This window comes from Piliocolobus tephrosceles, chromosome 6, assembly GCF_002776525.5.
Source record: "Piliocolobus tephrosceles isolate RC106 chromosome 6, ASM277652v3, whole genome shotgun sequence".
NCBI classification, from domain to species: domain Eukaryota; kingdom Metazoa; phylum Chordata; class Mammalia; order Primates; family Cercopithecidae; genus Piliocolobus; species Piliocolobus tephrosceles.
Window position 1 is genome coordinate 4,866,808 of NC_045439.1, and position 72,089 is coordinate 4,938,896.

Consider the following 72,089-nt stretch of genomic DNA (forward strand, 5'->3'; position numbering starts at 1 on the left):
AGATTGTGCCACTGCACCCCAACCTGGGCAACAGAGTGAGACTCTGTCTTAAAAAACAAACAAACAAACAAAACCCCCCCAAAATTAGTCGGGCACGATGACGCACTTCTGTAACCCCAGCTACTCAGGCGGCTGAGGCAGGAGAATCGCTGGAACCTGGGAGGCAGCACTTGCAGTGAGCTGAGATCGTGCCACTGCACTCCAGCCTAGGCAACAGAGCAAGAGCTTGTCTCAAACACAAAACAAAACGGCTGGGCGCGGTGGCTCACGTCTGTAATCCCAGCACTTTGGGAGGCTCAGTTGGGTGGATCATGAGGTCAGAAGATCGAGACCATCCTGGCTAACACAGTGAAACCCCATCTGTACTAAAAATACAACAAATTAGCCAGGCGTGGCAGCTGGCGCCTGTAGTCCCAGCTACTCGGGAGGCTGAGGCAGGAGAATGGCGTGAACCCAGGAGGTGGAGCTTGCAGTGAGCTGAGATTGTGCCACTGCACTCCAGCCTGGGCGACAGAGCGAGACTCCGTCTCAAAAACAAAACAAAACAAAACAAAAACCACCAAAAACAAACAGAAAAACCGTCTGAGAGCAGAAACTAACTCAGTTGAAAACAGAAAAGATAAAATTTTTCTAAAAACATGTTTACTATTTAGATCTACAATCTGTGTAGACTAGATTGTGATATAGGAAAAGCAAGCCCCCAAATTGGGGCTTAGCCCTGGGGGGGTCCTGGCTTCCGCCAGGTAAGAATTCAAGGGTGAGCTGGTGGTGTTAGCCAGCAACGTTTATTGAAGCGGCAATGCAGAGCAGTGGCGGAGGGACTGCCCCTTGCAGAGCAGGGCCACCCCTTAGACAGTGAGCCAGAGCAGCAGCTCAGAGGCAGGTCTGCATTCCCATTTACACCCATGCTTAATTATATGCAAATTAAGCGGTAGTTTATACAGAGATTTCTAGGATGAGGGCAGTAACTTCTGGGTTATCAGGTTGTTGCTACCCAAAGGGGTGGTAAATCCCTGGTGTTGCCATGGCAATGGTACACTGGCATAGCACACTGGTGGGTGTGTCTTACATGGAGATGCTTTGGTCCTGGACCCGTTTTAGCTAATCCTCAATTTAATCTGGTGTCTGAGCCTCATCGCTGGAGTCTAATCCCGCCTCCTACCTCAACTGTTAGGCATGATTTGAGTTGGGGGTGAAGATACCTTTTTTTCCCAAAATAAATACCCAGTTAACACCACCATTTACTGACAAGACCCTCACGTCTCCGGTGCTCTCCTGTGTCCTTGTAAATCAGGGGATTGTATATTTTTGAATCAGTTTCTAAACTCTTTTTCTGTTGGTTTATATTTCTACCTTTGTACCAATCACAGTGTCTTAATTACCTTTAGTTTTCTCCTTCTCATCCTCATCGTCTGCCTCCTCCTTCTTCAAGATCACCTTGGTTATTGTCAGCCCTTTGCATTTTCATACACATTTTAGAGTTAGGTTATCATTTTCAACCAAAAGTGACTTCTCCTGGGAATTGGATGTGATTATACGAAATATTTAAATGATTTTGGGGAGAATTTCACATCTAAAAATATTGAGCCTTTCAATGACTAACATAGTATATATTCTTTATTTGTTTAGGGTTTAATTTCCCTTAATAGTGTTTTGTAGTTTTCAGTGTAGAACTCTTATACATCTTTCATTATATTCATTCACCTAAGAGCGTTTTATGTTTTTCAAAAGCTTTTCTAAATTTCTAACATTTGTTGCTGGCATATAGAAACACAAGTGCTTTTTGTATATTGACCTTGTATACAGCAACGTTGCTAAATGCACTTATTCCTTAAAATCATTTATTGGTAGATTCATTTGGATTTTCTAATACACAATCATGTTATTTGCAAATAATAACAGTTTTATGGTTTTCTTTTCTATCTGGATGCCTTTCATCTCCATTCCTTGTCCTTCTACACTGACTAAGCCCTTCAATACAATATTGAATAGAAGTGGTGATAATGGACATCTTTGTCTTGCTCTTGGTTTCAGGGGGAAAACGCTCAACATTTTACCAATTCATATGATGGTTTCTGTAGATTTCTTTTTCAGATCATGGAAGTGTTATTTTATTCTTAGTTTTCTAAGAGTTTTTAATCATTAATTTTGTTAAATGCCTTTTCTGCATCTATTGACATAATCATGGGAGTTTTCTCCTTTTTTTCTTTCTGTGAATGTGGTGTATTAGGGTTTTTCAGAGAGAAACAGAACTAATAGGATAGGTAGATAGATAGATAGATATAGGTATAGGTGGATAGATATAGATAGGTAGGTAGGTTGGTAGGTAGGTAGATAGACAGATAGTGTATCAGTCTGTTTTCATTCTGCTGATGAAGACATCCTGAGACTTGGCAATTTACAAAAGAAAGAGGTTTATTGGACTTACCATTTCACATGGCTGGGGAGGCCTCACGATCATGGTGGAAGGCAAGGAGGAGCAAGTCACATCTTATGTGGATGGCAGTGAGAGGTGAAGCTGGCTGGGCTTCTGGGTCGGGTGGGGACTTGGGGAACTTTTCTGTCTAGCTAAAGGATTGTAAACGTACCAATCAGCACTCTGTGTCTAGCTAAAGGTTTGTAAATGCACCAACCAGCACGCTGTAAAAACGGACCAATCAGCACTCTGTAAAATGGACCAATGAGCTCTCTGTAAAATGGACAAATTAGCAGGATGTGGGTGGGGTCAAATAAGGGAATAAAAGCTGGCCACCTGCGCCAACTGCCGCAACTGCTTGGGTCCCCTTGAAGGCTGTGCAAGGTTTGTTTTCTCGCTCTTCCTGATAACTCTTGCTGCTGCTCACTCTTTGGGTCTGCACTACCTTTATGAGCTGTAACACTCACCACAAAGGTCTGCAGCTTCACTCCTGAAGCCAGTGAGACCACGAATCCACCGGGAGGAACGAACAACTCCAGACGTGCCACTTTTAAGAGCTGTAACACTCACTGCGAAGGTCTGCAGCTTCACTCCTGAAGTCACCGAGACCACGAACCTACCGGGAGGAACAAACAACTCCAGACACGCCACCTTTAAGAGCTGTAATACCGTGAAGGTCTGCAGCTTCACTCCTGATGTCAAGCGAGACCACGGACCCACCAGAAAGAAGAAACTCTGGACACATCTGAACATCTAAAGGAGTAAACTTCGGACACACCATCTTTAAGAACTCTAACACTCACCGCGAGGGTCCACGGCCTCATTCTTGAAGTCAGCAAGACCAAGAACCCACCGGAAGGAACCCATTCTGGACACAGCAGCTGGCAAAGAGAGAGCTTGTGTAGAGAAACTCCCGTTTTCAAAACCATCAGATATCATGAGACTCATTCACTATGATGAAACAGCGTGGGAAAGACCTGCTCCATAATTAAATCATCTCCCACTGCGTACCTCCCATAACATGTGGGAATTATGGGAGCTACAAGATGAGATTTGGGTGGGGACACAGAGCCAAACCATATAATTCCGTCCCTAGATACAATGAAGGTATAGCCATTGGGTAAATGCAACCATTCCAAATGGGAGAAATTGACCAAAACAGAGAGGCTACAGGCCCCATGCAAGTCCAAAATCCAGCAGGGCAGTCAAATCTTAAAGCTCCAAAATGATCTCCTTTGAGTCCATGTCTTACATCCCGGTGATGTGGATGCAAAAGGTAGGTTCTCATAGTCTTGGGCAGCTCCGCCTCTGGCTTTGCAGGGTACGGCCTCCCTCCTGGCTGCCTGCATGGGCTGGTGTTGAGTGTCTGCAGCTTTCCCAGGCACACGGTGCAAGCTGTCAGTGGATCTACTGTTCTGGGATCTGGAGGATGGTGGCCCTCTTCTCACAGCTCCACTAAGCAGTGCCCTGTTAGGGTTACAAGATGAGATTTGGGTGGGGACACAGAGCCAAACCATATTAGATAGATAGATAGACAGATAGAGATTTGCTATAAGGAATTGGCTCATGTGATAATGGAGGTTGAGAAGTCCCGAGATTTGCAGTGGGCAAGTGGAGACCCAGGAGAACTGCTGATCCAAAGACCAGCAGCCTCAAGACCCAAGAGGAGTAACGTTTCTCTCTGAGCCTGAAAGCCTGAAAGACCAATGTCTCAGATCAAGTAGTTTGGCAGGAGGTGTTCCCTCTTAATCTTTTTATTCTGCTTAAGTCTTCAGTTGATTGGGTGAGGCCCACCCACATTGGGGAGGGCAATCTGTTGTGCTCAGTCTGCTGATTCAAATGTTAATCGCATCCAGAAACACCCTCACAGACATACTCAGAATAATGTTTGGCCAAATATCTGAGCCACCTGTGGCTCAGTCAAGTTGATACATAAAATTAACCATCACAAGTGGCGAATGACCCTGATTTTTTATTTTTAGAATTACAGAAAAGTTGCAAAGATGACAGAGAATTTCTCATATGCCCTTCATTCAGTTTCCCCTATTGTTTTTTATATTTTATTTATTCATTTATCTTTATTTTTAGTTTTTGTGGGTACATAGTAGTGTATATATTTATGGGGTACATGAGATATTTTGATGCAGCCATGCAATTTGTAATAATCACATCAGGGAAAATGGGGTATTCATCATTTCAAGCATTTATCATTTTTTTTGGTGTTACAGACAATCCAGTTATACTCTTTTAGTTATTTAAAAAATGTTTAATACATTATTGTTGACTTTAGTCACCCTGTTGTGCTATCAAATACTATATTTTGTTCATTCTATCTGAGTATATCTTTGTACTCCTTAACTGTCCCTACCCTCCACCCCTTTCTACCCTTCCCAGCCTCCAGTAACCATCATTTTACCCTCTATCTCCATGAATTCCATGGTTTTAATTTTTAGCTCCACAAACAAGCGAGAACATGTAAAACTTGTCTTTCTGTGCCTGGCTTATTTTACTTAACATAATGTCCTCCATTTCCATCCATGTGGTTGCAAATGATAGAATCTCATTGTTTTCTATGGCTGAATAGTACTCCATTGTGCATATGTACCACATTTTATTTATTCTTTTGTCTGTTGATGGACACCTAGGTTCCAAATCTTGGATATTGTGAATAGTGCTGCAATACATGGGAGTGCAGACATCTCTTTGATTTACTGATTTATTTTCTTTTAGGTATATCCCTATCAGTGGGATTGCTGGATTATATGGTAGTTCTATTCTTAGTTTTGTTTTTGTTTTCTGATTTTTTTTTTTCTTTTTTGGGATGGAGTCTCACTCTGTTGCCCAGGCTGGAGTGCAGTGGTGTGATCTTGGCTCACTGCAACCTCCAACTCCCGGGTTCAAGAGATTCTCCTGCCTCAGCCTCCTGAGTAGCTGGGGTCACAGGCACGCATCACCACATATGGCTATTTTTGGTATTTTTAGTAGAGATGGGGTTTCTTCATGTTGGTCAGGCTGGTCTCGAACTCCTGACCTCAGGTGATCCTCCCGCCTCGACCTCCCAAAGTGCTGGGATTACAGGCGTGAGCCACCGCGCCCTGTCTGTTCTTAGTTTTTTGAGGAAGTTCCATGTTGTTTTCCAAGTGGCTGTCCTCATTTCCATTCCCCCCAACAGTATACGAGGGTTCCCTTTCTCAACATTCCAGCATTCATTATTTCCTGCCTTTTGGACAGAAGCCATTTTAACTAGTATAAGATAATATCCCATTGGAGTTTTGATTTGTGTTTCTCTGATGTTCAGTGATGTTGAGCACCTGTTCATATAACTGTTTGCCATTTGGATGTATTCTTTTGAGAAATGTCTGTTCAACCTTTTGCCCATTTAAAATCAGATAATTAGATTTTTTCCTGTTGAGTTGTTTGAGCTCCTTATATATTCTGGTTGTTAATCCCTTGCCAGATGGATAGTTTGCAAATATTTTCTCTCATTCTGTGGATTGTCTCTCCACTTTGTTGATTGTTTCCTTTGCTATGCAGAAGCTTTTTAATGATGTGATTTTTAAAAATGTGATTCAATTTGTCCTGTTTTGCTTTGGTTGCCTGTGCCTGTGAAGTATTACTCAAGAAATCTTTGTCCATACCAATGTCCTGGAGAGTTTCTCCTATGTTTTCTTTTAGTAGTTTCATAGTTTTAGGTCTTAGATTTAAGTTTTTAATCCATTTTGATTATCAAAATGTGTATGATGAGAGACAGTGACCTGGTTCAATTCTTCTGCATATGAACATCCAGTTTTCCCAGCACAATTTACTGATGAGACAATCCTTTTCTCAATACATGTTCGTGAAAGCTTTGTTGAAGATCAGTTCACTGTAGCTGTATGGATTTATTTCTGGGTTCTCTATTCTGTTCTATTGGTCTATGTGTCTGTTTTTATGTCAGTACCATCCTGTTTTTGTTACTTCGTTGCTGTAGCTCTGTAGTATAATTTAAAATCAGGTAATGGGATTCCTCCAGTTTTTTTTTTTTTCCCCTCAGGATGGCTCTGACTGTTCTGGGCCTTTTGTGGTCCCATATAAATTTTAGGATTGTTTTTTCTATTTCTGTGAGGAATTTTATTAGTACTTTAATAGGGATTGCATTGAATCTGTAGATTGCTTTGGGTAGCATGGACATTTTAATAATATTGATTCTTCTAATCCATGAACATGGAATATCTTTCCATTTTTTGCTGTCCTCTTCAATATCTTGTGTAAAGGTTTTTATTGTAAAGATCTTTCGCTTCCTTGGTTAAGTTTATTCCTAGGTATTTTGTTTAATTTGTGGCTATTGTAAATGGGATTACTTTCTTGATTTCTTTTTCAGATTGTTTGCTGTTGGCATATAAAAATGCTACTGATTTTTGTATGTTGATTTTGTATTATGCAACTTTACTAAATTTGTTTATCAGTTCTAATAGCCTTTTGGTGGAGTCTTTCATTTTTTCAAGTATAAGATCATATTATCTGTAAATAAAAATAATTTTACTTCTTCCTTTCCATTTTGAATACCTTTTATTTCTTGCTTTTTTCTGATTACTCTAGCTAGGACTTCCAGTACTATGTTGAATAACAGTGATGAAAGTGGGCATCCTTGTCTTGTTCCAGATCTTAGAGAAAGGCTTTCATTTTTCCGCATTCACTATATTAGTATGATCAACGTATATATATATATATTATATATATGAAAGTTGCAGGATGCCAACCTGGGTATAGAAGAAACATGCCTCAACACAAAAGCCATGCTTTTTTATTGTGTTGAGGCATATTCCTTTTATGCCCAGTTTTTGAGTTTTTTTTTTAATCATGAAGGGATGTGGAATTTTGTCAAATGTTTTTTGAGCATCAATTGAAATGATCATATGGTTTTTCTCCTTTATTATGTTGATATGATTTATCCTATTGATTGGCTTGTGTATGTTGAGCCATGCAGGCAGTCTTGGGATAAATCCCACTTGGTCATGATGAATGATCTTTTTAAGGTGTTGCTGAATTTGGTTTGCTAGTATTGTGTTGAGTATTTTTGCATCAATATTCGTTGTGAATATTGGCCTGTAATTTTCTTTCTTTCATGTGTCTTTGTCTGGTTTTCATATCAGGATAATACTGGCCTCATAGAATGAGTTTGGAAGTATTCTCTCTTCTTCTGGTTTTTGGAATACTTTGAGCAGGACTGGTATAAGTTCTTCGTTAAATGTTTGGTAAGATTTAGCAGTGAAGCCATTGGGTCCTGGGCTTTGCTTTGCTGGGAGATTTATTGTTATTATTATTATTATTATTGTGACTTTGCTCTCATTACTTGTTATTGATCTATTCACATTTTGGATTTCTTCATGGCTCAATCTTTGTAAATTGTATGTGTTTAGGAACTTATCCATTTCTTCTAGGTTTTTCAATTTATTGGCATATAATTGATCATAATAGTCTCTAATCATCCTTTGAATTTCTGCAGTATCAGTCGTAATGTCTCCTTTTTCATTTCTGATTTTATTTATTTGGGTCTTCTTTCTTTTTTTCTTACTCTGGTTAAAGGTTTGTTGATTTTGTTTATCTTTTCAAAAAGCCAACTTTTTGTTTCATTGATCTTTTGTACATTTTTTATTTCAATTTCATTTACTTCTGCTCTGATCTTTATTATTTCTTTCTTCTACTAATTTTGGGTTTGTTTGCTTTTGCTTTTGTGGTTCTTTAAGATGCAATATTAGGTTGTTTATTTGAAATTTTCCTACTTTTTTGATGTAGATGCTTATTGCTGTAAACCCTCCTTTGAGTATTGCTTTGGCTGTATCCCATAGGTTTTGGTATGTTGTGTTTCTATTGTCATTTCTTTCAAGAAAATTTTAAATTTTCATCTTAATTTCCTCATTGACCTACTAGTCATTCAGGAACATATTGTTTAATTTCCATGTGTTTGTATAGTTTCCAAAGTTTCTCTTGTTACTGGTTTCTAGTTTTATTCCATTGTGGGCAGAGAATACACCTGATATAATTTTAGTTTTTTTGAAACTTTAAAGATTCGTTTTGTAACCTAACATGTGGTCTATCATTGAGAATGATGCATGTGCTGAGAAGAGTGTGTATTCTGTAGCTATTGGATGAGATGTTCTGTAAATATCTGTTAGGTCCTTCTGTTCTATAGTGCGGATTAAGTCTGATGTATGTTTGTTGATTTTCTCTCTGGATGATCTGTCCAGTGCTGAAAGTGGGGCATTAAAGTCTCCAGCTATTATTGTATTGGAGTCTATCTCTCTCTTTAGATCTAATAATATTTGCTTTATATATCTTGAGGCTCCAGTGTGGGGTGTATATATATTTGCAACTATTATATCCTCATGCTGCATTGACCCCATCATTATATAGTAAATTTCTTTGTCTCTTTTTATAGATTTTTGTCTTGATATTATTTAATCTGATGTAAATATAGCTACTGCTGCCCTTTTTTTGGTTTCCATTTGCATGGAATATCTTTTTCCATCCCTTTATTTTCAGTCTATATGTGTCTTTATGTGTGTTTCTTGTAGGCAACAGATCATTGGGTCTTGTTTTTATAAAATCCATTCAGCTACTCTGTGTCTTTTGATTGAAGAGTTTAGTCCATTTACATTAGGCATGATTGATAAATAAGGACTTATTACTGCCATTTTAAAATTTATTTTCTGGTTGTTTTGTGGTCGTCTCTTCCTTCCTGTCTTCCTTTTTGTGAAGGTGGTTTTCTCTGGTGGTATGTTTTAATTTCTTGATTTTTGTGTATCTGTTGTAGGTGTTTTGATTTGAGATTACCATGAGGCTTGCAAAAAACATCTTAAAATCCATTATTTTAAACTGATGACAACTTAACACTAATTGCAAAAACAAACTAACAAATAAGCAAAGAGAAAACAAATAACAACTACACTTTAATTTCATCCCCCCACGTTTAAACTTTTTGTTTTTTTATTTGTATTTTATTATACTGTCTATATCTTAAAAAATTGTTGTAGTTATTATTTTTGATAGGTTCATCTTTTTGTGTTTCTACTCAAGATATGAGTAGTTTACATACCATAATTACAGTGTTATAATATTGTGTGTTTGTGTACTTACTATTACCAATGAGTTTTGTACCTTCAGATAATTTCTTATTGCTAATGTCCTCTTCTTTTGGATTGAAGAACTCCCCTTAACATTCCTTGTAGGACAGGTCTGGTATTGATGACACCCCTTGGCTTTTGTTTGTCTGGGAAAGTATTTCTCCTTCATGTTTGAAGGATATTTTTGCTGGATTTACTATCCAAGATAAAAGTTTCTTCCTTCAGTACTTTAAATACATCATGCACTCTCTCCTGGCCTGTCAGTTTTCCACGGAGGAGTCTGCTGCCAGATGTATTGAAGCTCCTTTGTATGTTATTTATTTCTTTTCTCTTGCTGCTTTTAGGATCCTTTCTTTATCTTTCACCTTTGGGAGTTTGATGATTAAATGTCTTGAAGTAGTCTTATTTTGGCTAAATCTGCTTGGTATTCTTTAACCTTCTTGTACTTGAATATGGATATATTATGGTAGATTGGGAAAGTTCTTTGTTATTATCCCTTTGAATAAACTTTCTATCCTAATCTTTCTCTCTGCTTCCTCTTTAAGGTCAATAACTTAGATTTTCCCTTTTGAGGCTATCTTCTACATCTTGTAAACATGCTTCATTCTTTTTTATTCTTTTTTCTTTTGTCTCCTCTGACTATTTTCAAACAGCCTGTCTTTAAGCTCACTAATTCTTCCTGCTTGATCAATTCTGCTTTTGAGAGATTCTGATGCACTCTGCAGTATGCCAGTTGAATTTTTCAGCTTCAGGATTTCTGCTTGATTTTTAAGAATTATTTCAATTTCTTGGTTACATTTATGATAGGATTCTGAATTCCTTCTCTGTGTTATCTTGACTTTTGTTGCGTTTCCTCAAAACAACTATTTTTAATTTTCTGTCATATATGTCTGTTACTCTAGAATTGGTGACTAGTGTCTTATTTAGTTCATTTGGTAATGTCATGTTTTCCTAGATGTTCATTGATGTCCACCTCGGCCTCCCAAAGTGCTGAGATTACAGACATGAGCCACTATGCCCGCCAGCTTCCCTCCCCTTTTTCTTTTTGGGAATATCCAAAACTTGTTGCAGAAATAATTATCTTTTAACATAAACAAATATGTGCCTGGTATCATTTCAGATCACTTACCTTAATCTTTGAACAATGTTTGAGGTAGTAAAAAACTGTAAGATGAAAGAAATCAGACAGAGTTTCAGATCTTCCATAGTGACATGGCTAGACAGGCAGAATACAGGTTTCCAAATACAGATGCTAGCTCTGAAGTGCATGCTCTTAACCATCACATTAGGCCACCTCTCTTGAAGTCATTGCACTTTACAAAGAAGTGTTCTAGAGATTATATAGGGCATCTCCCTCTAAAAAAGTTTTTGTTCAAGTGTTACATATATAAAGCTACACAAGATACAGGTGTACAGTTTGATGAATTTTGTTAAATAGACACACTTCTGTAACCAGCATGCAGATCAAGGAAGTTAATAATTACCAAACCACCAGGGGCCCTCCTTATGCCATCTTATGGTTTTTAAACCTCCCCAAGGGTGGTCTCTCTATAGATGTCCAACACTACAGATTATTATATAATAATTTTGTCTGTTTGAACTTTACATAAATATAATAAATTTGTACGTGCTGTTCTGTCTGTCTTCTTCTCTCAATACCATTGGTTTGAGATGTGTCCATATTGTGTGTAGTTGCATTTTGTTGGTTCTCCTTGCTGAATAGTATTGCACTGTGCAAGTAGGACACTATCTATTCATCCTTCTGCACACCTCTTCAGTGCCTAGGCAGTAGGGCTAACATGCAGAGTTTCATATATACATCATGTAAGTCAAGCTTGCTGATTTGTTGTTTAGCTCTCTTATATCTTTACTTATTTTTGGATTTGTTTTAGTAGTTATAGCTGTTTGTTTTTGTTTTCTTTCTTTTTTTTTTTGAGACAGGATCTTGCTCTGTCACCCAGGTTAGAATGCAGTGACATGATCTTGGCTCACTGCAGCCCCCACCTCCCGGGTTTGAGCAATTCTCGTGCTTCAGCCTCCCGAGTAGCTGGACTACAGGTGTGTGCCACCACGCCCAGCTAATTTTTTTGTATTTTTAGTAGAGATGGGGTTTCACCACATTGCCCAGGCTGATCTTGAACTCCTGACCTTAAGTGATCCACCTGCCTTGACCTCCCAAAGTGCTGGGATTATAGGTGTGAGCCACTGTGCCTGGCTGTTATAGCAGTTTTAAAATCTTATACTCTGATGATGAATTTGTTTATATTTCCTGTTAAATATGCCAATTTTTGTTTCACTTATTCCAACTTGCGTTCTTTAGGGCCTCTAGATTTAGGATGTTGATATATTCTTGGTGGATTGACCCCTTTGTTTTGGTGAAAAGTCCTTCTTTTCCCCTAGTAATGGTTCTTGCCTTAAATCTTATCTGGTATTAGCATAGTTGTACCTGCTCTTTCCATCTTGTGTTTGTCTACTAGCTCTTTTCTCATCCCTTTTTTTCAACCTGTTTGTGATCTTAAATTTGCATTAAAGTTGTACCTCTTTTTTTTTTTTTTTTAGAGACAGGGCCTTGCTCTGTCACCCAGGCTGGAGTGCAGGGGCAGAATCATAGCTCGCTGCATCCTCAAACTCCTGGACTCAAGCAATCCTCCCATGAAGCTGGGACTATAGACACATATCACCATGTCCAGCTTATTGAAAAAAATTTTTTTCGAGATGGAGTTTTGCTCTGTCACCCAGGCTGGAGTGCAGTGGCTTGATCTCAGCTCACCGCAACCTCCGCCTTCCAGGTTCAAGCAATTCTCCTGCCTCAGCCTCCTGAGTAGCTGGGTCTACAGGCACGTGCCACTACATGTGGCTAATTTTTTGTATTTTTGGTAGAAATAGGGTTTCACCATGTTGGCCAGGCTGGTCTCTAACTCCTGACTTCAGGTGATCCACCCACCTTGGCCTCCCAAAGTGTTGGGATTACAGGCGTGAGCCACTGAGCCTGGCCGAAAGTTTTTTTGTAGACATGGAGTCTTGCTGTGTTGCCCAGGCTTGTCTCAAACTCCTGGCCTCAAGCTATCCTCTCACCTCAACCTCCTGAGTTGCTGGGATTAAAGGCCATAATGCTCGGCTGTGTCTCTTCCACGTATGGTATGTTTGGGTTGTTTCTTTATCACGTCTGACAATCTTAATTTTTTTTTTGTAATTACTAATATAGTTAGGTTTATATCTATGATACAATTATTAATTTTGTATTTTACTCACCTGTTTTATATTCTTTTTTTCTCCTGTCTGACTTTTTTCCAATTTTACAATTATTCTCTTTTTCCTTCTATTTGCTTGTAAGTTATATATTCTCTTATTAGCCTTTTAAACATTATCCTAGAGAATACAGCACTTTTTTTTTTTTTTGAAACAGAGTCTTGCTGTTGTCCAGGTGACAATGGTGCAATGGTGCGATCTCGGCTCACTGCAACCTCCGCCTGTTGGGTTCAAGAGATTCTCCTGCCTCAGCCTCCCGAGTAGCTGGGATCACAGGCACGCACCACCACACCTGGCTAATTTTTTGTATTTTTAGTAGAGATGGGGTTTCGCCATATTGGCCAGGCTGGTCTCGAAGTTCTGACTTCAGGTGATCCACCCGCCTCGGCCTCCCAAAGTGCTGGGATTACAGGTGTGAGCCGCCACACCTGACTGAATTTTTTTTTTTTTTTGTAGAGATGGGATCTTGCAGTGTTGCCCAGGCTTGTCTCAAACTCCTGGCCTCAAGCTATCCTCTCGTCCTGAGTTGCTGGGATTATAGGCCATAGTGCTCGGCTGTGTCTCTTCTACGTAATGTATGTTTGGGATGTTTCTTTATCATGTCTGACAATCTTAATATTTTTCTTGTGATTACTAATATAATTAGATTTAAATCTATGACATGATTATTCATTTTGTATTTTACTCACCTCTTTTGTGCTCTTTTTTCACCTCTCTGGCTTTTTTTCAATTTTTACAATTATTCTATTTTTCCTTCTATTTGCTTGTAAGTTATATATTCCCTTATTAGCCTTTTAAAAGTTACCCTAGAGATTACAGCACATGTTTTTTTTTGAGATGGAGTCTTGATCTTGTCACCCCGGCGACAATGGTACAATGGTGTGATCTTGGCTCACTGCAACTTCCGCCTCTCGGGTTCAAGTGATTCTCCTGCCCCAGCTTCCCGGGTAGCTGTGATTACAGGCTCCCGCCACCACACCCAGCTAATTTTTTGCATTTTTAGTAGAAACGGGGTTTCACCATATTGGTCAGGCTGGTTTTGAACTCCTGACCTCAGGTGATCCACCTGACTCGGCCTCCGAAAGTGCTGGGATTACAGGTGTGAGCCACCGCCACTGGCCACAGCACATATTCTTGACTTGTGATCTAGTACAGATATTTACTCTTTCATTTCACCAATAATGCCGAGCCATCAGAATATTTTTAACTCTATGATTCCTCTCCATTTTTTGCTTTATTATTGTAATATATTTTCTTTCTGCATGGATTTTAAACCCAACACAATATTTCTAGTTTTGCTTGGCACAGTCAATATTCATGTAGATTTGACCATACAATTATTCTCTCTAGTGCTCTTCATTCCTGCCTGAGTTTCCATGTTGTTTTGTTCGCATCATTTCCATCGATCTGAGGAACTCTATTATTTCTTTTAATGCAGAACCTACTGACAACAGATTCCCTTAGGTGTTTTTTTTTTTTTTTTTTTTTTTTTTTTTGGAAGTGTCTATTTGTCAGCCTTTAGTTGCACCCAGATTGGCAAGTGCTCCCAGGAGAAAGTGGTTGCAGCTTGTTAGTGTCAGCTCATACTCCTGGAGGTTTTCACTCTCACTTGTCTTCTGGGGCCTTCTCCAGTAGGTCTTTGTCACCTAAGCACCATGAGGTTAAAGAATATTCCACTTTGCTTTTCTAAATTTGGTGAATTATTTAGCCTCTTGCTTGTGAAGCTACAGGATCCAGCCTTTTTGAGGTCCCTACTCTTGGATTTTGTTATCTCAGCCTCCCATGACCACTCGTATCTCTGCTGGTTTTGCTTTTTGCCGCAATTGACCTGATTCCTGGGCCAATCTAAGATGGATCAAGTTGAGATTTTACCTTATTTATTGTCCTAGAAGCTGTGAGGGGAGGAAGCTGTGTAGATCTTGAGGAAGGCAAGAACCATCGTGCAAAGCATTTGCCTCAGGAGTGGGCTTTGCAGGGTCTTTAGGCCAAGGAAGGTAGCTACCCTTTAACAAGCAGTGTGCATGATTTCCATAGGACTAGAGGATACGGGGCACTCTGGGTGTTCAAAGTTCCCAAGTGCACCCATCTGATGTCCTTATCCCAGGTTTTAGGGTCCCACATCTCCCCTGGCAGAGCCTTGCATGTGGCAGAGATTTGCCAGGGATATGACGTTGGGCTTCTCTGTAATTCTATCCCCTTCAGCATCAGGTCTTGCCCTCCATCAACAGGAGAGGAGGTCACTTTCTGCATCTTCACAGAGGCCTCTGGCTCTACATCATTCCCTGTGTTAGTGTTTGGTTGACTTGAGCCATCATTTTCTCCCCTGCAGCACATCTCTGGCACTTCATAGCACGCAGACACCTCCACTGCACTGAAAACTTCCCATTCCCTCTGCATCTCTCTCATGCTATGGACATTTCACAAATACGAAGGGATAGGGTTTGGATTTGTGTCCCCACCCGAATCTCATGTCGAATTGTACTCCCCAGTGTTGGTAGAGGGGTTTGGTGGGAGGTAATTGGGTCATGGGGTGGATTTCCCCCTTGCTGTTCTTGTGATAGTGAGTGAGTTCTCAGGAGATTTGGTTGTTTAAAAGTGGGTAGCACCTGCCCCTTCATTCTCTTTCTCCTGCTCCAATCATGTGAAGATGTTTCTGCTTCCCCTTAACCTCCCCAGCCATGCTTCCTGTACAGCCTGTGGAACTATGAGCCAATTAAACCTCTTTTCTTTATAAATTACCCAGTCTGTCTTTATAGCAGTGCAAGAACTGACTAACACGGGAAGGTACAACTTTTTCTCCCTGTATCTTCTCCCAGTTCAGCATAGGTGACTCCCTCATGATGGCAATCCTGTGACATGCCCCATAGGGTGATGACAACCCCAATCACACCAGCGGTCCTGTGGCTAGTGGTCACGTTCCAGGGCCCCACTAGAGGATCTACCTCCTACTCCTGGCTGTAAGAGTTGAAGAAGGAAGAAAGAAACATGAAAAGTGGCTGAGTAATCAAAGACAGGTTTATTTCAGAGAATAAACCTGAGAGGGCCTTCTGGCTGAGTTAGGTCAGGAGCACTCTCTTACAGACTAAGAGTATTTAAGGGTTCAGGGCGGGAGAGCTTATCACAGGCTTCAAATGTTCTGTGTCTCTTTGTCTTGCTTATCAAGAAGGGAGAGTTTTGTGTCTGTTCCCATATACCTTCCTGCAGCTGCAGGCATACCCCTGAGTTTACTTTTAGCTTCCCTATCTTAGTGCACCTAAAGCGAAAGGAATGTGTTTATTAGGACTCACTGTTTTACTGGGTCCCATTGTATGAGTGTGAAGCTCGGTGGTTAACCAAGAGACTTTCCCCCCTCCCTCCCGCGCCTGACTGGTCTTATCTGTGTTTTACTGTCTGCTCTTTCTGCCTGCTTGTTGTTAGAGGAGAAGTGATTTCCTTGAAATGCATGAGGTTAGAAAGGGAGCTGGAACTTAAAATGGTGGCGTTTGTCCAAGATGGCGGTGCTTCTGCTCTGTCACTGACACCAACGGTTGTAGATTGCGTCCTTCGCAAAGTTGATCCTGAGATGAAAATTCGAGAGCAGGATGTTTATTTGGGTGAAGAAGTGATAATGGAAGGGGATACAGCCAATCAAAGTTGTGTCATTAAGCCAGCCACCACAGGGAAAACCAGAGCTTCACCCTGTTGGGAGATGCTGGGAAGTTGTGTAACACACATACGTTAGAGTTATCTCACTTGGAGGAGGGCCAAGGAAGCAGAAATATTTATGCACCAACTTTCATCAGTCGTTGGCACAAGCTCTTTCAGAGGGTTGTTAATAGCCCGGCACTTCTGCTTCCCCCATGCGTGGGGAAAAAGCCCCAATGGTGGAGTTGCTGAAATGGCAATGGGAAGTCACCTGGAGCAGAGTGAGTGAAGAGTCTGAGACAAGTAGGTGGGGCAGTGATGATTCGGCTCCATCCAACCATCTTTCACCTAGTGCTGTTATTCACTGATGGCCCTCACCTGAATCAGTTTTTACATTGGTGGTTGCAAAATTGTGATGTTCTAAATTCATGACTTCTGGATGAATTAACTGGCATTCTTTCACAAAAAGCTCCCCACCTTTTTTTCTTTCTCTTTTTCTGAACGCCACTATGGATGAACTTTGCTTTATGCAAATTGTTCATCAAATGTGGTGTCAAGTTGGCTTCCGTGTCTTTTTTTTTTTTTTTTTTTTCTGAGACAGAGTCTCACTCTGTTAACCAGGCTGAAGTGCAATGGCATGATCTTGGCTCACTGCAACCTCTGCCTCCTGGGTTCCAGTGATTCTCCCGCCTCTCAGCCTCTCAAGCAGCAGGGATTACAGGTGCATGCTACCACACCCAGCTAATTTTTGTATTTTTAGTAGACATGGGGTTTCACCATGTTGACCAGGCTGGTCTTGAACTCCTGACCTCAGGTGATCCGCCTGCCTCGGCCTCCCAAAGTGCTGGGATTACAGGCGTGAGCCACCATGCCCAGCCAGCTTCCACGTCTTTTTGGCAAGAACCAAATAGTCTTTCACTTCTTCCTTGATTTTAGCACAGATGCCCTGACTTATCTTGGGCACCCCCTGTCCTGCACCTCAAATCAGCCACTTCTCTAAAGAGCCACTGACGGGAAGGATTCAATCTTTAAGATCAGATGCTCGTTGTGCTCACTGGAACTGAGGAATTATTGCTTGTAGTCTTTTCAGGGGCCCTTATACTGACATTTTTCTAGTGATCTCTGTTAGTTGTAACAGTGGCCTTTATTCCTTTAAACATTTTGCCCACATTTTTTTCTTTTGTTTTGAAAATATTGTTATTTTGAGTAATGTAGCATAAATTAAAACTTTTAGGCTGGGCGTGGTGGCTCATGCCTGTAATCCTAGCACTTTGGGAGGCTGAGGTGGGCGGATTGCCTGAGCTCAGGAGTTCGAGACCAGCCTGGGCAACACAGTGAAACCCCGTCTCTACTAAAAATACAAAAAAATTAGCCAGGCGTGGTGGCGTGTGCCTATAGTCCCAGCTACTTGGCAGGCTGAGGCAGGAGAATTGCTTGAACCGGGGAGGCAGAGGTTTCAGTGAGCCAAGATCGTGCCACTCTACTCCAGCCTGGGTGACACAGTGAGACTCCATCTCCAAAAAAAGAAAGAAAGAAAAAAAAAAAAGACTTTTAAGGAACTTAAGTACATATTTCCTATGTCAATATCTTTTGTTTATTTATTTTTTAATTGACAAGTAGAAATTGTATATATTTGTGGTGTACAACCTGATGTTGTGATACACTATGGAATGGCTAAATCAAACTGTTTAACATATGCGTCACGCCACATACTTATCATTTCTTTTGTGTGTGGTGAGAACACTTAAAATCTACTATCGCCGGGCATGGTGGATCAAGCCTGTAATCCCAGCAGTTTGGGAAGCCAAGATGGGCGGATCACGAGGTCAGGAGATCAAGACCATCCTGGCTAACACGGTGAAACCCCGTCTCTACTAAAAAATACAAAAAAAAAACCACTGGCCGGGCGAGGGGGCGGGCGCCTGCAGTCCCAGCTGGGAGGCAGACGCAGGAAAATGGCGTAAACCCGGGATCCAGAGCTAAAAAAAAACTAACTACTATCTTAGGAATTTTCAAGTATATAATACCTTGTTATCAGCTGTAGTCACCATGATGTACAATAGGTCTCTTGAACTTATTCCTCTTATTTCCCTGAAATTTTGTGTCCTGCGACCAATATCTTCCCAATCCCCCAACCCCCAGCATCTGGTAACCACTATTTCACTCTCTGCTTCTATAAGTTTGACTTTTTTACACTCCACATACACTTAAGTGAGATTACGTATATGTCTTTCTGTGCCTGGCTTATTTTACTTAATGTAATATCCTCTAGATTTATCCATGTTGTTGCAAATGACAGGATTTTATTCTTTTTAAAGCTGAATAATATTTCATGGTGTACACATACTGTTTTTTCTTTATTTGTTCTTGTATCAGTGGACACTTAGGTTGACTCCTAACTTGATTCTTGTAACGCTGTAGAACTTGGGAGTGCAGATATCTCTTTGACATACTGATTTCATATCCTTTGGATTTATACTCAGTGTTGGGATTGCTGGATCATATGGTAGTTTTATTTTTAATTTTTTGAGGAACCTCCATGCTGTTTTCCATAATGGTTGTACCAAATGTAGATGCTTGTATATTGTACCTTGTACAGCAGTGTACAACTTTCTCTTTTCTCCACATCCTTGCCAACATTTATCTTTTGTCTTTTTGATGACAGCCATTCTAACAGGTGTGAGGGGATATCTCACTGTGGTTTTAATTTGCATTTTCCTGATGTTTAGTGATGTTGAGCATTTTTTCATACACCTGTTGGCCATTTGTATGTCTTCTTTTGTGAAATGTCTATTCAGGCCCTTTGTCCATTTTCATATCAGGTTATTTGTTTTCTTACTATTGAATTGAGTTTCTTTTATATTTTGGGTCTTAATCCCTTACCACATGTATGGTTTGCAAATATATTCTCCCATTCTGTAGATTATCTCTTCACTCTGTGAAAGACAAATAAATCTTGGGGCCCCCAAATCACTAAGCTAAAGGGAAAAGTCAAGCTGGGAACTGCTTAGGGTAAACCTGCCTCCCATTCTATTCAAAGTCATCCCTCTGCTCACTGAGATAAATGTGTATCTGATCGCCTCCTTTTGGAAAGGCTAATCAGAAACTCAAAAGAATGCAACCGTTTGTCTCTCACCTACCTGTGACCTGGAAGCCTCTTCCCTGCTACGAGTTGTCCCACCTTTCTGAATGGAACCAATGTACACTAAAATGTATAAAACCTAGCTGTGCCCTGACCACCTTGGGCACATATACTCAGGACCTCCCAAGGCTGTCTTATGGGCTCATGTCCTCAACCTTGGCAACATAAACTTTCTGAATTATAATTATTAAATACCTGTCTCAGATATTCTGGGTTCCCAACTGTGTTGGTTGCTTTCTTTTTTTGGTGTGCAGAAGCTTTATAGTTTGATATAGTCCCACTTGTTTATTTTTGCTACTGTTGCCTGTGCTTTTGGGGTTATACCCCAAAAAATCATTGCCCAGACCAATATTATGTAGCTTCTCCCTATGTTTTCTTATGGTAGTTTTACAGTTGTAAGTCTTATGTTTATGTCTTTAAGAATCCACTTTGAATTCATTTTTGTATATGGTGTGAGGCAAGGGTCTAATTTCATTCTTCTGCATATCAATATCTAGTTTTCCCAGCACCATTTATTGAGGAGATTGTCCTTTCTTTATTGTGTTTTATTGGAATCTTTGTCAAAATGCTGTTTTGATTACTATAACTTAAAAAAAATTTAAAACAAAATTATTTTTTTAATTTTAAAAAATCCCCTGGGTTTACCATACTATAACTTTTTAGTAGATTTTGAAATCAGATAGTGTGATGCCTCTAGCTTTGTTCCTTTTGTTCAAGATTGCTTTGGCTATTCAGTGATTTTTGTGGTTCTATGTGCATTTTAGGATTTTTTTTCTATTTCTGTGAAAAAGTTATTGAAATTTTGATAAGAATTGCAATGAATCTGTAGATCACTTATTTTAACAATATTAATTTTTTTTTTTTTTTTTTTTTTGAGACAGAATCTCACTCTGTTGCCCAGGCTGGAGTGCAGGGGCGCGAGATCTTGGCTCACTGCAAGCTCTGCCTCCCAGGTTCACACCATTCTCCTGCCTCAGCCTCTGGAGTAGCTGGGACTACAGGTGCCCACCACCATGCCCACCTAATTTTTTTATATTTTTAGTAGAGACAGGCTTTCACCGTGTTAGCCAGGATGGTCTCGATCTCCTGACCTTGTGATCTACCTGCCTTGGCCTCCCAAAGTGCTGGGATTACAGGCGTGAGCCACCACACCCGGCCCAACAATATTAATTATTTAAATCCATAAACATAAATGTCTTTCCATTTGTTTGTGTCTTTAATTTTTTATCAATGTTTTAATTTTTAGATTACAGATCTTTTATCCCCCTGGGTTAAATTTATTTCTAAGGATTTTTTTTTTTTATAGCTATCGTAAGTGGGGTTGTTTTCTTGATTTCTTTTTCAGGTAGCTTTTGTTAGTGTTTAGAAACACTACTTATTTTTGTATGTTTACTTTGTATGCTGCAATTTTACAGAATTCATTAGTTCTAAGAGTTTTTTTGGTGGAATCTTTAGGATTTTCTACATAGAGGATCATGTAGTCTGCAAACAGACAATTTAACTTTTTCCTTTCTGATTTGAGTGGTTTTTTACATCTTTCTCTTGCATAATTGCTCTGGCTAGGACTTCCAGTACTCTGTTGAATAGAACTGGTGAGAGTGGGCATCCTTGTCTTATTCCTGATCTTAGAGGAAAAGATTTACTGAGAATGATGTAGCTATGGGTTTGTGTATATGGGCTTTATTGTGTTAAGGTAAGTTTCTTTTAGGTCTAATTTGTTGAGAATTTTTAGGATGAAAAGATGTTGAATTTTGTCAAATGTCTTTTCTACATCTGTTGAGATGATCATATAGCTTTGTCCTTCATTCTGTTAATATGATGTATCACACTTATTGATTTGTATATGTTGAACCATACTTGCATCCCAGGGATAAATCCCAGTTGATCATGGTGAATGATCCTTTAAAAGTGTTGTTGAATTCTGTTTGCCAGTATTTTATTAAGGATTTTTGCATCTATATTCATCAGGGGTGTTGGCCTGTAATTTTCTTTTCTGTGGTGTCCTACTTGGCTTTGGTATCCAGCTAATGCTGGCCTTATAAAATCAGTTTGGAAGTATTCCCTCCTTTTCAATATTTTGGAATAGTTTGAAGATAATTAGTATTAGTGTTCTTTAAATGTTTGATAGAATTCAGCATTGAAACCATCATGTCTCAGTGGAAAAGTCTCAAACGTGAGACTTTTTATTACTGATTCAATCTCCTTACTCATTAGTAATCTGTTCAGATTTTTAATTTATTCGTGATTTAGTCTTGGCATATTGCATGTGTCTGGAAATTTATTCATTTCTTCTAGGTTATCCAATTTATTGGTCTACAAATGTTCATAATGTACAAATGTTCATAAATGTTCTCTCTCTTTTTTAGATGGAGTCTTGCTGTGTTGCCCAGGCTGGAGTACAGTGGCATGATCTCAGCTCACTGCAAACTCTGCCTCCTGGGTTCATGCCATTCACCTGCCTCAGCCTCCCAAGTAGCTGGGACTACAGGTGCCCACCACCACACCTGGCTAATTTTGTTTTTGTATTTTTAGTACAGATGGGGTTTCACAGTGTTAGCCAGGATGGTCTTGATCTCCTGACCTCGTGATCCACCTGCCTTGGCCTCCCAAAGTGCTGGGATTACAGATGTGAGCCACCGTGCCCTGCCCATAATAGTCTCTTTTAATCCTTCATACTTGTGTGATCCAGTTGTAATGTATCCTCTTTCATTTATTATTTTATTTATTTTAGTCTTCTCTTTTTTCTTACTGTAGCTAAAGGTTTGTCAATTTTATTCCTCTTTTCAAAAAACAAATCTTTGTTTTGTTGATCTTTCTATTGTTCTTCTAGTGTTTATTTCACTTATTTCAGCTCTGATCTTTACCTTACTTTCCTTTCTTTTATTGTCTTTGGGCATAGTTTGTTCTTTTTCTAGTCCTTTGACATGTAATGTGAGGTTGTTTATTTGGGATCTTTCTTTTTCTTTTTTGATGTAGGCATTTGTTGCTCTTAGGATTACTTTTGATATGTTGAACTTCCATTTTCTTTTATCTTAAGATATTAAAACAATTATCCTTTTAATTTCTTCCTTGACCCCTTGTTTAGGAGCATGTTGTTTCATTTCCACATGTTTGTGAATTTCCTAAAATTTCTTCTATTATTAATTTCTAGTTTTACACCATTGGGATCTGAAATGGTTTCAGTCTTCATAAATTTGTTAAGATTTGTTTGGTGGACTAACATATGGTGTATCCTAGAGAATTTTCCATGTGTATGCTCTTGAGAAGAATGGGTATTCTGCTGCTGTTGAATGAAATGTTCTATTTAGGTTGGTGCAAAAGTAATTGTCATTTTTGCCATTAATGCAATTACTTTTGCACCAACCTAAAATATGTGTCTGTCTGGTTCATTTGATCTAAAGTATAGTTAAAGCCAATGTTTCCTTATTGATTTTCCATCTGGATGATTTGTCAATTGTTGAGAGTGTAGTATTGAAATTCCTTACTATTATTGTAGTGCCATCTATCTCTCTCTTCAGATCTATTAATATTTGCTTTATATATTAAAGTGGTCTGATGTTGGATACCTATGTATTTATAGTTGTTATATCTCCTTGATGTATCAATCCCTTTATATCATTACATAATGACCTTCTTTGTCTCAATTTACAATTTTTTGGCTTAAATTCTATTTTATCTGTTATAAGTATAACTATCCTGCTCTCTTTTGGTTTTCATTTGCATGAATATTTTTTTCCATCTTCTCACTTTCAATCTGTGTGTCTTTTTAGGTTAACTGAATCTCTTATAGGCAGCATATAGTTGGGTCTTTAAAAAAACCCATAGAACATTCTGTTTTTTGATTGGATATTTTAATCTATTTCCACTCAAGGTAATTATTGATAGGTAAGGACTTAATGCCATTTTGTTAATTGATTTATGGTTGTTCTGTGGAGTTTTTGTTTCTTTCTTCCTCTCTTGCTGTCCTCCTTTGTGATTTGATGATTTTCTGTAGAGGTAGGTTTTGATTTCTTTCTTTTTTGTGTATCTACTATAGGTTTTTGCTTTGTATAAAACATCTTATAATAGGCTGTTTTAAGCTAATAACAACTTAACTTTGCATACAACAACTCTATACTTCACCTCCCCACATTTGATGTTATTGATGTCACAATTTGCATCTTTTAATATTGTATATGCTTTATCAAATTAATATAACTATATTTCAAAACAATTTTGTCTTTTAACCTTTATACTAACGAAATAAGTAATTTACACACCACCAGTACAATGTTAGAGTATTCTGAATTTGACTGTGTACTACATACTTTTACCAGTGAGGTTTTTGCTTTTGTATGTTTTTATGTTACTAATTAGCATACTTTTGTTCAGCTTGAAGAACTCCCTTTAGCATTTCTTGTAAGACAGGTCTGGTGGTGATAAACTCCCTCAACTTTAATTTGCCTGGGACAGTCTTTATCTCTCTTTTGTTTCTGAAGAATAGCTTTTCTGAGTAAAGTATTTTTGGTTGGAAGTTTTTTTTTTCCCCTTCAGCACTTTGAATATCATCCCACTCTCTCCTGTCTGTAAGGTTTCTGCTGAGAAATCCACTGTTAGCCTTACTGGAACTTCTTTACATGTGATTTGTTTCTTTTCTCTTGCAGCTTTCAGGATCCTCTCTTTGTCTTTGGTTTTTGACAAATTGATTATGTCTCAGGGATAGTCTTGTTTTGATTGAATCAGATTGGAGATCTTTAACCTTCCTGTACCTGGATATTTATATTGCTCCCCAGGTTTGGAAGGTTTTCTGCTATTATTTCTTTAAATAAGTTTCTTTCTCCTTTGTTTCTCTCTTCTTCTTCTTGAACTTCTATAACATGAACATTTGCTCTTTTGATACTCTCCCCAAAGTCCCATAAGTTTTCATCATTCTTTTTCACTCTTTTTTCTCCTCTGACTGTATGTTTTCAAATAATCTGTCTTCAAGTTCACAGATTCTTTCTTCTGTTTGATCATTCTGTCACTGATGCTTTCTATTACATTTTAAAATTTCATTCATTGTATTCTTCTGTGCCAGAATTTCTGTTTGCTTTTTTTTTTTTTTTTTAAATTTCAATCTTTCTGTTACATTTCTCATTTTGGTCACTTATTGTTCTTCTGATTTCACTGAATTGCTTCTCTGTATTTTTTGAAGTTTGCTGAGCTTCCTAAATTATTTTGAATTTTGAGTTATTTGTTAGTTTTTTTTTCATTTCCTTTTTTTTTTTTTTGAGATGGAGTCTCGCTGTGTCCCCCAGGCTGGAGTGCAGTGGCTTTTTTTCATTTCTTTCTGGTCAATTTTGGGAGATATTGTGTTCTTTTGTGGGTGATATATCTCCTTGGTTTTACATGTTTCTCGTTGCCTTTCATTGATGTCTGCATATTTGATGAAGTCACCTCTTGCAGACTTTACAGACTATTTTCACTATGGAAAGACCTTCCCCTACAAGGAGGTAGAAGGGTGCTTGCTGGTGGTGAGCAGTGGTTCTGTCACTAGTGAGAACACAGCTGTGTAGTGTCTGTGCAGCTGTGTCTTATATTGACATATCTTTCTTTTCCTAGAATAAAAACTACTTGACCATAGTGTATGATTTTTTTTCACTAATTAAATACTTTATTGAATAAATACAATACCAAATAAAATGCATTCTAAAAAAGTTTTAAAGGCCTTTCTACTCAGGCTAATGACAAACACAACAAAGGCAGATATGCTAGTTTAATATAATTGGCTGATTTTATACAGCACTTATATCTTTTAGTCCACAAGTATATTATTAAATGATAGAGAACATCTAATACAACCATTTCTACAGAACTAGGAAATAAATTTCTAAGAAAGAAAGATTTTACAGACCCCGTCTTTTATACCCACCCCAACAGTCTAACTCTAAAGAGGGTAAAGCCAATGACTTTCCTCACAAGAACTCACGACTAATGTCGCTTTGCTATCAAAATCTGTATTTCTGATCCGTTATGAGCATTGAGACAAGACTCAAATATTCCTGAAGAAAGAAGCACAATGCACGTTGTGATCGCCTATTCAGCAACAGCGAGCACTGTATCCAAAACTCTCATCCCAGGAATTAAATAAGGTCAGCCACATTCATGGGCATCCCCTCCATTGTAGTATTGTAGAAAGTCTCAATGTCATGAAGAATCCTCTTGTCTTCTTCAGTAACAAAGTTTATAGCCACACCTTTCCTCCCAAATCGACCCCCTCTGCCAAGTCATCTCTCTCTTTATTCAAACAGTGTGCTGTTTCACTTACGATTCCACGTCCTAACTTATGTCAGCGCCATTTCTGAGTGCCATTTCGTCATCGACTGCTGCTATTGACTCCTGTGAAAATAGTTTTCATGATTGGTAGGTAGATCATAATTTATGACCAAAGACACTTGTTGCACATCATTCCCACGAGCCAACAAGTCAGTAGTGATCAGAACATGACTTGACCCTGACTGGAATTTCCTCATGATAACATCTCTCTCCTTCTGGTCCACGTCACCTTGCAGAGCAGAAACTGTGAAGTCTCTGGCATGCATTTTCTCAGTCAGCCAGTCCACCTTGCGCCTCATATTGAGAAAAATAACAGCCTGCATAATGGTCAGTGTCTCATACAAATCACAAAGTGTATCCAAATTCCATTCCTCTCTCTCAACATTAATATAAAACTGTTTGATTCCTTCAAGGGTCAATTCTTCCTTTTTCACCAGAATTCGAACTGGATCTCTCATGAATTTTTTGGTCACTTCCAACACATCAGTTGGGCATTGTGGCAGAAAGCAACACAACCTGAATACTTGTGTTTAGTTTTTGGAAAATCTCATAGATTTCATCCTTAAACCCACGGCTCAACATTTCATCTGCTTCATCCAAAACAAACATTTTGATCAATTTTGGAGAAAGATGTCTTCTGTTTAACATATCAAACACTCTCCCGGTGTACCAACAACAACATGTGGTGCTTCAGCCTGCAGTTTTTGCATTTCATTTCGAACATTTGTTCCACCAGTGCAGGCATGACAAGTTGCTCCCATATAGTCTCTAAGTGCCAGAATTACCTTTTGGATCTGTTGAGCCAGCTCTCTGGTGGGGGCCAATACTGATGCTTGGGTCTCCTTGAACTCAATCTCCAACTGTTGCAGGATGGAAATAGCAAATGTGGCTGTCTTGCCAGTACCGGACTGAGCTTGAGCAATCACATCATACCCTGAAAAAAGTAGGATACATATTTACCAATCCCACATCAAATTGTCACTTCTACTTCATACCATGTATTCCATTTGGAACATGAATTATGCCCAAATAATCAAGAGATCAGCAATGAGTATTCTCTTCATTTCAGGTCAGTCCCAAAAGATGATTGCCATCATTTCACACAGTGTATGATTTTAAATTACATTTGTTTTTTCCATCTATCATAAGAAATGAAAACTGTTCATTTCTTTTTTGAAATAAGAAAGTTTTGATACTAAGGTGTGTTAGCATCATAAATTGAATTGAGGAAATTTCTAATTTTTTTTTTCTGTGGCTTGGAATACTTTGACTAACATAAAAATTATCCTTATTGGAATGTAAGCTAAAACTAATTTGTAAAATCATTTTGGCCTAGAACACTTTTATAGGGGATGCCATCATTTAGGTATTTTAAGCATTAAAATTAATTTGAACCTAGGCTTCTGGTAAACCTGAAATCTAGGTAATTTATCTCCTCTTTTGAAGACAGCCAGAAAAGCTAAATAAAAAATCTACTTGAAGGTATTAGGACATAATAAAATAGTGAAGAAATACTGGCCCCAAATTTGGCAGAAGTGACAAACCATTTTGGGTTGCTTCTCCTCTCAGAAGAAACTGCCAATTCAGTGTGGGAGGTACTGAGAGGCTGAATGATGCTTTTTTGGAAAGTAATATGTCTTTTATAGTCTGCTTTTGATATTTTCTCTTTTTCTTTAGTTTTCTGCAGTTATACCATGCTATATCCAGGTATGCATTTCTTGTATTTTTCTGCTCGGGTTTTCTTAAATCTGTGCTTGATCTCTTTCAACACTTTGAGTAAATTCTAGGGTGTTATCTCTTCCATTATAATTTGATTCCATTAACATGTATTGTTCAATTATTGTTTTGCCCCCTCACCCATGTGTTTTCTTTACATATATGAAGAAGGTCGACATATGCCTCAGTCTTTCTTTATCTTCTCTTTCTTTTTGCAGCTTTTCTGGTTTTCCCTTATTCTTTTTTTGTCCCCATTATGCCCCCAAATTCTCTATTCTTTTATTCCGTGCTTTATTCTGGGTTCTGTCTCCCAGCCCATCTTTAGCCCGGTCTAACTAACTATTAAGCTAATCAATTAAGTTTGTAATTTCAGTTATTTTATTATTATTTAGTTATAGGATTTTTACTCGGTTTTTGTCTTAGCCAGGGTTCCCTAGTGATTGGATTCCACTGAATTTTGTGCTCTACAAAAAGATATGGCAAAGCCCCAACCCCCAGTGCCTCAGAATGTGACCTTATTTGGAAATTGGGTCTTTACAGAGGTATTCCGTCAACATGAAGTTATTAAGATGGACCGTAATTCCATATGACCGGGGTCCTTCCTTATAAAAAGGGGAAATGTGGACATAGATGGACAGACATACAGGGAAGACGACAGGAAAACATGTAGGTGAGAACGCCATGTGAAGATGGAGGCAGAGATGGGAGGGATGCGGCCAGAAGCTGAGGAATGTTGGGGGCCACCAGAAGCTGAAGAATGTTGGGAGCCACCAGAAGCTGGAAGAGACAGGAAGAATTCTCCTTAGAGGCTGCAGAGGGAGCACAGCCTGGCTGATTGCTTGATTTTGCACGTCGCCTTCCAGAACCGTGGGACAATGAATTCCTGCTGTGTGAAGCCCTCCAGGTGTGGTGCATCCTCATGGCCTCCCTAGGTAACAGATCCCCCTGGAAGGCAGAATGCCAGGCAAGGACAATGCTCCTGTTTTATTAGAGAGTGAAATCCAGGGGGCGCAGTGAGGAAGAAGGGAAGGGACACAGATATGGCAGAGACAGGGCTGCAGACAAGTGTGACTGATGACCGCTTCTCAGAGACATACCGTCTAAGAGGCTGTAAAACGGCCGGGTGTGGTGGCTTAGGCCTGTAATCCCAGCACTTTGAGAGACCGAGGCGGGCGGATCACCTGAGGTTAGGAGTTCGAGACCAGCTTGACCAATATGGTGAAACCCCATCTCTACTGAAGAAAATACAAAAGTCAGCCGGACGCAGTGGCGGGTGCCTGTAATCCCAGCTACTCAGGAGGCTGAGGCAGAAGAATCACTTGAACCCGGGAGTTGGAGGTTGCATTGACCCGAGATCGTGCCATTGCACTCTAGCCTGGGAGACAGACGGAGACCCTGTCAAAAAAAAAAAAAAGCTGTAAAATGACAGATTCTCAGCACATTCTGTTCAGGAGGAGGAATGGGGAATAATTTATTTACCAGTCAGTGCCAAATCCCATTTATCAGGGGTTCACCCCGTGGAGCATGAATACACGTTACTGAGTGGCACAGGCGTGGGTGCTGAGTGAGTCCTGAGGTGTTTCTTGCCTTGTTGGCAACAGGGAAGGACCGAGGTAGGAGACAAGCGGCATTCACCGCAGGCTTGGGGTGAAATGTGCTGCCCACTCCCTGTGGAGTCAGGCATTGCCCACACAGAACGGGTGACCACCGGGGTGGTGGAAGCAAAACAGATGGCTGCTATGGACCGAATGTTTGTGTTCCTTCGACATTCGCGTGTTGAAGCCCTAATCCTCAATGGGAGAAAATTAGGCTGAGATGAGGTCATGAGAGTGGAGCCGCCATGACAGGAAGGATGAGACCCCTTCTAAGAAGAGCCCTGGCTCTCCACCATGTGCAGACACAGCAAGAAGCTGGCCATCTGCAAACCCCCAAGAAGGCCCTCAGAAGGAAATAAGTCGGCCGACACTTTGACTTTGGGCTTGTCAGCCTCCAGAACTGTGCAAAATAACTCTGTTATGTAAGCCACCCAGCCTGTGGAATTTTGCTACGGAGCCCTGAGGCGGCCAACACACAGCCAACGGCTCCAGAACAAGGAGACCGAGCGAGTCTGCCCAGGTCTTAAGAGGCACGGGATGTAACTTTCGTTTTTCTTTCTTCTTCTTTTTTTTTTTCTTTTTAACAGTTTTCAGATCTCTGCCAAAATTCTCAATCTTGTCTTTTTCCTCCATAAACAAAGAATGCATATTTATTTTGAGATCTGTGTATCATAATTTCATTATCTGGGTGACTGTGGACCATTCTGTTTTGTTTGCCCAAACAGTCCATCTTGTCTCCTTGTGTGCTTATTGTGTGATAGGGCATCCATTGGCATATTGTAGAAATACATCAAGATGTAGGAGGTCTCCCTCCAGGTGTGAGATAAGTTGGCTCTGTCAGGCACCAGGGGGCACCAGAACTCTATGGTTGCCTTAATCCAGTTTTAGGAAGTGTGATGATTCAAAGGCGCACTTTACTTCCCCAACTCAGCAAGCCTGGAATGCCTCTAGGTTGCCCTTACACCAAGGCCACGAGTCCCCACCCCAAGCAAGAGAGGTCCCAGAGCCTACCTTTGGTGGGTCCTGCACTCCTACCCCTTTTCCTTATGCTTGTAGCTGAGTTTCAACAGAAATAAAGGAAGTCAGCAGCATCAGAACAACGTTTTTAGAGTGCTGCAAGAAAAGTAGCTGCTAAACTGGGATTTTCTATGAAAAGAAAATATCCTTCAAACTAAAGATAAAGATATCTTCAGATAGATGTTTGGCGTGAGAAGAACTACACTAAAGAGAATACTTCCAGAACCAATACAATTGGATTTTGCAAAAAAGAAAATACTAAAAGGTATCTTCAGGTCAAAGGATGAACCCAGGCGAAAGGTTAGAAATGCAGGAAGGCATGAAGTGCAATTAAAAGAGTCAATAGATAGGGAAATCTAAACGAATATACAGCCGAGTGTGGTGGCTCACTCCTGTAATCCCAGCAATTTGGGAGGCTGAGGCAGGAGGATTACCTGAGGTGAGGAGTTTGAGATCAGCCTGACCAACATGGTGAAATCCAATCTCTACCAAAAATACAAAACTAGCCAGGCTTGGTGGCACATGACTGTAATCCCAGCTACTTGGGAGGCTGAGGCAGGAGAATCACTTGAACCCAGGTGTGGAGGTTGCAGTGAGCCAAGATTGCACCCTTGCACTCCAGTCTGGGCAACAAGAGTGAGACTCTGTCTCAAAAAAAAAAAAAAAAAAAGACTATTCATAGCATAGGACAATGACATCTTGTTGGCTTAAAAATATGGATAGAATGAAAATGTGTGGCAACTTGGCCTATAATTTGTGAGGGAATAGATGGAGTAAAAATGTTGTAAGATTTTTGCATTCTCATAAAAGTATTTATTATTAGACTTAGTAAGTCCAGAAGCATGTTATAATTAATCTCTAAGGCAACTATTAAAAGAATAATACAAGATTGCATAACTTTCAAGCTCATAGGATAAAAAAATGGAAAAATAATGCCAGGCACATTGGCTCACACCTATAACTCCAGCACCTTGGGAGGCCAAGACAGGAGAACTGCTTGAGGCCAGGAGTTCCAGACCAGCTTGGGCAACATGGTAAGATCCTGTCTCTACAAAAAGTTAAAAAAAAAAATTAGCTGGGTGTAGTGGTTCACGCCTGTAGTTCTAGCTACTTAGGAGGCTGAGATAGGAGGATCGCTTGAGCCCAGGAGTTCGAGGATACAGTGAGCCATCTTCATGGCACTGCCTTCCTGCTTGGGTAACAGAGTGAAATCCCATCTCAAAACAGACAGGCAAAAATGGAATAAAAATAATTCATTCAAAGTAGATAGCCAAAGAGAAAAAGGAATATAGATCAAGTGAAAGATTGTAAAGAATTATTAAGCCCAAATATGTCAGTAATTACTAATACATTTTAAACCAAATATATCAATAATCACATTAAATAAGAATAGCTAGGGACTACTAATGAACATCAAAAAACAGGGATCAGATATATCCTACCACCTGAATCATCCAAAGAATGGACAAAATATATGACATGATGAGAGAATCAGGCACCAAAGGATAGTGATTCTTGAGACATGAGAAATAAATGGGGCAAACCCTATTATTACCCCAGCTTGCTGCCTTGAGAGTTTCTTAGATGGAGCTTGGTGGACTCTGTGAGTTGAGGAGATGGAGCTGAGAGTCCAAGGAAGGCGAGGTGCTTCCTAGTGTTAGCAGGACAGGGGACCTGAGAGGAGAGAGCTACACAGAGACAGAACTCCAGAGATCTGGGCAGGGTCTCCTTTGAGTATTTAGCTGGGTGTTGATCAGTGCACGCATGTGAAAAGACTACCAGAGGCTGGGGAAAGAACCACCCAGAGGATTAGAGATAATAGTACTTAGTGCTCACATTGGGCTGGGAATAGTGCCATTTCCAAATAGCTATACTGGACAGCCTTAAATATTCATTGGGCATTGATAGAGCACGCAGAAAGATTTTGCCTCAGGAGTGGGAAGTAATTAGTCCCAGACTGTGTGATGCTCTAGTCTATTTAACAAGTCTTAAAAGGAAGACCCAAAAGGATCACAATATTTCTGAGGACCTCAACAGCATCCTGAAACAAAGTTGAAGGCTCTTTATGGGATTGAGAAAGTATCCAGCACCTAACCAGATAAAATTCATAATGTTAGTTATCTAAGCAAAATTAACAGGCATGCAAAAGAGCAGAAAAATACAATCTACAATGAGGAGAGAAATTAATTAAATCCAAGCCAGAACTGACAATGAATTCAGCAGCATATTAAACAGATTATAAACCGTGACCAAGTGGGATTTATTCCTAGAATGCAAAGATGCTTTAACATATGAAAATTGATCAATATAATACACAACATTAACAGAATGAAGGGAAAAACCCAACATGGTCATCTCAATTGGTCCAGAAAAAGCACCAGACAAAATTCAACACACTTTCATGATAAAAACATAAAAAACTAGGGATAGAAGGAAATTACCTCAACGTAATAAAATCCGTATGTAAAAAACTCACAGTGAATGTCATACTCAATAGTGAAAGACTAAAAGCTTTTTATCTAAGAGCTGGAATAAGGTGAAGATGCTCCTTTTGTCATTTCTGTTCAACATAGTTACTGGAAATCCTAGCCAGAGAAATTAAGCAAGAATAACAAATAAGGCAATTTAAATTAGAAAAGAAGTAAAATGATCTGCTTCTATATGATATGGTCTTGTATATAAAAAATCATAAAGATTTCACCAAAAAACCTTTTAGAACTAATAAATCCAGCAAAGAATGGGATACAAAGTCAATGACCAAAAATCAGTTGCATTTCTATACACTAACATTGAATAATCTAAAAAGAAAATTAAGAAAATAATTCCATTTGTAATAGCATCGAAAAAAATAAAATACTTAAGAATTAACTTAACCAAAGAAGTGAAAGACTTGTACAATGAAAACTACAAAATATTGCTGAAAGAAATTAAAGACATAAATAAATAAAAGTACATCCTATGTTCATGACTGGAAGAATTAATATTGTTAATATGTCAATACTACTCAAAATAATCTGCAGATTAAATGCAATCTTGATTAAAATCCCAATTATGTTTTTGCAGAAGTAGGAAAAACCCATCCTAAAATTTGTATGTAATCTCAATGGACCCCAACAGCTAAAACAATACTGAAAACAAAAAGAACAAAGCTGGAGCACTCCTGATTTCACTTCCTGTTTTCAAAACTTATTACAAAGCTACAGTAATCAAAACAGTTTAGTATGGCATAAAGACAAACATATAGACCAATGAAATAGAATACAGAGTCTAGAAACAGACCCTTGCATATATGGTCAAATTAGATTCAGCAAGGGTGTCAGATCACTCAGTAGAGAAAAGGCTATCTTTTCAACAAATGGTGCTGGGAAAACTGGATAGTCACATACAGTAGAATAAAGCTGGACTTTGTATTAGTCTGTTTTGCATTGCTATAAAGGAATATCTGAGTCTGGGTATTTATAAAAAAAGAGGTTTGACTTATGGCTCTGCAGGTCATACAGAAGCATGGCACCAGCTTCTGCTTCTGGTGAGACCTAAGGAAGTTTTTACTCATGGCAGAAGGCAAACAGGAGCTAGTGTGTCAAATGACAAGAGAGGGAGCAAGAGAGAGAGGAGGAAGTGCCAGGCTCTTTTTAACAATCAGATCTCATGGTAACTAATAGAGCAAGAGCTCACTCATTACCATGAGGAGGGCACAAAGACATTCCTGAGGGATCTGCCGTCATGACTCAAACATCTCCCGCTAGGTCTCACCTCCAACATCGAGGATCACATTTTAGTATGAGATTTAGAGGGGATAAATATCCAAACTATGTCAGATCCTTATCTAAAACTATATACAAAAATTAACTCAAAATGGATTACCTATTTGTAAGGCCTGCAATTATAAGACTCTGAAAAGAGACAGGGCAAAATCTTCATGACATTGAATTTAGCAGTGATTTATTGGATATGACATGAAAAGCACAGGCAACAAAAGAAAACATAGACTTATTAGACTTTATAATAATTGAAAAATTGTGTGCATGAACAATCAACAGCTATTTTGCAAATCATGTATTTGATAAGATATTAATGTTCAGAACATATACAGAACTCCTCAAACTTAAGACAAACAAAACCAAACAACCTGCTTCAAAAAATGGGCAAACGACTCGAATAGATATTACTTTAAAGAAGATATACAGATGGCCAGTAAGCACATGAAAAGATGCTCAACATAACTAATCATTGGGGAAATGCAAATCAAAATTACGATGAAATACCATCTCACACCCATTACATGGCTATTTTAAAAAAACACAAAATGACAAGTGTTGGCAAGAATGTGGAGAAATTAGAGCCCTTGTACCATCTCGGTGGGTATGTAAAATGGCACAGCCACTGTGGAAAACAGCATGGCAAGTTGTCAAAACACTAAAAATAGAATTACCATTTGATCCAGCAATTCCACTTCTGGGTATATATCTAAAATAACTGAAAGTAGATTCACAAAGAAATGTTTATATAACCTTGTTAACAGCAGCAATATTCACAATAGCTGAAATGTGGAAGCAAGCCAAGTGCCCATTGATGGATGAATGAAGAAATAAAATGTCTAAGGTTGTCCCTTGGTATACTTGGGGGATTGGTTCCAGGACCTCCTGTGGATAACAAAACCCACAGATGTTCAAGTCCCTGATGTAAAATAGTGTAGTATTTGCATATAACTCATACACATCTTCCTATGTACTTTAAATCATCTCTAGATTGCTCGTAATACCTAATATAATGTAAATGTTATATAAATAGCTATACTGTATTGTTTAGGGAATATGACAAGGAAAAAGTCTGTGCATGTTAAGTATATATGCAATTTTTTTCAAATATTTTTATCTGTTGAATTCATGCATGCAGAACCCATGGATATGGATGAACAACTGTATACATATAATGGATTATTATTTGGCTTTTAAAAGGAAGGGAATTCTGATATATGCTACAAAATGGATGAACTTTGAGAACATTATGCTCAGCAAAATAAGCCCATCACACAAAGACAAATACTATATGATTCCACTTATATGAAGTACTTAGAGTGGTCAAAATCACAGAGACAGAAAATAGGATGGTGGTTGCCAGGGGCTAGAGGAAGGTGGAAATGGGGAGTTACTGTTTAATGGATATAGAGTTTTAGTTGTACACAATGAAAAGAATTCTGGAGATGGATGGTTGCACAACATTGAAAATGTATTTAATATCACTGAACTGTATACTCGAAAATTGTTGAGATGGTAAATTTTGTGTTATCTGTATTTTACCACAAGGAAAAAATGGGAAAAATAGTTAATACTGAGAAGCACTTTTAGCAGAAGCTGGAGGCAAGCTCTGACAGAGAATCTGATAGGGTATTTTCTTTTTCTAACAGGAACAAAGATAGCAACCTTTCATTTTATGGAACATTGTGCACCAATAAAACATTTCACTTACAATAAACCCAAATAGAAGAAAAGAGCATCAGTGAGCTGTAGGACAAATTCAAGGTGGTCTAATATATGAGTAATATGGATAATTTGAGTTCTCAACAGAAAAAATATTTGAAGCAATAACAGCTAAATGCTTTTCTAAATTTGATAAAAACTGTAAACTCACCTAAGAAACTTAATGAAGTCCAAGCACAAGAAAGCTAAGGAAAAGTATTCCAAAGTACATCATAATCAAATTACTCAAAATCGATGATAAGAGAAAAATCTTAAAAGCAGCCAGAGGAGAGCCAGTCTTGGTAGTGCGCATCTGTAATCCCAGCTACTTGGGAGGTTGAGGTGGGAGGATTGCTGGAGCCCAGGAGTTCAAGCCTAGCCTCAGCAACATAGTGAAACTCTATTCCCCCAAAAATAAGAAGAAAAAAAAAAAAAAAAAAAAAAAGCAGCCAGAGGTAGGGGGTGGGAAATTATGTACACAGGAAAAAAGAGAAAAATAATAGCACATTTCTTATTGGAAACAGTGAGGAAAAAGCAGAGACAGTGGAGCAACATCTTTGAGGTACTAAAATAAAAAACCTGCAACCTAGAATTCTATCTTAGTAAAAATATCTTTTAAAATGAGGGTAAAATAGGCCGGGCTCGGTGGTTCACGTCTGTAATCTCAGCACTTTGGGAGGCCGAGGCAGGCGGATCACGAGGTCAGGAAATCGAGACCATCCTGGCTAACACGGTGAAACTCCGTCTCTACTAAAAATACAAAAACGTAGCTGGGGGTGTTAGCGTGCGCCTGTAGTCCCAGCTACTCGGGAGGCTGAGGCAGGAGAACGGCGTGAACCTGGGAAGCGGAGCTTGCGGTGAGCTGAGATCGCACCACTGCACTCCAGCCTGGGCGACAGAGTGAGACTCCTTTAAGAAAAAAGAGGGTAAAATAAAAAGTTTTTTTAGAAATACAAAAGCTGAAGGAGTTCATGACCAACAGACCTGCACTACAGGAAATGTTAAAGAAAATGTCAAATAGAAGGAAAATCGTACCATGTAGAAATATGGATATACATCAAGGAATGAAGAGTATCTTAAATGGTAACTACATGGTAAATATGTAAGATTTTAAAAATTGTTTACATATCTTAAAAATAAAAGAATGACAACCTATCGTTGGTTTTATACATTTATAAAAGAAAAATGTATGACAACAATAGCACAAAGGTCATAAAGAGAAAATAGAAGCATACTAGTGCAAGTTTCTTATATTATACATGAAATGGTATAATAGCTATCATTAAAGGTAGATTGTGATAAATTAAAGATGTATACTATAATTCTGAAAGCAATCACAAAAATAATAGAACAATGAGACCTACCAAGCCAAAAAAGGAGATAAAAACAACATAATAAAAAATATTCAAGCAATCCAAAAGAAGGCTGAAAAGAGGGTAAAGACAACAGAGAACAGATGGAACTAATGGAAAACAAATAGCAGGATAAGCTTAAGTCTAATCAAAACTGTAAATACATTAAATGTAAATGATCTAAACTTTCAATTAAAAGTTAGAGACTGGATAAAAAAGTGAGCCAAGCATCTTCTGTCTATACAAAATGCACTTTATTTTATTTTTAATTAATTATTTTAAAATTTTAACGAATTAAATAAAGACAGGTTCTCACTATGTTGTCCAGGCTGGCCTTGAACTCCTGGACTCAAACAGTCCTCCCACTTCAGTCTCCTGAGTACTGGGACTACAAGTGTGCACTACCACACGTGGCTCAAAATGCACTTTAGATACAGAAATACATTAAAAGTAAGAGAATGAAAAACAATATGCCATACTAACACTATTCAAAATAAGCCTGGAATAACTAGATTAATATAAAAAAAAGATTTAAGGCAGATTTTTACCATGGATAAGGACACTAATTTCTTTCTCTCTCTTGCTCTTTCTTTTTTTTTTTTTTTTTGAGACAGGGTCTCGCTCTGTCACCCAGGCTGGAGTGCAGTGGTGCGATCTTGGCTTCCTGCAACCTCCACTTCCTGGGTCAAGTGATCCTCCAGCCTTAGCCTCCTGAGTAACTGGGACCACAGGCATGAGCCACCACACCCGGCTCATTTTTGTATTTTTTGTAGAGATGGTGTTTCTCCATGTTGTCCAGGCTGATCTCAAACTCCTGAGCTCAAAGTGCTCCACCCACCCTAGCCTCCCAAAGTGCTAGGATTACAGGTGTGGGCCACCACAACTGACCAGGAAACTAATTTCATAATGATAAAGATTTCAATTCACCAAGAGAGAGAAAAAAAAAAACAATTCTAAATGTTAATGCACCTAACAAAAGAGCTCTAAAATGCATGAAGAAAATCTGATAGAACCACAAGGAGAAATAAACACAGTGAAAATCAGAGATTTCAATACCTCTCTTTCAAAGCAATTAGTATGAATATGAAAACTTGAACAATGCTGTTGATAACTTGAACCAACTGACATTTATAGGACACTCTACTCAACAACAGGAGGACACACTTTTTTAAAATCCAGAAGGTTCACCATATTGGACTATATTGTGAGCTATAAAACGAATCTCAACATATTTAAAATGATTCAAGTCATACCAATACAGGCATACCTCAGAGGTATTGTGGGTTTGGTTCCAGATCACCACAATAAAGCGGATATTGCAATAAAGTGAGTCACATGACTTTTTTGGTTTCCCTGAACAAATAAAAGTATGTTTACACTATTCTGGAGCTTTCAAGTATGCAATAGTGAGAGGTGACAATGTGCTAGCAGCCCTCACTCTCAGCACATCCTTGGCCTCCGGCCTTGGTGTCCACTCTGGCCGCGCTTGTGGAACCCTTCAGCCCGCCATGGCGCCGTGGGAGCCCCTCTCTGGGCTGGCTGAGGCCAGAGCCTCCTTCCTCTGCTTGCAGGGAGGTGTGGAGGGAGAGACGCCGGCAGGAATCGGGGCTGCGCTCACAGGCTGGTGTGAGTTCCGGCAGGTGTGGGCGTGGGCTCTGTGGGCCCCACACACGGAGTGGCCCAGGGCAGTGAGGGTCTTAGCACCTGGGCCAGCAGCTGTGGAGGTTGCACTGGTCCCCCAGCAGTGCTGGCACTCCCATACCGCACTCAAATTCTCGCTGGGCCTTAGCTGCCTCCCCATGGGGCAGGGCTCTGGACCTGCAGCCTGCCATGTCTGAGCTCCTCCTCCCCCTGCGGTGGGCTCCCATGGGGCCTGAGCCTCTGTGACTAGCGCTGCCCCTGCCCTGTGGCACCTGGTCCCATGGACAGCCCAAGGGCTGAGGAGTGCAGGTGTGACTTGCGACTGGCTGGGCAGCTCCGCCTGCAGCCCCAGTGCAGGATCCACTGTGTGAAGCCAGCTGGGCTCCTGAACCGGATGGGGACTTGGAGAACTTTCATATCTAGCCGGAGGATTGTATGTGCACCAATCAGCACTCTGTATCTAGTTAACCTAGTGGAGACTCGGAGACTAGCACTCTGTGACTCTGTGTCTAACTCAAGGATTGTAAATGCAGCAATCAGCACTCTGTGTCTAGCTCAGGGTTTGTGAATACACCATTTGGTACTCTGTAGCTAACCTAGTGGAGACTTGGCAGACTAGCACTCTGTGACTCTGTGTCTAGCTCAAGGATTGTAAATGCAGCAATCAGCACTCTGTGTCTAGCTCAGGGTTTGTAAATACACCAATTGGTACTCTGTATCTGGCTAACTCTGTGTCTAGCTAACTAGCACTCTGTGACTCTGGGTCTAGCTCAAGGATTGTAAATGCACCAATCAGCACTCTGTCAAAATGGACCAATCAGCTCTCTGTAAAATAGACCAATCAGCTCTCTGCAAAATGGACCAATCAGCAGGATGTGGGTGGGGCCAGATAAGGGAATAAAAGCAGGCTGCCGGAGCCAGCAGTGGCAACTTGTCCCCATCACTTTGAACGCTGTGGTAGTTTTGTTCTTTTGCTCTTTGCAATAAATGTTGCTGGTGCTCACTGTTTGGATCCACATTGCCATTATGAACTGAAACACTCACTGCAAAGGTCTGCAGTTTCACTCTTGAAGCCAGGCGATCATGAACCCACTGGGAAGAATGAACAACTCCAGAGGTGCTGTGCTTAAAAAGAGTAACACTCACCACGAAGGTCTGCAGCTTCACTCCTGAGAGCAAGACCACGAACCCACCAGAAGGAAGAAACTCTAGAGACATATGAACGTTTGAAGGAATCAAGTCCAGATCCCATTTTTAAAAACTGTAGCACAGAAGCCACAAGGGTCCGCGACTTCACTCTTTGAAGTCAGTGAGACCAAGAACCCACCAATTTGGGATACAATAGCATGATATGTAAAAAGCAATGTACATATCTTGATTAGAAATACTTTATTCCTAAAAATTCCTATCATCTGAGCCTTCAGCAAGTCATAATCTTTTTGCTGGTGGAGGATCTTACCTTGATGTTTATGGCTGCTGATTGATCAGAGTGGTGGTTGCTGAAGGTTGCAGTGGTAGTGGCAATTACTTTTTTTTTTTTTTTTTTAAGATAGGGTCTCAGTCTGTTACCCAGGCTAGCGTGCAGTGGCACAATCATAGTTTACTACAACCTCAAACTCCTGGGCTCAAGGGATCCTCCCACCTTAGCCTCCTGAGTAACTAGGACTACAGGCATGTGCCACTGTGACTGATTTCTTTAATATTTTGTAGAGTCAGGGGGTCTCTTTATTGTCCAGGCTGGTCTGGAACTCCCGACCTCAAGTGATCCTCCTCGTTTGGCCTCCCAGAGTGTTAGGATTACAGGCATGAGCCATTGTGCCTGGCCCAATTTCTTAATGTGAGACAAGAATGAAGTTTGTCACATTGATGGACTTTTCCTTTCATGAAAGATTTCTCTGTAGCATGTGATGCTATTTGGCAGCATTTTACCCACAGTAGAAATTTCAAAATTGGAGTCAGTCCTCTCAAAGCCTGCCACTGTTTCATCAACTAGGTTTATGGAATATTCTAAATCCTCTGTCGTCATTTCAACAGCGTTCACACCATCTTTACCAGGAGTTATTCCATTTCAAGAAACCACTTTGTTTGCTCAGTCATAAGAACCAACTCCTCATCTGATCAAGTTTTCTCATGAGATTGTAGCAATCCAGTCACATCTTTAGGCTCCACTTGTAATTCTGGTTCTCTTGCTATTTCTACTTTATCTGCAGTTCCTTCCTCTAGTGATGTCTTGAGCCCCTCAAAGTTATCCATGAGGGTTGGGACCAATGTCTTCCAAACTCTTGTTTTATTTTGAGACAAGGTCTCGCTTTGTCACCCAGGAACATGAAGGGCAGTGGTGTGATCTCGGCTCACTGTAGCCTCAAGTTCCTGGGCTCAAGTAATCCTACCACCCCAGCCTCCCAAGTAGCTGGGACTACAGGTGCATGAGTAGCTGGGCCCACAGGTGCACAGCACCATAGCCAGCTAATTTTTGTATTTTTGGTAGAGACACGGTTTTACTATGTTGTCGAGACTGGTCTCAAACTCCTGGACTCAAGCTATCCATCCTCAGCCTCCCAAAATTCTGGGATTACAAGCATGAGCCACTCTGCCCCGCCCAAACTCCTATTGCTGCTATTTTGATCTCTTCCCATGAATCACAAATGTTCTTAATGACATCTAGAACTGTGAATTCTTTCCAGAAGGTTTTCAATTTACGTTGCCAGGATCGATCAGGGGAATCACTACCTATGGCAGCTATAGCGTTATGAAATGTGTTTCTTAAATAACAAGACTTGAAAGTCAGAATTACTCTTTGACTCGTGGGCTGCAGAATGGATGTTGTCTTAACAGGCATAAACACATGAATCTTCTTGTACATCTCCATCAGAGCTGTTGGTTGACTATAGGCACTGTCATGAACGGTAGTATTTTGAGAGAAATTTGAGCATGGGTCTCAAGAGTGGCTTTAAAATATTCAGTAAGTCATGCTGTAAACGTGCTGTCATCCAGGTTTTGTCGTTCCGTCTAGAGAACACAGGCAGAGGAGATTTAGCATAATTCCCTAGGACTTGCAGAATGGCAAATGAACACTGGATTCAACTCAAGGTCACCAGCTGCATTAGGCCCTGCCAAGAGTATCAACATGTCCTTTGACGTTTTCAGGCCAGCATTGACTTCTCTTCTGTAGCTATGAAAGTTCTAGATGGCATCTTCTGCCAATAGAAGGCCGTTTCATTTACATTGAAAATCTGTTGTTTAATCTAGCTGCCTTCATTAATGATCTTAGCTAGGTCTTCTGAATAACTTGCTGCAGCTTCTACATCAGGACTTGCTGCCTCACTTTGCACTTTTATGTTATGGAGATGGCTTCTTTCCTTATACTTCATGAACCAACCTCTGCTAGTTTCCAGCTTGTCTTCTGCAGCTTCCTCACCTCTCCCAGTGTTCATAAAACTGAAGAGAGGTAGGGCCTTGCTCTGTATTAGGCTTTGGCTTAAGGGAATGTTGTGGCTGGTTTTATTTACTCACACCACTAAAACTTCCTTCATATCAGCAATAAGGCTGTTTCACTCTCTTATCCTTTGTGTGTTAACTGGAGCAGCACTTGCAATTTCTTTCATGAGCTTTTTCCTTTGCCTTCACAACTTGGCTGTTTTTGATGCAAGAGCCTAAGTTTCAGCCTATCTCCGTTTTTGACGTATCTTCCTCACTAAGCTTAATTATTTCTAGCTTTTGATTTAAAATGAGAGATGTGTGATTCTTTCTGTCCCTTGAACACTAAAAGGCTTATTACTTAATATCACAGTACGTTTATTAACTGACTGAATTTCAAAATTGTTGTGTCTCAGGGAATAGAAAGACACAAGGAGAGGGGGAGAGATGGGAGTATGACTGGTCAGTGGAGCAGTCAGAACACGCAACAGTTATCGATTAAGTTCGCTGTTTCACACGGATGTAGTTTGTGGTGCCCCCAACACAATTAAAATAGTAACATAAAAGATTGCTGGTTACAGGTCAACATAATAGACATAATAATAATGAAAATTTCTGAAATACTGTGAGGATTACTGAAATGTGACACAGAGACTTGAAGCAAGCACATGCGGTTGGAAAAATTGTGCTGATACAGTTGCTTGATGCAGGGTTGCCACAAAACAATGCAAGATCTGTGAATCTCAATGAAGCAAAGTGCAATGAAATACGAAATGCCTGTGTGCTCTTTCACCACAGTGGAATTAAACTAGAAATCCGTAACAGAAGAATCCTTGGAAAACCCTCTTATAATTGGAAATTAAACAACATACTTGTAAATAATTCATAGATCAAATAAGGTATCAAAACAGACATTAGAAAGTATTGGAAACTGAATGCAAATAAAAGCACAACATATTAGATTTGTGGGATGCTGTAAAAGCACCACAGCGGGATGGGAATTGTAGCAATAAACATAAATTACAAATGATAATTCTCAAATCAATAACCTCTTCTTCCACTTTAAACTAGAAAAATAAGTTATTAAACACAAAGATTATAATATACTGTAAGAGGTATATCATGGCTATCAGATTAATCGTAGCCATAAGGCCCACTTAAGCATCTCACAGGGCTAATGTATGTCATTTAGCAATGTGATGCAGCCTGACCTGGGGATTTCCAACCGAGGGATTTCCAGGAGACAATGCCACCACAGCAAAGATGTAACTTTCATAAACCTTAAAACAAAGCTTACCTTTAGACGAATAGCTTAAGTTCCCTTTATGAAAGAAACACTTGGAAACTGATGCAGATTAGATGCAGGTATAAGAAAGGGGGAACAATCTTCCAAACCCTGAGAATGGTCTTTAGATGAGTCTCCTCCTGGTCAGTCATTCATCTGATCCCTGACTGTATCTGGTTCATGCCACTAGCCTGCTCCCACAATCAGTCTTAGAAAAGAAGAGTGGTCCAGAAAAAACTGCTTGTGCATCAGACATCAACTAAGACTCATCTTTGGTGCAAATCAAGCAGAAAGGGAGAAGTCACCCCTGTGGAAGCAAGCCAACTAGGACCACCCCAAATGCCCAAACATGACAGACATGTATACGTATAATGATGAGGACATTATTTATAACAGCTCCAAACTGAGACCCAAGACAAAAACCCAACAAAAAATGAATCAAAATTGATCTCGATACTGGAGGTAGCAGATATCAATTTTAAGGTAACCATGATTAATACGCTCAAGAAAACGGAAAAAAGATTGAGAAAACCCTTGAAAAGTTGGTGAATTTCAAGAGAGAATTGAAATCCATAAAAAGTATCAAACAAGCATTCTATAACTAAAAAATACAGTATCTGAAATATAAGAACTCTCTAGAAGGATTTAACAAAGAATTAGACAAAGCCTATGACAGAGTTAATGAAATAGGTAACAGACCAATAGAATGTATTCAAACTGAAACATACAGAGGAAAATATAGAAGGAACATTAGAAGCACGTGAAAAAGAATGAAAGGTTTGACATTTAGTTGAAGTCCTAGATGGGGGTGGGGAAGAAGTGATATTTGAGGTGATACTGCTCAATAATTTTTTCAAAATTGATGAAAAACATAATTCACAAATTAAAGAAACCTGGTGAATTTTACAGATGCTGGAGATATTTATTAGTTCTGACAGATTTTCAATAAATTCCTTAGATTTTCTACATATGAGATCATGTCATCTGCAAATAGAGATTGTTTTACTTCTTCCTTTCTAATCTGGATGGCTTTTATTTATTTTTCTTACTTAGTTTCCCTGGCTATAATGCCCTGTGCCATGTTAAACAGAAGTGACAAGAGTGAATATTCTTGTCTCATTTCTGATCTTAGGGAAAAGCATCCAGTCTTTCACCATTCAGTGTGATATTAGCCAATAGTATGAGTTGGGTTTTTCATAGATGCTTTCATAGATGCTTGTCAGATTGAGGACCCCTCAAAGAGCATCTATGAAACATTCTCATCTATTCCTACTTTGTTGAGTGTGTGTGTGTATGTGTGTGTGTTTTATCATGAAAGGGTGCTGGATTTTTGTAGAATGCTTTTCCTGCATCTATTGAGATAATACTGTAGTCTTTGTATTATTAAAAATTCTATTCATATGGTGTTTTATATCAATTAATTTCTTAATTAATTAAACCAACTTTGTATTCCTGTGGTAAATCCCACTTGCTTATGGTGGGATCTTTTTTTAGGTGATGAATTTTGTTCGTTAGTATCTTGTTGAGGGATTTTGCATCTGTAGTCACAAGATATAGGGGTCCGTAGTTGTTTATCTTGTGATGTCTTTGTCTGGTTATCAGGGTAATATTAATCTCATAGAATCAGTTAGGTAGTTTTCTCTCCTTTTCTGTTTATCTAAAGAGTTTGTGAAGAATTGGCGCTGATTCTTCTTTAAATGTTTGGTGGAATTCACCAGTGAAGTCATCTGAGTCTTGGCTTTTCCTTGTTGGTGACTTTTTTTCATGACTAATTAAATCTCCTAACTTGTTATAGGTCTAGTCAGATTTTCTATTTCTTCTGTAGTCTATTTTGTTAGTTTGAGTCTTTTTAGAAAAATTTCTATTTTATCCAATGTGTCTAATTTATTGGCATATAGTTTTTCGTGGTGTTCCTTTACAATTCTTTTACTTCTACAAGGCCAATAGTAATGTAATCTCATTCATTTCTGATTTTAGTAATTAGAAATTTATCCCTTCTTTGGCCAGTTGAGTAAGAATTTGCCAATTTTATTAATATTTTCAAAGAACTGACTTTTGGTTTTGTTGGTATTTTTTCTATTGATTTTCTATCTCCATTTCATTAGTTTCTTCTTTAATATTTATTGTCTGTCTTTGTTTGCTCTAGGCTTAGTTTGTGTTTGTTTTTCCAGTCTCTTAAGGTGGCAGGTTATTTGACTTCTTTCTTCTTTTTATAAATAGATTTAGAGCTATACATTTTCCTCTAAGTATCCCATGAGTTTGGGTATGTTGTGTCTTCATTTTCATTTCAAAGTATTTTATAATTTCCCCTGCTATTTCTTCTTTGACCTATTTTAGAGTTTTTAATGTTTTTCTGTTGAATCGATTCTTTAATCATCATGGAATACCTTTGTTTGTAGTAATACTTCTGGCCTTAATGTTAACTTTGTGCTGTGATATTGTAATCATTCCAGTTTTCTTTTGGTTAGTAACAGCATGGTTTTTCTTCTCCCATCCTTTCACTTTCAACCTTTCTGTGTCTTTCAGTCCTTATATATAAAGTGTGGACATGGTAAACAGCATGCAGTTGGGTCTTGATTTTTATCCAGACAATGCTTATTTCATTACATTTAATAAAAATTAACTGATATAGTTGGGTTTAAATCTACTGTTCTACTACACCTTCTGTGTGTTCCATCTGTTTTTGTTCCTTATTTGACTTTTCCTGTCTTATTTAGAAGTAATCAGATATTAGTACATTAGATCTATCAGATCTTTAGGTAGACATTTTTATATCATTTTTAGTGGATTCCAAAGACAAGAGATTTCAGTGTGCATTATTGACTTATTATAGTTTACCTTAAGTTAGTATTTATATCACTTCCCAAAGAGTGCAAGAATCTTACACAAATTTAACTTTATTTATCCCCTTTCACTTTTTTTTTTTTTTTTAAAGAGATGGAGTCTCACTACGTTGTCCAGGCTGGAGTGCAGAGGACATGATCATAGCACACTATAGCCTGGAACTCCTAGGCTTTTGCTCTCCTCCTGCCTCAGCCTCCCAAGTAGCTGGGAATACAGGTGAGTGCCACTGTGCCTGGCTTCCCTTCTGCTCTTTATGTTAATTTTCATATATTTTTGCTTCCTTTTTGTCACCACATAACACATTATTATTATTGTCCCAAACAATTAACATACATTATTTATAAATAATGTAAATACATATTTACCCACTTATTTACTCTTTCCCATACTCTTCATTCTTTTTCATGATTCTCTGTTTCCATCTGGGGCTATTAATTTGCTTAAGTATTGCTTGTATTGCTGGTTTGTTGGTGGTGATTTAGATTTGGTTTTTTCTTAAAACGTCTTTATTTTACCTCATATTTTAAAAACCATTTATTTTGAAATAATTATAGATTCACAGTAAGTTGCAAAGATAGCACAGATAAATCCATGCACTCTTTATTCAATTTCTTCAGTAGTTACACTTTATATAATTGTAGTGCAAAATCAAAACCAGGATACTGACATTTGGTACAATATGTGTGTAAAGCTGTATACCATTTTATGGCATGTGTAGATTCATGTAACCACGACTGCAATCAAGTTACAGACCTATTTCATACCACAAAGATCTGTTGGAATCAACATTTTACTAGCTTGAGTGAAATGTAAAACCTTCTTCCCTTTACATTCTTTACCTCCCCTGTTTATAATAAAGTTGTCTTAATGTTTCCTCTCCATTCATTGATGTCTGCATCATGCACTGTTATACTTCTTGGTTTGACTATCAGATGTAAATTAGAAAACTCAAAAGAGAAGGAAACTCTCTTGTATTTACCCATTTTTTGCTCCTTATATTGTTCCCTTTTTCTCCCCTTGATGTTCCAAGGTTACTTCTTTTATCACTTTCTGTTTCAAGAACTTCCTTTGGCCAGCCCACTAGGGTTGAGCTTCTGGCATCAAATTCTCTTAGTTTTCTTTCATGTTACAATGTTTTATTTCTCTTTCATTCTTAAAGATCAATTTTGCTCCATGTAGAATTAAAGGTTGGCAGTTCTTTTCTCTTGAAAAATATCACGTAACTTCCTTATAGCCTCCATGGTTTCTGATGAAAAATCCGCTGTCATTCGAATGGTTTTCCCTTGTAGGTTATGTGTCATTTCTCAGTGTGTGAAGAGTTTTTTCTTTGTCGTTAGTTTTCTGAAGTTTGATTATGATGCATTTTGGTGTGGATTTCTCTGCATTTATCCTGTATGGAGTTCAATCACCTTCTTGAATTTGTAGATTTATGTTTCTTGCCAAATTTGAGAAAGTTTCCATCATTATTTCTTCCAATAGTTTTTAGCCCCATTGTCTTTCTTTTTTCCTTCTGGAACTCTGATGCTTAGACCATTAGACCTTCTGTTATCATCACATAGTTCCTTAAAGTTCTATTCATATTTTTCATTCCATTTTCTCTCTGTTAAGATTTATTGATTTCTATTCTATCTTCAAGTTCACTGATATTTTTTCCTCTGTCCTCTCTATTATGCTGTTGATTCTATTCAGTGTGTTCTTACATTTTGGCTTATTACACTTTTTAATCCTTGAATTTCCATTTGGTTCTTCTTTATATTTTCTATTTCTTTGTTGAGACTTTATTGGTTTTCATCTGTTTCAAGCATGTTTGTAATTGCACATTATGATGAACTACTTTAAATTCTTGTTGGAGAATCCCAACATCAATATCATTTCAGTGTTAGTGATGGTCTTTCTCTTTCCAATATCTCTGATGAACATAGATGCAAAATTCCTCAATGAAATACTAGCAAACCAAATTTGACAACATATCTAAAAGATTATATACCACGACCAAGTGGGATCTGTCATGGGATGCAAAATTTTTTTAACATGTGCAAAACAATCAATGTAATATACCGCATTAACAGAATAAAAGATAAAGGTTGGGTGTGGCATCTCACACCTGTAATCCCAGCACTTTGGAACACTGAAGTGGAAGGATTGCTTGAGCCTGGAAGTTTGAGACCAGCCTGGGTAACACAGTGAGACCCCATTTCTACAAAAAATTAAAAAACATATAGCCACACATGGTGACATGTGCCTGTAGTCCCAGCTACTCTGGAGGCTGAGACAGGAGGATTGCTTGAGCCCAGGAGTTTGAGACCAGCCTGGGTAACACAGTGAGACTCCACAATTTTTTTAAAATAGCCAGACATGGTGGCATGTGCCTGTAATCCCAGCTACTTTGGAGGCTGAGGCAGGAGTATTGCTTGATCTCAGGAGGTTGAGGCTGCAGTAAGCCATGATTGCACCACTGCACTCCAACCTGGATGAAAGAGTGAGAGCCTCTCTCAAAAACAACAACAACAACAACAACAACAACAACAACAACAACAACAACAAAAACTTACGGGATATATGTGTTAGTTAGCCTGATTTTTATCATTTCACAATGTATATGTGTAACAAAATATCACATTGTACTCCATTAATATACACAATCATTATTTGTCAATTAAAATAAAAGAAAACTAAAAAACAGTGTGTGTATATATATTCTTTTCATGTACGTGTGTATATATATATCTATATATATCTATACACAGAGATGAAGAAAAACAGAGCCAGAGGCATCATACTTCCTGATTTTAAATTATATTACAAAGCAATAGTATCAAAACAGTATGATACTAGTATAAAAAACACACATATAGACCAAGGGAACAGAGTAGAGAGCCCAGAAATAAACCTAAGCGTGTACAATAAACTAATTCTTGACAAGGCCATGAAGAAGATAGGATCAGGAACTGATTAGGAACTGGATCAGGTCTGGGTTGTTGGTCTAGTTAGTTTCAGTCATTTCTGGTTATGAATATCTTGAGGTTGTAGTCTATTCTGTGTGTATGAGACACTCTATCCATTAGTTTTTTTTTATTTTTTATTTTTCCATAAGTTATTGAGGTACAATTTTTATTTGGTTACATGAATAAGTTCTTTAGTGGTGATCTGTGAGATTTTGGTGCACTCATCACCTGAGCAGTAATATATTGTATCACATTTGTAGTCTTTTATCCCTCATCCTCCTCCCACTCTTCCCCACAGGTCCACAAAGTCCATTGTATCATTCCTATGCCTTTGCATCCTCATAGCTCAGCTCCCACATATCAGTGGGAACATATATTTGGTTTTCCATTCCTGAGTTACTTCATTTAGAATAATCTCCAATCTCATTAGATTTTTTATTTCTGCAATTCAATCTGGATTTTCTCTTTCTTTTCTTTTGCTCCTACTACCATCTATTAATTTTTTTCTTCTAACATTTTTCATTTTTAGAATTCCCATTAGAATATTTTAAAAGTATAAACTCCAAGTCCTTAGTGAATTTATCTGTTTTCTTGAACATAGTAATCACAGTTATTTTAAAATTTCTTCACTGATAGATCAATTATCTAAATCACCTGTGGGTCAGTTTCTATTGTTTGTTTTTATCTCTTAGTTTTCAGTCATTTTTTTTTTACCCTCCCAGAACCCCGCCCCACTTTTTAGCATGCTTCAGAATTTTTGTTTGGATGTCAGGCCTTATAAGTATAAATATGAAGAGACTATGGACATGTTATTTTCCTCCCAAGAGAGCTAACTTTTTCTGCTGGCATGCAGAGTAACAGGCCACCTTGATCTTGTTGAGCATTGGTTTTAAGTTCTGTTAGGTTTGGCCTATTTCAATTTCCCCTTACTCCTAAGGTATGGTCTGTGACTGGTTTTGTGTGATTGGTTTATTTCACTTAGTACAATGCCCTCAAGTTTCATCCATGCTGTGGCATATGTCAGAATTTATTTTCTTTAAAAAGTCAAACAATATTCCAGTAATGTATAAAATGCATTTTGCTCATTCATTCATTAATCAATGAACACTTGGGTTGCTACCATGTTTTAGCTATTGTGAATAATGGTACTATTTGTATGGCTGTAAAAATATCTCTTTGAGAACCTACTTCCAATTATTTTGGGTATAAATCCAGAAGTGGAATTGCTGGATCAAACAGTAATTCTATTTTCAATGTTTTGAGGAATTGCTGTATTATTTTCCACAGTGGCTATATCATTTTGCATTCCCACCAACAGTGTACAAATGCTCTAATCACTTAACCACTCCATATCCTTGCCAACACTTGTTATTTTCTGTTTTTTTTTTTTTTTTTAAATAGCCATCCTAATGGGTGTGAGGTGGTATCTCATTGTAGTTTTGATTTGCATTTCTCTAATGATTAGTGATGTTGAACATCTTTCCCTGTGCTTATTGGCCATTTGTAGACTTCTTAGAGAAATGTCTATTCAAATCCTTGCCTGATTTTGAATCAGGTTGTTTGTTTTTTGGTGTTTGAGTTTAAAGAGTTTTGTATATTTTCTCTGTAATGTAGATTTTCATTTTACTCTGTTGATTATGTCTTTTGATGCACAAAATCTTTCCATTTTCATAAAGTCAGTTTTTTCTATTTTTTTCTTTTGTTGCCTGTGCTTTTGGTATCACATCCAAAAAATTACTGCCAAATCCAATGTTATGAAGATTTTAGCCTATGTTTTTTCTAGGAGTTTTATAGTTTTAGGTCTTATGTTTAGGCCTTTAGTCCATTTTGAGTTAATTTTTGTATGTGGTCTTAGTTAAGGGTTCAATTTCATTCTTTTGCACATGTGTATCTAGTTCTCCTAGCATCACTTGTTGAAAAGACTGCCTTTACCCCATTGAGTGGTCTTGGCATCCTTGTAGAAAATAATTTGACCATATATGCAAGACTTTTGGACTCTTTGTTCTATTCCGTTGGTCTACATGTCTGTTTTTATGTCAATACCACTCTGTTTTGATTACTATAGCTTTGTATCAAATTTTGAAATCAAGAAGCTTTAGTCCTCCATCTTTGTTGTTCTTTTTTTTCCTTTCAGGATTGCTTTGGCTATTAGGGATCCCTTGAGCTTCCACATAAATTGTAGGATAGCTTTTTCTATTTCTGCAAAAACATTAATAGGATTTTGATCAGGATTGCCTTGAATCTGTAGATTATTTTGAGTAGTACTGACATCTTAACAACATTAAGCCTTCCAATCCATGAACATGGGATGTTTCTCCACTTATTTATGTCTTATTTAATTTCTTTCATCAATATTTTACAGTTTTCATTGTACATATCTTGTATCTCTTTAGTTAAGTTAATTCTTAAGTATTCTACTCTTTTTGATGCTATAATAAATGAAATTACTCTCTTAATTTCCTTTTTGGATTTTTCAATGACAGTGTATAGAAATGCATTAATTTTTGCTTGTTGACCTTGTATCCTGTTACTTTGCTGAATTTGTTTATTAGTTCTATAACAGATATTTTTCTTGGTGGAATCTTTAGAGTTTTTTACACACAATATCATCTGTGAACAGGAATAATTTTGCCTCTTCATTTCCAGTTTGGATTCCTTTTTTTCTTGCCCAATTGTTCTAGTTAGGACTTTCAGTACTATGTTGAATAGAAGTGGTAACAGTGGTATCCTTACCTTACTCCTGATCTTAGAGGAAAAGCTTTCAGTCCTTCACCATTGAATTTGATGTTGACTGTGGATTTTTCATATATGGATTTTATTACATTAAGGCAGTTTCCTTCAATTTCTGACTTGCTGAGTGTTTTTAACATGAAAATGTGTTCAATTTTATACAATGTTTTTTCTATATCAGTTGGGATGGCCATGTTTTTTCCCCCTTTTATTCTGTTAGTGTGGTGTATTATATTGATTGATTTTCATATGTTGAAATGTCTTTCATTGCAGAAATAAATCCAACTTGGTCATGTGTATAATTCTTTTAATATGTTGCTGAATTCAGTCTGTTAGTATTTTGTTGAGGAATTTTGCATAATTTTCTAAGGAATCTTGGTCTGTAGTTTTCTTGTGGTATCTTTGTCTGGCTTTGATATCAGCATATGCTGGCCTCATGGAATAAGTTTGGGTGTGTTCTCTCCTCTTCAATGTTTTAGAAAAGTTTGAGAAGAATTGGTATTTGTTCATCTTTAGATGTTTTTTAGAATTCACTAAAGAAGTCATCATGTCTGGAGCTTTTCTTTGTCAGAAGATTTTAAATTACTGCTTAAATCTCCTTTCTGGTTATAGGTTTATTCAGATTTTCCATTTTCTCACATTTTAGTCTTGTCAGGTTTTGGGTTTCCAGACATTTGTCCATATCATCTAGGTTATCTAACTTGTTGATGTACAATTATTCATAGTGCTCTCTTACAATCCTATTTATTTCTGTAGAATTCATAGTAATACTCCTAGTAATTTAGAAATTATTTCTGACTTCAATAATTTGAGTACTCTTGCTCTTCCTTGTGTGTGTGTGTGTTTTTTTTTTTTTTTTTTTGTCCATCTAGCTAAAGGTTGTCAATTTTGTTGATCTTTTTGAGGAGCTAAATTTTGGTTTTGTTCCTTTTCTTTATTATTTTTCTTTAAGATTTTAAAAAATCTTTATTGTTTTCCTCATTCTGCTAGCTTTGGGATTAGTCTGTTTTCATTTTCCTAGTTTCTTAAGTTGTAAAATTTAGGTAGTTGATATGAGATATTTCTTAATTTTTAATGGAAGATTTATAGGTATGAATTTCTCTGTTAGGACTGATTTTGCTATGTTACATACGTTTTGGTGTGTGTTGTTTCTGTTTTCATTCATCTCTAAGTATTTTCTAACTTCTCTTGTTATTTTCCTTTGATCCATTGGCTGTTTAAGAGTGTGTTATTTAATTTCCACAAATTTGTGAAATTTCCAGTTTTCCTTCTGTGACTGATCACTAACTTCATTCTGTTGTGGTCAGAGAAGATACGTTGTATTATATTTATCTTTTAAAATTAATTGAGGCAAATTTGTAGTCTAACATATGTTTTATCCTGGAACATATCTCATGAACACTTGAGAAGAATGTGTATACTGTTATTGGGCACAGTGTTCTGTACATGTTTATTAGATTTAATTGGTTTATTGTGTTGTTCAAGTCCTATATTTCCTTACTTATCTTCTGTCTGATTGTTCTATCCATTATTAAAAATGGGATATTGAATTGTCCAACTATTATTATAGATCTATTTCTTTCTTCAGTTTTGTCAGTTTTTGCTTTCTATATTTGATGCTTTATATCCTAGTTGTGAAAATGTTTATAACTGTTTATGTCATTTTTCTGTATTGAATTGTTTACTAATATATAAGTCCTTTCCTGTCTCTTATGAGCTTTTTTGATTTAAAATCTATTTTATCTGACATTAGTATAGCTACTACTGTTCTCTTTTAGCTATTATTTTCATGGAATATCTCTTTACATTCTTCACTTTCAGCCTATTTCTGTCTTTGGATGAAAAGTGAGCCTTTTGTAGACAGCATATAGTTGGATCATTCTTTTTAAATCCATTCTGCCAATCATTTTTGATTGGAGAGTTTAGTCCATTTACATTTAAAGTAATTTCCAATAAGAAAGAACTTATTCTGTCATTTTGTTATTTGCTACTGGTTTTCTGTAAGCCTCATAGCTCTTTTGTCCCTCATTACCTGATTTACTTTTTCTTCTTGTAATGACACACTTAAGTTTCTTTCTCATTTCCATTTTTTTTGTATTATTTAACTATTTTATTTGTGGTTACTGTGGTGATTATGCTTAACAGTCTAGTTATAAAACTCTAATTTGACTTGTACAGAGAGTTTTATGCTTACTTCCTCATGGTTCCCACCACTTCAGAATTTTATCCCCTAAGTCCCAGATGGTTAGGCAACTCTAAACTCCAACTTCTGTTTCCTAAACCCACAAAGACTTCTGCTTTCTTCTTGGACTTTGTTTTTCTGAACTGGGAAGTAGAAAATGCCCTTATGGAAAATGTGAGGATATTTGTGAAATGTATGTCATGTACTTACCTTCTCTCAGTGTTCATAACCCTTCAAGTTCTGTTGGCCTTGGCTGGTCTCTAATGCCTTCATATAATTGTCTTACATGTTTTAACTATCTTTTGCAGTTGTTGTCAGTAAGAGGATTAGCTCTATAAGTCATTCTATCATGGCTAGAGTCAGAATCCCACTCCCCTTCAGAATTTCTTTTTAAAATTTAATGCATTATAGTACATCGAGGATAAAATTTTTACCAATTTGTCAGACGATAGCCTCCTCAAGCGTTCTTGAAAACTTGACGTGTCTCCATCAGTTTCGAATGCTTTCTTACTTTCTGGCACAAATAATTTTTACTTCCCTTGCCCCAGGCCTATTAATCAGCTTCTAGGACAGTTTAGTGGAGACAGATAAAAAGTAAATATTCAAAAATTATTTCATACCAATACTTCTAATGTCATTCCAACATCCTGAAGTTCTTCCCCTCCTCCCATTTTAATTTTGAATCCTCCTTCTCTCCAAAAGAGCCCTACTTTTCAATAACATTCATATACTGACTTTTTGCTCAATCTTACAATGAACAAGTTTAGGGGTTGCAGCCCCAAATCCACTACCAACAACAAACTTTTCAATAAAGTTCAGGATTTCTTTAAGTCCTTCTTCTTCTACACAAACAGACCAATGTGTTCAAAAAGTGTTTGGATTTATTACCATTTTCTCCTATAAGGTTATGATATCAAATGGATATACAGTTATCTCCACTTGTTTCTGTTCATGTGATTTCAGTGTTTTCCCCCAATCTTATTTAATTTTATTTTATAAATGTATAATATATTAACATGATTTAAAAGTCAAAATAGTTAAAAAAGGTGTATTCAGAGAAGTCTCATTTTCTTTCCTTTCCCTTACTATGAGTGGGGGTGAGCATTTACAAATTTGTATTTAAGGTGTCTACTCTTATAGTTAACCAATTTTGTTGGTTTCTGTTTTATTCTATTTCTTTTTACATATATTCACAATTTTCTCTATTTCTTTTGTGGAACTAAATGGTTTCAACTTCTTATCTTTACTGGGATCAATTTTGGTAAATTGTACTTTCCTAGAAAAGCTGCTTTCTGTTTCTGTGAATTTGTCTAATCTGCATATATCATATAAAAGAAACCAGGCAACATGTGACCTTGTGTGTCTGGCTACTTTCACTTAACGTTTTTGAGGTACATCCAAATTTTAGCAGGTATCAGTACTTTGTTCCTTTTTATGGCTGAGTGATGTTCCCTTGTATGGATAGACCACATTTTGTTTATCCATCATCCATTGAAGGACATTTGGGTTGTTTCTATCTTTTGGGCATCATGAATAATTCATGTACAAGTTTCTGTGTGGACATATGCTTTCATTTCTTTGGGGTATATTCCTAGGAGCAGAATTGTTGGGTCATATGGTAATTTTTTTTTGTTTAACTTTTTGAGGAACGGCCAGACTGTTTTCCCAAATTGGCTATATCATTTTACCTTCCTGCTACTTTAATCTCTGTTATTTCCCTATTGCATATTCTTTTGGTTTACTTCGTTAACTTTCTAATTTTTTTGAATTGGAAAGTTAGTTCACTTGTCTTTGTTACTGATACGAGTATTTGAGGTTGTGAACTTTTCTTTGATAACCATCTTACAGTATCCCCAAAATGCTGATATGTAGCGTTGCCATTATATATTTTTTAAAAAAGCTCTGCAGTTTCCATTTGTATTTTAACTTTCAGCTGACAGTTATTTGAGAGAGATTTTAAATTTTCAGGCAAAAAAATTGCTTTTTGAATTAGTTTTTAACGTCTAGTTTTAATGTATTAAAACCAACAAGGATTATTTGTATCATTTCTATTTATGAAGAGTATTGTAATCTGTGCGTGTGTGTTTATTTTGGTGAATGTTCCATGCGTATCTGAGAACAAGGTGTATCTTTGGTGTGACGTGAATTTTACACATAACCAGAAGATCTTCCTTATTGATTATACTGCTCAGTTATTCCATAACCTTGCTTTTTCGGTTGTTCATTTGACTAGGAGCAGTGTATAAGTCTCCTATTAGTAGTATATTTTTGTCTATTTCTTCTTATATCTCCTGTAGCTTTTGCTTTATATAGTGGTTGCTGTGCTGCTTGCCACATAGGTATTCTTAACTGTTAAATTTCCACTGGCCTAATAATGTAACATCTTTTTCACACTTGATGCTTTCTGGCCTGAATTCTACCTTGTCTGAAAATGATGGCCGTAAATAAGCAGAGTCAAATCCCTGCTTGTTTGTCACCATTTTCCTAAGTCACTGTGTTTAGAGTGTTGGCTTGCTATGTAAGCCAATTTGAAAATCTTTTTCTTTTAATAAGTGAGTTAAGCCTATTCATGTTACTGCTATGACTGATATGCTGGTCTCCACTCTGTGTTATTTTATATAATATTTATTGTTTCTTTCTCCATGTCATCTGTTTTCCTTGTTCTATTTATTTAAAGCACAACTTCCTTTATGCTTTCCTTGTTCTTATTTTTTTAAAGCATAACTTTCTTTATTTCTATGTGTTTTTTTTTTAAACAGCTTTGAGATTTACTTCACATACCATACAACTCACCCATTTAAAGTATACAAGTCAGTGGTTTTTGGTTTATTACATTAGTATTTAAACATATGGTAAAACACAGATAATATAAAATTTATCATTTTAACCATTTTTAAGTGTATAATTCAGTGGTGTTAAGTACATTTATGTTGTTGTGCAACTATCACCATTATTTCCAAAATAGTTTATTACCACAAACAGAAACTCTGCACCCATTAAGCAATAACTCCCCATCTCCCCTTTCCCCGTAGCTCATAGTAACCTCTATTCTATTTTCTGTCTCTATGAATTTGCCTATTCTAAGTACCTTATATAAGTGAAATCAGACATTTGTTCTTTTATGCCTGACTTATTTCACTAAGCATAGTATTTTCATGGTTTACCTACATTGTAGTGTGTTTTTGTTTTTCCATTTCTTTTGCAATTTAGGCACGTTTGTGTTTTTGATTGAGTGACTGTCTTTATTCTAATACCCTTTGTAATGTTTAATTAGCTTGAGCAATATAGGATTAGCATTTTTGTAGGGAAAAGATGGTCAGATATTGTCAGTTTCACACAGTGCAAACTAATACTGTTTGGTTTGTCAGCGTGAAGTGACATGCTTTGTCTGCCACCTATTATTTATGTGACAATCAATGAGTTTGTTCTGTTTCCCCTTGATCTCTCTTTTTTTCCTCTCATTTTAAGTTCATTATTTCTATTTTGTCAGAACATATAATAGTTATCTCTTATTATTCTACTCTGGTCTCTGTTTTTCTGTTAGTCTGAGACCTACAATTACACATATTTAATGCTCACCACCAGCCTTCTGGTCGCTTTCTTGGGAAGGGCTTGTGAGTACAGTATTTCCTGGGTTCTTGCACATTTGAAATGGCTTTTCATAGCCTGAATGCTGGAAGGACAGCTTGGCCTGACAGTCCTTGCAATTTCCAATTAAGTTCATTCAGGTGCTCAAAAATGTCAAGTTAAGTACATCATTTTTTGAAGCTGAGTGAGAAGCTAAGTGAGAATCATTTACACTTTTCCACCCCCATTTCTTCTCTTAGCTCTTAAGCTCTCGACAAGTCTCATTCTTTGGACAGCCACTTTGGCATGGAACAGCCGAGCCCAGTATTCTGATGACACTTTTTTTTTTTCACATAACATTGAAACAGACGGTTCTGTCACAGCTTGGATTTTATTAGAGTCACTCATTTGATCATGTAATTTAACGTGGATGTCAGATCTGCACGCAAACTTTCTATACCAGAGGCTGTGAATAATGCCATGCATTACTGGAATCTCAGGGTTTTCTAGAACAAACTCTTGGTGGAGAGCTGTTATGCCTCCCATCATTACAGCCACATCTGTATGCAACACAGCAGGGCCTCCACCACCAGCTATGTGTCTCGAAGTATTAATTGTCCAGTTTGAATGATTCATTCCCAGTCATTTGTTTTGGGACTACTCAGAAGAACAGTGTCCTCCCCAGCCTTTTTCTTTTGGGATTCATATTAGTGCTATTAACTGAGCCCAATTAGTAATGTATTAATATATAGATTCATCAATCTGCAATGAAAACTTTTTTTGACTTAATAAGACTTTGGATTGGTGTCATCTGTGTCATCTGACATGTTGTCAATTCGTTTACTAATAATATTATTTGAAAATGTCACCTTTTCCATTTCCTTTGCTTCATTAGTCCCAAACACAGTGTTGACAATTTCCAGTCAGGCTGTTAGAATGAGGGATTCTGCAATTATGTGAGTCATTTCGGCTTTAGGTCGTAATCGCTCGACCTTGTAACCAGCTCCTTGGGCTCCATCGGATGCTGGGGCAATCGATCTCAGCCAAGAACTTTGTTTCTTAATTCATGTTTGTGGATGCTTAGAAAAGGTCACAGCTTTTTTTCTGGGCAAAAAGCACATTGCATGGTGAGGTGGTGCCCGCCACTTGGCTCCCTTGCCTCTCTGGATAATTCCCCATCCAAATAAGACTTTAAGGCGGAAAAGGGATAATTGTCAGGAGCACACGAACCCCAATGTGTGATAATTCTCATTATGTTGCCTAACTAACGACTTAGACTTTTGGGGGGATTTATTGGTCATCTTGTGACTATGATAGCTTTCCAGTCTTAATTAAAATATTGTCAATTACAGAGAACATAAAAATATCTGTAAAAGTACATCCATTTGGATATGAAATGCTTAAGGAGACCAGAGGCCTTTATAGCTTCTGAAGACTGATTTTAAAGAGTTTTTAAAAAGGCTGTCTGGGCCGGGCACGGTGGCTGAAGCCTGTAATCCCAGCACTTTGGGAGGCCGAGACGGGCGGATCACGAGGTCAGGAGATCGAGACCATCCTGGCTAACACGGTGAAACCCCGTCTCTACTAAAAAATACAAAAAACTAGCTGGGCGAGGTGGCGGGAGCCTGCAGTCCCAGCTACTCGGGAGGCTGAGGCAGGAGAATGGCGTAAACCCGGGAGGCGCAGCTTGCAGTGAGCTGAGATCCGGCCACTGCACTCCAGCCTGGGCGACAGAGCGAAACTCCATCTTAAAAAAAAAAAAAAAAACAAAAAAACAAAACAAAAAACAAAAAAACAAAAAAACAAAAGGCTGTCTGCATTATTAGAAGTTTAAAAATAAACAAAAATAAAAAAATTGAAGCATGGACTAAATAAAATAGGATGTATTAAAGTGTTGATTTTCATTTAATTCAGGAATTAAATTTCTGAAAATGGCATGCACTGTGATTATTATCCACACACATGTATAATAATGAACCTTTTTAAAAGATAGATTTCCTGGTGCTGTAAATGCCAATAGTCCCTCATTAATGTATTGATTTGCTTAAAGTATGTTAAATACCTATCTTAAAAAAACCTGGCTGGGTGAGGTGTTAATCCCAGCACTTTGGGAGGCCCAGGTGGGTGGATCACGTGGTCAAGATATTGAGACCATCCTGGCCAACACGGTGAAACCCTGTCTCTACTAAAAATACAAAAATTAGCTGGGTGTGGTGGCACGCACCTGTAGTCCCAGCCACTCAGGAGGCTGAGGTAGGAGAATCGCTTGAACCCGGGAGGCAGAGGTTGCAGTGAGCCGAGATCATGTACTGCACTCCAGCCTGGGTGACAGAGCGAGACTCTGTCTCAAACAAAAACAAAAACAAAAAACCTAGCATTATTTTTAAATTTCTAAAACAAATTAATTTAAATTTCTGAAATAATTCATTATGAACTTTTGTTAAGAATCAGACTGGTGGTCAGGCAAGGTGGCTCACGCCTGTAATCCCAGCACTTTGGGAGGCCCAGGCGGGCAAATCACTTGAGGTCAGGAATTCAAGACCAGCCTGGCCAACATAGTGAAACTCTTTATCGACTAAAAATAGCAAAAATTAGCCAAGCACGGTGATGCACGCCGGTAGACCCAGCTACTCGGGAGACTGAGGCAGGAAAATCCCTCGAACCCAGGAGGAGGAAGTTGCAGTGAGCCAAGATCATGCCACTACATTCCAGCCTGGGCAACAGAGCGAGACTCTCTCTCAAAAAAAAAAAAAAAAAAAAAAAAAAAGATTCAGACTGACTAATTGTAAATATCAAGTAGCAAAGTCAGTTATGCTTTATTTGGAAACACTTAACACTAAGAGTCATTACCACTAAGATAAAGAAACAGAATATAGACCTCTAAGGAGGGAATTAAAATAAGAGTTAATCAAAAAGAAAACTAAGTATCTTTGCAGAATAAAGAACTTCACTAATAAAGCTAGCAGCTAGATGAAATCTGACTGTTGGTTGATTGATGGGAAGGTCAGGGTCGTGCCCCCGGGTGTAGCGTCTAGGGCACTCTCTGGATAGGGGCTACCCATACAATCTTAGGTGCCAGAATAAGAGGGACTGAATTTAGGATTTGTTACTTCCAAAGAGAAAGAGTCACTGAGAGAGATGTCGGGGCCAGCTACAGTGGGGTGCTGGTCACCATCTTGGTTCCATTTTGCATTTGAAGCCAACGCTGAGGTAGAGAGGTAAGAAAACAGAGCAGAGAGATGGAAGGCACCAGGGTCTTTGAGGACCACACCCAGCTGCTGAAACCACACACCCTGAACCCCATTCCACTTCTAGACTTCCTGTTATATGAAATGATACCTGTTTTTATGGTTTTAGCTTGAGTCAGGAGGTTTTATGTTCCTTGTGGCCAAAAGCGTTTAAGCTGAGGTGATCCTTGATAAATGTTTTTTCAATGGATAGATGGAAAGTTGAATGAGGAGGTTATTAAGGGATTAAAGTAAAGGCTATGTATGCAGGCGGGGCTGGAACCCCCTCCCCACAAATGGTGCCTGGTGTGGGCTAGGGTGGGTGAAAGAGCGTACGGGGCTGGCCCTCACTGCCAGGTATGACAGAAAGCGCCTCTGTCTTCACAGCAAAGGCTGGTGAGCGAACCAAAGAGTTTTGCAAAGTTTTATTATGATTCAGGAAGGAGTGACAGTGAGGGGGTGACAGGGATGAGTGATCACTCTCAGCTCAGACAGGTTTCATCTTCTGAACGTTCAATCAGAGCATGAGTGATTGGTGGGTATTAAAGGCGCACCTTTAAAGGTCAGTGCAGCAGACAGAAGTCCTCGTGGCCCAGACATGTGCCTTGAGTAACCACCACGGAATTCATTAACTTGTCATGGCTGTCCCAGAGCCTGTCAGCTGGTCTTCCACGGACATATGCCATCCTCAACCACATCCATGCTGGCCAGGCCAAAGGAGAAAGCCATACAGGGCCAGAGCATGGGCAACTGGGGAAAGCAAGGCCCAGCGCCCCATCCAGTTCCCTTCACGTTATTCTCACAGTAGCCAGCAATTATTGAGCACTTACTGTGTGCCAGCACCCTGGCAAGTTCTGGATACTTAATGCTCACAACCTCCTTTGGAGACGTACCTGGTGAGTCCCACTCAAAGAAAAGGAGGCTTGGGCGTGGCCCTGGACATCCCAGGGACAGAGCTGGGGTGGAGCCCAGGCTCCCAGCTGTACCCAACACCACTCACCACCAGGGGCCCACGCTGGGTGTGGAACACATCCCCACATAACACAGCTGTAAACACGTTCCCAGGAAAGGGGGACACACATTTTTGGGGTGTGGGTGGTTTAAGCAAGTCCCAGGGATTGCTCGCTTACTCCTTCTAGGGGTCAGGGAAGATTGGCTGGAGGGGGCTGCCTGGGAGCCCCGGAGGCAAGCAGAACACCCCAGGACCGCCCCACACCGGGGGAGCAGCAGGCACGGCCCCTACAAACATCCCCTGGCACCTTGCAAAGCTAGAGCCCGCCCGGTCCCCCTCCCCAGAGCGCCCTGATGTTCCGTTGGTATTCAGCACATCTTCAGAAACAGTGATAGAAAAACGATGGTTTCTGACTCCAACAGAGATACCAGCTCGCGGAGGAAAATCTGGACGGTGTTGAAGCATAGACGCTGGAACATAAACTGACTCACGCTCTCACTGGTAGAAGGGCTGGGAACACCGTGGGCTCTCTTCTCCCCGCACTCCTCTCTCCGGGTCTCTGTTTCCCTCATTCCACGATGTTTAGTGAGCACCTGCGGAGGGGGCTGCCAGGGTTGCAGGGCTCGGGGCAGGGGAAGGGGCGAGCGTGCGCGAGGCAGAGCTGGTGAACGTGGGCTGGGAAGGGCGCCCCTGGCGGGCGGCCCGGGCACAGAGGCTTTTGAGCTGGCCTGGCGGGCAAGGCAGGAGGACTGCCTGGGGGAGGCGGCCACGTGCCCCCCCTAGAGGAAAGCGGCCACCAACGCGAAGGGGTCCGGCCCCCACTGACCCTCTGGGGCCGAGCCGCCTCGTGTGCCAGTGAGGCCACCAGCACACCTGGCTTGGGTTCCCAGCCCCGCGCACCTCCACGTCGGGGGCGCAACACCTGTGCCCAAGCCCCGGGCTCTGAGAGCGTCTGGCCTTTAGATAGGCCTCAGGCTTCCAGCGCTGGGAAGTCCTGCATCCCCTAACCGGAGTCTTTCCTGGATGCAGTGGGGGTGAACCCCTGGGGTCTCGCGGATCTGGAGACTGCTCTGCTTCCAGGACCTCCCCTTGGGCACCCTCCTTCCCCACCCAGGCAACTCAAAACCAGCGTGTCCCCAGACACGCTTCCCGAGACACACTCTGCAGCGCCCCAGACCTGCTCCTCCCTGAGTCCTCGGTATCCGGGAACCATCGGGGCAGTACCTCGGGCTAAAAGCCCGGGGCCACCCCACCATCCCGCCACTAGCCCCTCCGAGGCACCGCTGTGTCCAGGTTTTGCAAACTCCATCTCCTGAAGGGGCTGGGGTCTGTCCACTTCGCCCCGTCTGCCCTGGCAGCACTTCCTCTGTGGTTCGCACCCCCACAGCAGCCTCCTGGGAAGGCACCTCGCTGGGGTCCCTCTCAGTCCACGGTGTGGACATGGTGAGTTCTTAAACCATGAACTTCTGATTTCGCAGCTCTGCTTGAAGACTTCGGTGTCAGGCTTCCTATTGCTCTTACCATAATGATCAAAATTCTCAACAAAGTTTCCCTGATAAATGCTCTCAACGTGCCCCACAGCATCCCTAACTGTAATGAATAAATCACTGGTCCTCAGGGCAGCGGATTAATCGTCTGTGAGTGTGGGTTTAATCTTTCTCTTCTGGAGTTTAGCTGTCACTGCCATATCCCCAGCACGGAGCACAATGACATGTTTATATGTAGAAAATTGAGCGAAAAATAAAAACAACTAACATTTGGGTACTTATTATCTTCCAGGCAACAAGCTATGCATTTTGCATATATTAGCAAATCCATGAGGCAGGTGCTGTCTTCATCGTACAGATGAGAAGCCTGAAGCTCAGAGAGGTGAAGTAACGTCTCCAAGGCCATGCTCTGAAATCAACAAAAGGTACATCAGTTTATTGTGGGAAATATCAGAACATGCAGAGAAATTAACAAAGAGAAGTCTCTCAGAAATGACCAACTTTAATGTTTTGGTGTATTTCTTCCTAGACATTTTCCTATGTCTCTGCATAGTAACATACTGTCCAGAGTGCTTATAATCTGCTAGACAGTTTGATGAGACTGAGTTTTGTTTTCATGGTAGTAGCCACGGCAATATTTGTATTCATATTTTAGGGTATGGCTAAACTGAAATTTGCTTTTGCTCAACTCAGCCTCTCTCGTGAACATTAGGCACTTTGCACTTCCCCTGCTGAAAACGTGGTAGTCATAAACATGCTAGTAGCTCCATCGTCCTGCCTATCTTTACTATGTTATTCATTCCTAGCAGTGGGGCCTGGGTCAAAAGTTATGCAGGGTTTTAAGGCTTTGGATCAGTGGTTCGGGATTGTCCTCTGGGAAGGGCTGAGAGGTACATACGCCTGCTGGTGGTGATAGGCATTACTTCCTAGTGCAGAGTCAGGTCTGCACCTGGCACCCCCTGCCCATCCAGGTTGGGTCCCTGGCATTCAGTTATGTGGAACAGACCATAAAAATTCAAAAAGAATCCTCTTCCGCATCTTCCCTGAAGGACCACTGGCCTGTTGTCTCTCCCCGACTCCCCCACTGGAGTTCACACCTGCTGAATCGCGACCCCTTGCGGCCAAGCCCTGGTGTGCTGCTGCCCTGCAAAATCAAAGGTGGTGTCTAGGCACAGAAGCTGGGATGACTCTGTGACCTATGTCCCCTTTGTTCTAACCTAGAATCCAGCCAGGCTTATGTGTGTCAGAAGCCAGGGGTGACAGTGTTTTTTCTCCTTCCTCTTTCTTCAGATCAGGAAGATCCCTGCAGCTGCTGAGTTAGTACTTTTAAGAAAGCACTGGATTCCCTCTCACAATGGGACTTGGATTTTTTTAAGGAAAAGGTTTTCTAAGTTTTCAAATAACCTGGAGCAGCTGAACAAACTTAAGGTGGAGCATGGTCCCTGCTGGCTGGGTTCGAGGGGCTGGGTCTCTCCGAGTGGATGCTGATGAGGTGTGGGGGTGAGTGAAGATTTATCCGGGACTGGAGGAGAAGGGGACAGCCTGGGGAATAAAAAAGAACTTTCCGTGAGACGCTGTACCTCAGTGCTAGATAATGCCAGGCTGAGGTATCTGCTAGCTTTAAAAACTACACCGTGCATGTTGTAGGCAAAGGCCGGCAGCCCCTCTCAGGGAAAGCCGTTCGTTTGAGTCCATAGAGACCTCCTATTGCAAGGTCCCTTTTCGTGATTTTTGAGGGGTCTGCAGGAAAAGAGGACAGAGGTCATAGTTCAGGGATCGCTGGCGACCATGCACCCACTTTTTTGTGGTTTCCATCTCAGGAAGACAAAAAGGTGCCTGAGGACCTGTGTGGAAGGCCTGTCACACAGCACATCCCGAGAAATCTCTCCAGGAAGCTGCCAGGCGGGCATCAGCGTCTTCATTGTGCAAATGAGAAACTGAGGCTACAGAGGGGAAGGGACATGCCCAGGATCACTGAGGCAAGACGGCAGAAGAGCAGGGATCTTGGGCGTGATCTTGACTCACTGCGACCTCTACCTCCCAGGTTCAAGTGATTCTCCTGCTTCAGCCTCCCAAGGAGCTGGGCTTACAGGCGCCTGCCACCAGGCATGGCTAATTTTTGTATTTTTATTAGAGATGGGATTTCACCATGTTGGCCAGGCTGGTCTCCAACTCCTGACCTCAGGTGATCTGAATTTCCTCTGTCCCTTAGGGACCTCACCTTCGTGTGCCACACACTGGGAAATCGCCTCGCTTTTCTTAGAGCTCAGTGTTTTCCTGAGTCTCAGCCACCGTCTGGGTAGCCATCCCCTGGCGAGGGCCATTCAGGCTTCCAGCAGTCACATGCCACGGTAAACAAGCTTCATAAACACCCCACGATAAATGTGGGAGAGAATCCCCATAGGGACGATGACTACAGGTGGAATTGCTGGGAAAAAGTATGTTTGAAATGTTGGTAGCGGGTCCTTCATTGGTCGTGGTCATTCTTCCGCCAGCGGGGCTGGTGTTCCTATATCCTCTGCTCACCAACAGAACATCTTATGTTTATCTGTTGGCAACGTGGCAGGTGAAACATGTACGCTGCCATTAAAAAAAATTTTACTTGGCTGGGCACTGTGGCTCACACCTGTAATCCCAGAGCTTTGGGAAGCTGAGGTGGGTGGATTGCTTGAGGCCCGGAGTTCGAGGCTAGCTTGGGCAACACAGCAAGATCCTGTCTCTACAAAAAACAGAAAAATTAATGAGGCGTAGTAGTGCATGCCTGTAGTCCCAGCTACTGGGGAGGCTGAGGTGGGAGGATCACTTGAGCCTGTCTCAGAACAAACAAACAAACAAACAAGAATAAGAAAACAATACATAGTTTTAAAACAGTTTTCAACACATTTGGGAAAATATAGGCAGTAGAAATAGCATTTGTGCTGTTAATGCCTCAGACAGGGCTGGGCCCATAGTAGGTGCTCAATAAATATGTATTAAGTAAGTGAATAAGGAAGAAAACCCCATGGCTCTGCCAACAAGAAACACTTCTGTCAACATTTCACTGTGTTTGTTTTCCCTGAGTAATTTTTCCTCTACATAATTTAGTTTTGTTTTCCATTCATTATGCTCACCCATGCAGACACAGTTTTTAATCTTGTTTTTTTTTTTCCACTTCACATCATTGACATGTATGTCTCTTCTAAGCTGCATTTAAACATCTCTATAATACCCTCACAGGTGTGTGAACCATAGATCATTTGAATCATCTATTGTGCTTTTAGGCTGTTTTCAATTTTTCTTTTTATAAATAATGCAGCGGAGTATCTTTATGCAGAGACTGTTTCCATACTTCCCCTTATGCAGAAGGAAAAGTAGGCAGAAGAAAGATTAACTTGGTCAAAGCTTTTAAAATCTGATTTAATACTTCTTAAGAGTGATGCACCTTATGAAACAACTTTATATCTGTTGAAAAACCTAGTTCTTTTTTTAATATTGTTTTAAAAAATGACTTATTCTGAACAATATTCTGTGCCTTTCAGAAGACAGCGACGGATATGAAAGGAGATTTGTTCTCTCCAAGCTCTTAGGAGGCGATCTGGCTCAGGAAACAGACACATCAGATCCGAGCATGTATCTGATGGTTGCTATGGGAACAAGTCATTTAACAGCCACTCGGCTAAAGCATTGATCAATAAGGGAGGGGGCAGGAGGGAAACAAATTAGTTGGTGTCTGAGTAGCCCTGAGAGAGAGAGCAATAACGCATTCCCTTCCCGTGGCAGGGACCCGGGCAGGAGGCAGACACGAAGTCTCGTCCTTCCATGTTGGGATGCATGGGGTAGGAGGGCAGAGGGGACAGAGAACAGAATCATATTGGGGTGAGAAAACTGCTCCGCAAACCAGATATGGGGCAAGGGAGGCCTTAGACAAGGCTGGGAGCAGGGCTCCCAGGGATGGGGGCATGGCCGGTCCTGCTTCTCTATGCTCCTGCCATGTGCTCGCCGGGCCGGCTGGGATACCCTGCGGCACCCCATTGCTCAAGTGGGGAGTCCCAGTCTAGAGAGGAGCCGTGACTCCTTCCAGGTACACGGCCAACCCCACTTGTCTTCCGGGGGTTTCAGCCTGGCAGGGGAGAAAGGCAAAGGCCCTCATGCGGTCATTCATTGATTCATCCACAAATACTTCCTGAGCCTGTCTGAGAGGCCACGCTCAGGCCTGGGCAGAGAGCAGAGACCCAAGGAAAGGACAGAGCTTGGGCTCTGGGGCCAAATCGTGGCTCGGCCACTTGGCAGGCTCTTCACCTGTAACCTGTTGAGAAAGTGACGTAAAGTCAGAGCCAGGAGTGGGCATCGTGGAGTGCTCAGCTGCCATTGCTAGGACTCATCACTGCAAGGAAAGGCAGAGACAGAAGCAAGCGTTCCTAAGTGGAAGGTACTCATAAAGCCTTGACTGAATACGTATGGCTGACACAGGGGTGTCTGTGTTTGCCTCCAAAGGGTGGCCCTCGGCCGGAATTACACACGGAGAGAAGGCGGGGGGAAAGTCAGGGGGCCTCAGACCACTGGAGACTGCATCTGTTGACCTCCGATCTCCACAGGCCTGGGTGTGGGTGTGGGTGTGGGTGTGGGTGTGGCTGGCTCAGGGTCAGTGCCCACCAGAGAGCTGGATGACAGATGAGCTGGATTTTTCCAACCCTGCCAGCCTGGGCCGTCTCACGGGTGCTGTTGGTTGTGAGGGGAGAAGACCCTCTTTTCTGAGTCCCTCCCCAAATGAGTGCAAGTTGGGACACACATATGAGAAGGATTCTAATAACATGCAAGCCAAAATGCTGCTGTCCCAGCCTTTGGTTCCAGTAGTTTGACTTCTGGAAGTCTTTCCCAAGGAAATAACCTTGAACCCACGGTGTCTGCTGCAGCATTCTTCGGAAGAGGAATTGCAAACAACCGCCAAGCCCCCAGTCATGTGCTGGTTAAGAAAATAATGATTCCTTTTCTTGCTTTAACTCAGGTGATCCCTAGAAACACAGCCAGTGGCCCGGAAGCTGCACTGTTTTGTGCACTGCAGGAGTGGGCATAGATGGGGCTGCCCGTCCTCCTCCTGGAAGGAGGTAGAACCCAGTCTGGCCTCCAGTGGTCAAGAGCTGACTCTAGACTCAGCAAGACCGAGTTCTCTCTCCTGCCCCTACTTCCTTGCTGCTGACCTGGGCAAGTCACTGAAGCCTCTCTGTGCCTCAGTCTGCTCATGTCTAAGATGGGCACACGGCACACTGCCTACTTGATTGGGCTCAACCATGTGCAGTAAGTAGCTCGGTGTCTGGCCAGAGCCCTCAGGAAACAACATTAATTCAAATGCACGAGCCTGGAACAGGCTCTCGGGGGGCCAGCCCGGGAGTCCCCCTCCGTGAAGGCCACAATGGGGCTGGGCGGGCTGGGTTGGCATCCCAGGCCCACCGGATGCTGGCTGTGCACCCCGGCCAGGCCACGCATCTCTGAGCCTCACTTTCCCCAGTGTGAGATGAGGCCAGAAGCTGCTTTCTCTTGCGTGTGTGGGGACTGGCGGTGACAACACGGCCAGGAGCCCAGGCCCAGCCTACGCGAGCAGGCTCGCCCCAGGCCACACGCCCCACTCCTGACAGCTCTGTGCAGCAGTGCGTGCGCGAGTGGGTGGCTGTCTGCCAGGCGAGGGGCGCGGGTGCCCAAGAGGGCTTCACTGCTTCTGGAAAGATCACAAGGAAAAACCACCTCCGCGGCGGGACGCTCCCCCCAGGCCCCTGCGGTTCCGCTCGTGGCCTGCAGGGGGCAGGATGTCCCCGCGAGTCGCCCATGTCTTCGCGTGTCCTCGAGTCACCCCGCACCGCTCGCAGCCTCCGAGCCTAGTTAAAGGGCCACGAGCTCATTTCTGCAAAGAAGGAGCCCAGCGGCCCCTCCCCAGGGAACTCTTTCCATCAACTCGGGGCCTAATAATTTACATTTAATTTGTTAGCGATTTAATGTTTACTTTTAAAAACGAGAGTATTCATTACCATATTAATAAATAATAACATTTATTATTCTCCTAATGAGTGTCCAAAATACAAACACAATTACATGTTTTATATATTTTCTCGTAATTTGAGACAGCAGAGCGTTAATTACACAGACTCACGGGTGGACCCCATTCTGATCCAGGGTCCCGATCCTGCCTTTGTTTCCGTCTCTGAACCAGTCACCCTCCGGGGCTCCTGCAATTCCCTCAATCAGAGGAGAGGAGGTCGTGTGTGACTAAGCTCAGGCTCCCACAAAACCCCTGCGCCCCAGGTCCAGGAGCTGCAAGGCCTCAGCTCCCCGTGCCCACACTCGGAGACCCAGGCCCCCTCTCACTCCCCGTCTCCTCTGTGCAGGGTTCTTCAGGAAGAATCGGAAAGAGGCCTCCCGACCCACAACCAGCCTCACATTCCTTCCTCCGGCAGGGATCCATTGAGCTGGGGGTGTGACTATCCTCACTTCACAGATGGGGGAACTGAGTCTCGGAGAGAGACGCTCTGGTGTCCTCAGTTGGTGAGGGGCAGAGCCAGGAGCCACGTCCCACGCAGTTGGCTGGCCCCAAGCTTGGCTCCTACCTCAGCCCCAGCGCAGGTTGCAGCAGGCCCGCGTAGGAGGACGGCCTGGGTCTGGACAGATCCACAGCCGGCCAACGCCCCTGGCCTGGCTCTCTATGGCTTTGCTTCTTCCCTTGACTTGCAAAGTTGTTCTTGTTCTTTGTAGAAAATGTGGAAGGTGAGGCCGGGAGCGGTGGCTCACGCCTGTAATCCTAGCACTTTGGGAGGCTGAGGCAGGCAGATTCCCTGAGCTCAGGAGTTCGAGACCAGCCTGGGCAACATGGTGAAAACCCATCTCTACTAAAATACAAAAAAAAAAAAAAAAAAAAAAAAAAAAAAAAAGAAAGAAATTTACTAGGTGTGGTGGCGGGCGCCTGTAGTCCCAGCTACTTGGGAAGTTGGGGGAGGATGAGGCAGGAGAATCGCTGGAACCCGGGAAGCAGAGCTTGCAGTGAGCCGAGATCGTGCCACTGCACTCCAGCCTGGCGACAGAGCGAGACTCTGTCTCAAAATAAAATAAAATAAAAAAGAAATAAAAAAAAATGGAAGGTGAAAAAACCACGGAGAGACAGCAAAGCTGGCAATGACATGGCTCCAAAATCCCACTTCTCAGATAAGATGCAGGCAGTAAGGGCCTGGAGTTTTATGTATCCTGACGTTTGAAAGGGCTTGGACAGGGCACTTCCTCCCTCCATAGCTCTTCTGACCTTAGGAATCCCTCCCTTCTGGAGGGGAAGGGTGGGGGTTTTCCTGTTTGGTCCCCAGGAAAGGAAGTTCAGAGACAGAGGCCCACTCAGGACCACCCCTCTGGTCTGCACCCCTGAAATGTAATTTGGATAATATGGAAAATTACTAGGAAGTAAAAACGCTATAATCCCTCCACCTAGAGATAACCAGGCATTCTGGTACATACCTATTGAGGACTTTTTCCAAGCACATACTCAGAAGGAGGCTTCCACCCAATAGGCATGAGATCTTACTCCACATGCAGTTTGTCTTATCTTGATTTTTTCCAGTAATCTTTTATTTCAAGAGTTTCCCATGCCATGTAGTCATTCTTCAAAAACCCGCTTCGAACAGCTGCATAATATTCCACTGTGGAGAAGTGCCCTGCAGTGTAGAGAAATGTGTTATTTATGCTGGAGTCTGTTATTATTTGGATATCTTCCCTTCTCTGACACTGCGATGACCACACTCATAGGTGAGTCTCTCTGGAAATCCTTGACTACCTCCTTAGGGTCCATTCTTAGAAGTGGAATTACTGGGTCAGAGGGCATGAGTGCCTTGAGGACGTCTGCCTCCCTCCAGCTGCATGTCTGCCAGGGCAAACCCATGCAGGCTCCCAGGGCAGGCCTGGCAGGGCGTGTCTCCCTGCTGCACCCTTGGCACCCTTGGCAGGGCTGACATTATCCTCTAAACCAGGTCTTTGCAGCACTTACCCTTTTCCAGGTGCTGCTGTGCCTCTCCTTTCAGGGTTCATCCCGGGAATTGTGAAACACAGGTGGGCTGGTCCTCTTCTCGCAACTTCATGATGGATAGACTGAGGCCCATGGAGGCCAAGTGCACTTGACTCAGAAGATTTTAGAGTCTTTTTTGGATCCCATTTGGATCCCACACCATTGAAGCCTCCTTGTGTTTCAGATTACGGGGAAAGGCTCAGTGACATGTCCCGAGGAGAGTGCTGTCTGAAGTCTACCCAGCCACAACCCATCCACAAACTGATCCACAGACCTATTCATTCTGGAACTCATCCACTTACCCTCCACCTATCCATTAATCTCAGAACTCATCCACCTATCCATCCACCCATCCATTCACACTGGAACTCATCCATCCATCCATTCATCCATCCATCAATCCATCCACCCACTTAACCATCCATCTACCTATATATCTGTCAATCCATGCATCCATGATCCATGCATCCATGCATCCATCCATCCATCCATCCATTCATCCACCTAATCATCCATCCATCCACCTACCTACTCATCCACTAAAAAATACTGATTGAGAACCAGCTCTGACTCAGGCCCAGGTTCAGGAAATTTTGCATGAACAGCTCTGGCTTTTACAGGGAAGGTAGACCTTAAAGAACAAGCATAGTTGCCGTGACTCATCTGCAAGGTGAAGGTTAGGTATTATGGGAGCACAGGACAGGGAGCTCAGACCTTCCTGAGAAGGGGGGACCAGGCCCCACTGGCACTGTTTGTGTGACCTTGGTGAGTCCCTGCATGTCTCCCGCCCTGCTCCCTATGCTGAGCCACAGAGGAAAAGCCATAACTCACATA

The 72,089-nt window shown here is 40.3% G+C and overlaps 1 non-coding gene and 1 pseudogene across 1 annotated transcript; both read right to left on the reverse strand.

Annotated features, from left to right (window-relative positions):
• Positions 1 to 24,977: 24,977 nt before the first annotated feature.
• On the reverse strand, positions 24,978 to 38,835 carry LOC111538370 (annotated as a pseudogene).
• On the reverse strand, positions 26,864 to 26,932 carry LOC111538394. Its single transcript, XR_002730318.1, has one exon. It is a non-coding gene; the product is annotated as a small nucleolar RNA SNORD2 (small nucleolar RNA).
• Positions 38,836 to 72,089: the final 33,254 nt, after the last annotated feature.